A 61,593-nucleotide genomic window follows, 5' to 3' on the forward strand; every position below is an offset into this window, starting at 1 on the left:
TACAGATCGAAGAGAGTGACATAGAGGCATGCCATCCCTTAGGCAAAAGAACCGACAACAACAGTCCGGCCATCATAATCCGCCTTGTCAGCAGGAAGAAAATGACCGAGATCCTCAAACAGGGGAGAAAGTTAAAGGGGACAAAAGTCTACTTGAACGAACACCTGACGAAAAGGAACGAATTAGTCATCAGTGTCTGCATGATGAGCAGTAAGCAAGGTATTCTAAACCGTCGGAGCTCACACAGTGGAAGCACACTATATGCCTCTAGAAATGCTGAGACGTGGTGGAGTGGAAGTTAAACTACAGACAGCTGTAAGGGCTATCTAAGGAAACAGTACTTCACGACTGTACTTGAGCACAATATTGGACCTCAGGAAGACTAGTCTCCTCTAATGTGTAGATTAGTGGATGCTCCTTAGAAGACAAATAAACAACAAACAGGACTTACAGAGGCCTTCATTCATTCAGGACGACACACACATAACATACATATAAGGACACAGTGTTTTTTTCCATTTTTTATGTAAGACACTACCTTAACAGTGTATTTGTTTTTTGTTTTTTGTTTTGTTATTTTAAGACCTTAACAGTGTATTTGGTTTATTTCTAAGACTCCACTACAAGCCTTAACAGTGTATTTGGTTTATTTCTAAGACTCCACTACAAGCCTTAACAGTGTATTTGTTTTTTTTTTTCTAAGACTCCACTACAAGCCTTAACAGTGTATTTGGTTTTTTTTCTAAGACTTCACCACAAGCCTTAAGGTGGCCGGCCTACATACAACATACAACCTGTAGTATTTTTGGGGTCTTCCCTGAGCCGCAGTCCCAGCTCACAATCTGTAGTATTTTTGGGGTCTTCCCTGAGCCGCAGTCCCAGCTCACATGTAACCTACCGCTCGGACCCAGCAGCGTACGTCCTCCAAGGCCCGTTTACGGTCGTTACCTCCTGTAGTATTTTTGGGGTCTACCCTGAGCCGCAGTCCCAGCTCACAATCTGTATTATTTTTGGGGTCTTCCCTGAGCCGCAGTCCCAGCTCACAATCTGTATTATTTTTGGGGTCTTCCCTGAGCCGCAGTCCCAGCTCACATGTAACGACATATAACGACATATAACGACATATAACGTACACAACTTAGGCTACACGCTATCTTCTTCCATGAACCCAGTGTGGTTTGCGATTTAGAGAGCCGTGCAAAGGCAGCTAGTGTAGTGTCTCATAGAAGTATAGAATATTGTCTATAGGAGTATAGAATACAGAGAGACTGTGTAGTGTCCCAGTAAACTATAAGATCATAGAATACAGAGAGACAGTGTAGTGTCTCAGTAAACTATAGGATCATAGAGTACAGAGAGACAGGGTAGTGTCTCAGTAGACTATAGGATCATAGAATACAGAGAGACAGGGTAGTGTCTCAGTAGACTATAGGATCATAGAATACAGAGAGACAGGGTAGTGTCTCAGTAGACTATAGGATCATAGAATACAGAGAGACGGTGTGGTGTCTCAGTAAACTATAGGATCATAGAATACAGAGAGACAGTTTAGTGTCTCAGTAGACCATAGGATCATAGAATACAGAGAGACAGTGTAGTCTCAGTAAACTATAGGATCATAGAATACAGAGAGACAGATGCTGGGAGGATCGACTCGGTCCACCCAGCCACTAACGGGACATCATGGGGTATAGGAAGTACAGAGCCTAAGTATTAATACACAAAGGTTATTCAATCTGCTGTTCAGTGGTGACTTCACATGCAAGCAATCATATTTACACATTATCTTTAACAATTGACCTAAATTTGACAATACAATTCACATATAGCACCGCGTGTACCCTTCCTGGGGCCCCAAGGAATTGTAGCACATAGTGTATGGGCGAATTGTTATTTGGATCTTATGGATCCAGCGGTCGTCTGGACTGGACAGGGCCACGGTCGGGGTCACCAGCTGAAGTGCCGTGGCACTCCTGTCACTCTTGGTTCAATAAACCCTAAAGTCCAGTTTATAGACGACATACACAGAAATTACCGTTCACATGCGCAAGGCATCTTTATTGATAAACAAGGGAGATTCCCTTTATACTATGTGAATAAAAGAACAGCAAATTAATGATATTAAAACAATACAACCTGATATATCACGAAGGCAATTCGCTCCACATCTAGGTCTGCATGCAAACAAGCGTTCGGTTGAGCGCCTGGAGAATTCTGAAGTTCTTATCTATAACATTCAGCATATCAACGCTGTGGCTGTCAAGGCCTTCCTTCTTACTAGAGCACAGCTACTGTGCTCCACACTCTATAAAGTAAAGGTTGACGGCCCAAGGTTCCACAATGGACCATCAATACAAATAGTCTTGCAAGATGCTGTTTGGATAATTGTCCAAAATAAATAGCCTATAAAAATGATACATGAGAGACACAAACGTATCTGGGTATTGAAAACCTCAAGGGATGCGTCTGTGATGTATATAGGCTACTAGCCCCTACGGAACCTCTCCCTCTGCTATGTAGCTCCGAGATGAGGTCCTTCTTTAGTTTCTACCGTATGCTGTCGGCCTTGTCGCACATTTTCCACTTTACATGTTTCTTACCCCTTTCTGCACATCGTATCCAAAAAGTAAAGCATTTGCGCCACTCTCTCATATGTTTGAAGTTTTAGCTGGCAATAAAATCTATCCAACGAGTTGAAGAAAGTATTTAATTTGCCTCGGTTTTCATCCGGTTCCATGTTTTTAAGACATTGCGCAAGAGTTGCACCCGTAGAGATAACATTACTGATTCCCCTACTGGTTAAATGTTGAATTGCATCTTCTAATGCAAAATATTATGGAACCGGATGAAAACCGAGGCAAATTAAATACTTTCTTCAACTCGTTGGATAGATGTTATTGCCAGCTAAAACTTCAAACATCTGAGAGAGTGGCGCAAATGCTTTACTTTTTGGATACGATGTGCAGAAAGGGGTAAGAAACATGTAACGTGGAAAATGTGCGACAAGGCCGACAGCATACGGTAGAAACTAAAGAGGGACCTCATCTCTGAGCTACATAGCGGAGGGAGAGGTTCCGTAGGGGCTAGCGACCACTTAAACCTTACATTTCAGATGCTAGAACTTTTGACACACTGATGGAGTATATTAGTATATTGTGGGTTTTAATATTGAGGTGACGGGCATGTCACATTGAAAAGGACAAATAAAACAAATTGGGACACTTTATTAGAACACAAAACAAATCGCTACAGTCTCAGTAGTTAACCAGTGAAATGACGGTATTTTACGATGTCTCTCATAGGGATCGCATTGACAGCTGCAGTGCATCGTTCTAACGGACCTTGCGCGTCTCAATAGTGGGCGTTTCAATCCTATTTAGTTGACCTTGTATTTAAACTGTACTTTCATGTGCTTTTTTACTGCAACTTCTAAATAAAGTATTCAATCAATCAATCAATCAATCAATTAATCAATCAATTTATGTGAGTACTGTTTTTTTGGGGGGAGTTTTTCAGTCTCTAGTCTGAGATCAGTGGGTTTTGCCCCATTTTTCTGAAAAGACAGACAAACTGACCAAATGAGGTACAGTACAGACAGACAGAGTCGAATAATAATATTATTAAATATTATTTAGCTGTCATAATCAGCTGTTTTCTCTTTTCTTTTCACTGAGCCCATTATAATTAATTATTAATTTCTCTCAAAAGAATGTTGTACTTGTAAAGCTTGTACTTGTAAGTTGTACTTTTTATTATTTGAAATATGGAGGCTTTACTTTTTAACAAAATTCACTACCAGGCTGTACCAGCAAAGCCGTGTAATAAAATAAGTGTAATGACATCACGTGCCAAGTTTACCATGTGCCCAGTTTTCTCCTGGGTATGTCTCGTGCCCAGTACTACCACTTCTCCTAGAATGCAATACACAATATAGCTGCAAGCAGCGATAATACGGGGCCAGTGAGAGAGAGAGAGAGAGACAGACAGACATGGAAACTGGAGAGAGAGAGAGAGATGGAAAAACTGGAGAGAGAGAGAGAGAGAGAGAGAGAGAGAGAGAGAGAGAGATGGAAACTGGAGAGAGAGAGAGAGAGAGAGAGAGAGAGACACACACATGGAAACGGAATAGATTGATGAGAGAGAGAGAGAGAGAGAGAGAGAGAGAGAGAGAGAGCGCCATGGAAACGGAATAGATTGAAGAGAGACATGGAAACGGAATAGATTGATGAGAGAGAGAGATGAAAACAGAATGGATTGATTGGACATCTCAACCTATTGCCATTAACAGGAATCAAACTCTTAACCTTCGGACTAATAGGCTGCAACACTCCCTATAGTGCTATAGCTCTGTCCAGGCTGATGTTGTCTGTTGAAGATCATAAACTCTTGCCTTCTGTCATGAACCAAGTCAACACTAAGATCACTCGTTCACAAACCATTTACCAATAGAGAAATTGTATGTCTCCTCGCAACCGAAAACAGTGAAAGCAGCCGATCTACAAGCTCAGAAACACGTTGCTATCTGAAAAGTTTTGAGATTGTAGATCGGCTATTTTCAGAATGAAGTATGTCATACGTTGAAAAAACGTACTCTCAAATATGCATTTCAGGTTATCTTTACCATTTGCACATGTATTCATTGATACAGTCATGTTGTTTGCAATTCAACTTAAATGAAGTCTGCATCAAGTGAGGCTTGAACTGGTGACCTTGCGATTGTGAGGCATTCATTTAAGGGAGACGCCATTGGACCAACAGTCAAGTAACTGTGAAAAAGGAGATCACACAGATGATACAGTTTCACGCAAATAGCTGAAAAATCCTGGGTTTAAGTGTTTTTCAAACTGCTCAAAATTGCGGACAATCTAAGGGCAGAGCTTACTGGTCAAAGCGATAGATGTGTTCCTCATGACTCAAGGCACAAGTGTAAGCAAGTTTCACGACTTTCGGCCAAACGAGGCATGACTTTTGCCTGTTTAAAGTTTGCATTTTCAAAAAATTGCTATAGCGCCCCCCTTTAGCCAATTGGAGTGAGATTGGTTTCAGTGATATTTGGAATGACTCTCTACATCACTGCAACGTTTCAAAGAAATGTGAGTCTTGCATGTATGTGTTAGGGGCAGATGAATAATTTTCATAAAACTGCAATAGTTAAAATCTATTTCCTCCTGGGATTTTTGAGTAATCTGCACGAAACGTTTAACACTTGAACTTTGGACCTCTGCCTACAAAAATTTCCAACAGATTTTCCATAAGTGAAAAAATGCAGAAGTTAGGAGCCAATGACTGTTTTTCATATAATTCAAAATGGTGGGAGATCTAAAGGTCAGAGGTCAAAAGTCAGAGGGTGAAAGTTGTTCAGCATGAGGAGACGCATATGTGTATCCAAGTTTCATGGCTGTAGGTCAAACAGGGCATGAGTTGTACCTGGTCAAAGTTGGCATTTTCAATTGAGTGCTATAGCGCCACCTTTGGACGAAAGATTGTGAGAATTATTTCTTGATCGTTTTTCATGACCATCTACCATATGGCCGAGTTTCGTAAAAAGCGACAGCGCGGTTCAGCCAGAACTGCGAAAAGTGGCAGAAGTGACAGAATAAAGCGAATAATAAAACAGGTCCAGAGCTGAGCTCTGGCCCCGTAATTAGAGCAACAGTGACCTCTACTGGTACATACTTGTGTATATATATATACTGTACACGCCATCGATGAAATCGAAAGTATTTTATTCTTTAATAAAATGGCGTCTCACTTCAAGTCCTTTGTTTTCTCTCTACTCAGTGTTTGTGTTAAACCATGGACAGGGATTTATGTCAAACTGATCCTGATCATATGGAGCAGCTGTTACAACACATCTGTCACAGGTAACTTTATGCTTATTTACAGAGTGAGTTATGAAGTTATACTATATTATAGGATAACAACAAGGGCGGGGGTTGCAGAAGTTCTGTTAGAATACGGTAGGCCTAGCCCACTAACTGTTCTCCACTTCTAGTTTTCTTTCTTTGTTTTTTCTCTCTTCTTTTGTGTTTTTCTTTGTTTTTTCTCCTTCATCAAATGTGTATTTGATGCTGAAGTAAGAAAGTAAGTAAAGCTATATAGACCAATTATTTGTTTACTAACATTGAGACTGGATGCACAGGTGATTGTTTCACGCAATCAATTCTCAACCTGTTGTTTCGGGGTGCGCTAGTTTCAGCACACCCCAACTAGGCGAGTGCATATATGAAAAAAAAGCACCTTACCCAAACAAATTGGAACAAAAGGTTTCTCAACTGTTTTTTGTAGTATGTGGTGTCCTGACTAACATACTAAAAGTCTACCAAAGTTTGACCACTTTTAAGGTGTTATTTTAAAGATGGCGTCCAAGATGGCCAAAAAAAACGTTAAAATAGCTTAATTCCTTCATTATTTATCCTAGACAAGTACTTTGTGTGTCTAACCCCATGTTTTGGGGGCCTGGGAATCCATTGGACTTGTCCAAATTGCAGAGATACAATTAGATAATTGTGAAATCCTATATTTTGTTTGAGACTATTAAAACTCTCTGAAATGGTCCTATTATATAATAAATGTCCAACAACTTCTATTTACTTTTTACTGGAACAAGGCTTTAAGATATCCTCAAAACACATCACAACTAATAGTCACAATTTGCAGAAAGTGGTGGCAGAGAATATTGTCAGTTGCAATATAGTATTGTTTTCAATATTGCCCAAACTAAATTCATCTTTGACTATACACCCCAGCCATTTTGAACCAATCTCTCTGCACCCCTCCCCTTACCCACCCCACAGGAACTTCATAACTCCTCCCCTACATACACAAGAATATTTATTTTTCTCGTGGACGCGCAGTGTCATCTTGTAGACACGATTTTGAAAAACATTGAATAGATGTTTATAGAACTTTTTTAACACAGGAAGGCAATCAGTGTGAGTGTGCAAAGAGGGATGGGGTGGTTATGGAGGTTAGTGTAGAGCTGTCAGATCCGAGTCTCTGCATGACTGTGTGTCAGGCAGACAAGGGTGTCTATATCGGACTGGCTCACAGGAGAGTTGGTGGTGGCTGACCATTAATATTCCCAGGGGTCCCCCAGTGACTCATTATGGCTCAGAGCGTCCTCTCCCCTCTCCAGAACAGCTCCAGAACAAAAACTTGGTCTATGCCGAAAGCAGTGCTTGTTTGTTGGATAGCAGCTGAGACACAGCCCCTTATGGGCGTGGAGGTCGGTTAGATTGGGATTCTATGGGGGAGACTGGAGCCCAGGGCGTCATGGGCTGTCCAATATACGTACCTTCTTGCTGTTACAATTATTCATAAAAAAGGATCTTAAGGTTCAAGCTTATTGCCAGCAGTACCAATCACAAAACAAAGACATGTGAAATTAATTTTGCGCTAAAACCTCACACAACTACTCACAGGAATAAGGAGATGTCTGTGACAAGCAAATCTGAACCTTATCCACGCCACACTCCTCCACCACCCCTGCCTAGACACCCAGTAGAAGACACTAGATACATGTTGTGATAGCTCTGTACTGACTTGCACACCCTCTCTAGGCCCACAAGTGGCCATTTTTTTCCTACTGAGTGTAGCGTTGTGAGCTTGTACATCGGCTATTTTCACAATGTTTGCCTCTTTCTTACCTAATATTTGAGATAATATATATATATAGATAATATAGTCTTAAGAGTAATTCAATTTTAACTTTAGAAATGTGCAGATACCCTGTATACACTTATATTTTGGTAGACTTTTGATATGTTATTAAGTACACCTGATACTACAATAAACCATTGAGAAACCTTTTGTTCCAATTTTTTTTGGGTCAAACCATATATGCACCCGCCTAAACCCCCTCTTGTGTGTTGGCTAGTGAGGCACGTCCTAGTGAGACCCGATAGAATGGGTTTCATTAAGAGCATACTGGTTGCACCCGCACGCATACTAGCCTCGGAATCCCAGCCATTTTTTTTGTTTCACACGCATACTGGTTCTTATCAGTGTGACGTCGTCTGTTAAGGGGTCTATAGCTCGGAGCGAATACAGGATAGGTGGGCACTAAGGACATCTGGGCACCATATTTTTGTGATGACTGGGCACTAGGAAGAGTGGGCACCGGGATAACTGGGCACTAGGCACATTTGGGCACCTGGAAGAGTGGGCACTTAGGGGTGGAGATAACTGGGCACTAGGCACATGTGGGCACCTGGAAGAGTGGGCACTTAAGGGTGGAGATAACTGGGCACTAGGGACATGTGGGCACCTGGACGAGTGTGCACGTAGGGGTGGAGATAACTGGGCACGAGGAAGAGTGGGCACCAGGAAAGGTGGGCACCTGGACGAGTGGGCACGTAGGGGTGGACATAACTGGGCAGAGCTAGTCTCACAGCTCTATTTTGGGTATTAGCTGGATTTTATTTAGTTGTTTTAGATGCATTAGGTGAACAGAGTCAAACTAAATGTAATGCCTCAACTCCTACATTTCCAAGTGCTTGTCAGGGCGGGGGGGTACCCCCGCCCTGACATATGATTATTTTGGGGTCGCGGCCTGAAAAGGTTGAGCATCACTGGTGTGAACAACATACTAAGATAGTATTGATGACATGTTGACAGCATACATATATCTATCTAAATCTATCTAAATAAAGATGAATATTTTAAGATTGTTATCACCACTAAGCAAGGGATAATGCATGGGGAGGTAGTCATTATTGAAATTTAAAGCCCGACAGGGCGATTAACCCTGAAGGGCCCTGAAGGGCTTATTACACGGCTACTTAATAAATACATAAATACATTTACCCAAACGTAACAACAAAACAAAGTATTTCCTTGCTTACGGCAATGAAAGTATTCCATAAGTATTGGGCTGGGCGGACAAGTTCGCCTCGCTAAAACAAATGACGAAATGGAAAAAAACTCGCCCCAAAACACTCTCGCCCCCCATTCTATTTACTGCCGATTTGCCTGTAATACCGCCGGATTTGCCCCGGGGCGACTATGTTTTGGGGCGAGCGTTTTGGTATTCCCCCGTTGTTGCGCCACGATAAACAAGGAAGTGTAGTGGATCAAATAGAATGACTTTTCGGTTATTGCATTGTCTATTTCTCACTTCAAATGTTTTCAAAAACATTCTTGAGAGCAACATTTAGTTGTAAATGACATTGGTTGTTTGTTTACATGGCTGTCATGTTGGATAAAGCATAAAATCAAGCAGCGCAGGTTGATATGAGCAGGTGTTCTGAGTCTCTGATTAGACAGCGGTCCGTTATTGAGCTCAGCGGTCATTATCCAGAAATAATGACCGATGACTGACCAATCAGAATCGAGCATTTAACCAAGCCGTGTAATAAAGCAGTTTATTTGGTTTTGTTTTAAGGTCAACAGGTGATTGGGTCTCAGCCTGTGATGGTCAGAGTGGGAGATGATGTGATTCTTCCATGTCACATTAAACCTCCTGTCAGCATGGAGAGAAGTACAGTGGTGTGGACCAGACCTGACCTGAAGCCAGAGTTTGTGTATCTCCTCCAAGATGGACGTCACATCACTGAAGCTGTGAACCCCTCGTACAAAGGGAGGACGTCCCTGTTTGCTGAGGAGCTGCAGCATGGTAACATCTCACTGAAACTGTCCAAGGTGAAGCTCTCAGATGAGGGGAAGTACACGTGTTCTGCTCCAACCCTACGCAACAGCAGTTTGATCCAGCTCCTTGTTGGTAAGATTGAATGGCTCATTACAAATTATAATTATATAAATAAGATTATATATATGCGTGTGTGTGTGTGTGTGTGTGTGTGTGTGTGTGTGTGTGTGTGTGTGTGTGTGTGTGTGTGTGTGTGTTTGTGTGCGTGTGTGTGTGTGTGTGTGTGTGTGCATTTATATATATAAATCTATTTATATGTATAAATGTGTGTGTGTGTGTGTGTGTGTGTTGGGAACCATTGTGATACAGTACATGTGAGAAAAACGGGGGAGCGGGGAGCGCCCGTTTTTGGCCTCAGGTCGGAGGGAGGGGGTGGGGGGGGGCACAAGGCTGTAGCACCGGGCAAGCGCGTGGGCGGCCCCGGATGGAAAAGCGTCAGAGGACAGGAGGCAGAGGGACCGACCGGGCCCAGCAATCACTGCCCCGGCCCCGAGGATGCATTTCTCCCTGGCGGCTGGGGGGCGTTTGTTTCCCTTGGGGGCCCGACCTCAAAGGGACCCGACTGTGGCCCGCCTCAACAAAAAAAAAACGGAACGCTCCCCGTTTTTCTCACTTGTACTGTACTGTAACATATATACATATATGTATTTAAATACAATAAGTTATATCCTATATTAAAATTGGCTTAAGGGAGGACCGGCCAGCGACCCATGACTCAGCCATAACCATATAAGGAGTTCTCAATGCAGCTACGCCCAAATATAGAGTGTGTTGTTTAACCTCAATGTGTCTTCATGGGATTATTATAAAAAATCTGAACATTCTGAAATATCAAAAACACTAAAGAACACCATGATGATAAACTATATACTGTATTAATTTAACATCAATTAAATAAGTACATTGGACGTTTGTGACTATTGACAACTTGTCTAGTTTCAATAGTTATATTCAAATTGATATTTTATTTAAAGTAAAAAATAAAAGTAATCATATAGTGCATCATTTATTTATTCGCACAATAATAAACATTACAAAGGTAACATTATTAAAAACAATTCAGAAATAAGTGCAGGTGAGAAAAAGAAACCCATAAAGGGCTTATAAAGGGTTCTCACCTAACAAAAATAATAAACAAGTAGTTAAACATAATAATCAAGTTAAACATAATAATCAAACATAAGACGTGACAAACAACAAATACCTAGTGTGCAGTTGAATGTGTGGGTGTGAGTGTGTGTGTGTGTGTGTGTGTGTGTGTGTGTGTGTGTGTGTGTGTGTGTTTATGCAGAAAGCTACGTTATATGGTAGAAGAGGCTTGATTCATCAGGCTGGCCCTCAGTCTATGTTTAAAGTTACTGAGTGAAGATGAGGAGTTGGCAATAAGTATGTGTGTATTCCAGAGTAAAGAACCTCTGTCTTTAATGGAGAACTGGCTGTGTGTGGTACGGCTGAAGGGAGGATGGAGATTATCAGATTGTCTAGTATTATAATTATGAACTTGCGAGTTGGTCTTTATATAATTATGTTTAAAAGGTGTAGGAAGCATATTTGAAAGGTAGGTGCATTTATAGATGAAAGAACAGGACTGAACTGTGTTAATATCATAGATAGACAGTAAATATAGTTTTTCATCATAGGTTATTCAGAGCTTTACTGTAGAAATGTCATTCTAACAACCAAACCATAACATAACTCTGTTCAGCATGTGTTTGATTTGTTTGAACAACTTTCTACCTTATGCCAAAATAATGTAAGGTATTTAGACAAGGATAGACTTCCATGGTAAAGGATTAGTCACACTTGTAGAAGCCATTTCACTGTTTTAGTTTATTATTATTATAATTATCATGATCATAGTTGTTATTATTTGGTATTGTTAGTTTTGATAGATTATTGGTAGATGATTTGTGAATGTGATCACCAAGGGCACGCCTCTCCAGGCCTAACTAGGTAACAGATAAGTAAACCTGCAAGCTAGAACCTCAAGTTACTGTGTGGACAATGTGTTATTTATGCCTGAGTACAACTATGAGTCTGGATGCATCAGTGGGTTTCTTTGATTTGTTTGGAGCCAACGAAATTGCCATTCCAACACTGTTACTGCAGTCATGCCTTGCTGTACGATGGTGGTTCGCACAGAAAATATCAGATCTATAAGCTCATAGTGCATGGCACCAGCAAGCCGCTGTGAGCTTGGACATATTATATTGTTGTCATGAAATGAAGTATAAATCAGGTTTATCAGCTCAGAGCAGACGTGACTCAGACCATGCCTGCTTGCATTGTGAGCTTGTAGATCTGCCATTTGTGACGAACGTTCCCCCCAGAATAAGGATGCTAAACACTAAACAGTAATACATTTAATTTGTAGCACTATATTTGATACATATATCAAAGTGCTACATGGCATTAAAGAAGAAAATGTATTTAAAATAAAAAATCTGGTTAATGTTAAGAGACCCCCTCCACAACTATAAATAGCTAAGAAAAAGTGTAAAGTTTAAAAACACTCAAAGGCATCAATAAGTCCATCTAGTTTAATGCCTTTAAAAAGAAAGGGTTTTAGTCTCCTTTAAAAAGCATCAACAGACTGTGGTGCTCTCAGATGGTCAGAGAGGGCGCTGTTCCACAGCCCAGGAGCAGCTGAGCTGAAGGCCCAGGCCTAAGACCCAAGCCCCCAGAGTTGCTGAGAAACATTGAAGCCGACACCCCAGTGGCCAAAGCTGGAACTGCAGGCGGGGAGAAATATGCACGATAGTGATGCGCGGGTCGGGTTTTTTCATGACCCGACCCGCCCCGCCACGGAACCCAACCCGCCTCAACCCGCCCCGCGAACCCATATATAAATCTATGGCTCAACCCGCCCCGCCATTGTTTTTTAATTCTGTAAAATCATGGTTAGAAAATAATCCCCAAGTATATTCAAACTGTTTTATTGTTATTATTCTTATTCTTATTAGGAATAAAGACAAAACAAGAGCATGTGATTTTGTCTTTATTTTTTGCGTGTGAGAGCGGCTGACCCGCTCACCCGCAGCCCGCATAATTGCCACTGAAATTCTGGCCGCTGTGTGAATATGGTCTATAGTGCAGAGCTTCATCAAAACAGTGTTTATGGTTAAATGTAGTGTATACTGTTAGTGTAAAGTATACAGTGTACAGTGTCTAATTCAGTCCATACTGTCAGTAGACAATAACAGTACAGTGTGTAGTGCCAGCAGTCACAGAATACACTTAATCATGTTTATGTGTTTTTACAGGTCAGTGATCTCTATAAATGTGTTTTACAGGTCAGTGATCTCTATAAATGTGTTTTTACAGGTCAGTGATCTCTATAAATGTGTTTTTACAGGTCAGTGATCTCTATAAATGTGTTTTTACAGGTCAGTGATCTCTATAAATGTGTTTTTACAGGTCAGTGATCTCTATAAATGTGTTTTACAGGGTCAGTGATCTCTATAAATGTGTTTTTACAGGTCAGTGATCTCTATAAATGTGTTTTACAGGTCAGTGATCTCTATAAATGTGTTTTACAGGTCAGTGATCTCTATAAATGTGTTTTTACAGGTCAGTGATCTCTATAAATGTGTTTTTACAGGTCAGTGATCTCTATAAATGTGTTTTTACAGGTCAGTGATCTCTATAAATGTGTTTTACAGGGTCAGTGATCTCTATAAATGTGTTTTTACAGGTCAGTGATCTCTATAAATGTGTTTTTACAGGTCAGTGATCTCTATAAATGTGTTTTTACAGGTCAGTGATCTCTATAAATGTGTTTTTACAGGTCAGTGATCTCTATAAATGTGTTTTACAGGGTCAGTGATCTCTATAAATGTGTTTTTACAGGTCAGTGATCTCTATAAATGTGTTTTTACAGGTCAGTGATCTCTATAAATGTGTTTTTACAGGTCAGTGATCTCTATAAATGTGTTTTTACAGGTCAGTGATCTCTATAAATGTGTTTTACAGGGTCAGTGATCTCTATAAATGTGTTTTTACAGGTCAGTGATCTCTATAAATGTGTTTTTACAGGTCAGTGATCTCTATAAATGTGTTTTTACAGGTCAGTGATCTCTATAAATGTGTTTTTACAGGTCAGTGATCTCTATAAATGTGTTTTACAGGGTCAGTGATCTCTATAAATGTGTTTTTACAGGTCAGTGATCTCTATAAATGTGTTTTTACAGGTCAGTGATCTCTATAAATGTGTTTTTACAGGTCAGTGATCTCTATAAATGTGTTTTTACAGGTCAGTGATCTCTATAAATGTGTTTTTACAGGTCAGTGATCTCTATAAATGTGTTTTTACAGGTCAGTGATCTCTATAAATGTGTTTTTACAGGTCAGTGATCTCTATAAATGTGTTTTACAGGGTCAGGGTCTCATCCAGTGATCTCTTCAAATGGACCAACAGACGGTGGTGTATCTTTGTCATGTGACTCTGGGTGCTGGTATCCACAACCTGAGATGTCTTGGCTGGACGGTGATGGAACCCTCCTCTCTGCTGGACCCTCAGTGACAGAGACACGTCCTCCACACTGTTATGATGTCCAGAGGAATGTGACAGTGAGGACAGCAGGTCATGTGACCTGTAGAGTTCACCTGACACACATCAACCACACTGTTGAGACACAACATTACATCTCAGGTAATAAATGTTTACATCGTTGATTGATTGATTGATTGATTGATTCACCTGCGACCCACAAATTGTCCGTCTGACAGCATTCCCTCCCGCCTTCTTAAAGATGTTTTTAGCTCAGTCGGCCCTTCTATTTTAGCAGTCATCAATAAATGCCTCATTACAGGGTGCGTCCCATCTGCCTTCAAGCACGCTGTGGTGCAGCCTCTGATTAAAAAGAAAAATCTTGACCCCTCAGTGTTATCAAATTTCAGGCCCATTTCCCAGCTCCCATTCCTGTCTAAGGTCCTCGAAAAGTCAGTCTATGCACAGTTGCAACTGTTTTTATCCACTCACGGCATCCATGAAAAGTTTCAATCCGGCTTTAAATCAGGCCACAGCACCGAAACGGCACTTTTAAGAGTTTTTAATGATCTCATTTTAACTGTGGACTCCGGTAGCCCAGCGGTCCTGGTTTTACATGACTTAACCGCTGCTTTCGACACGGTGGACCATGCTATTTTACTGTCACGCCTTGAACACACCGTAGGTATCACTGGTACTGCCTTAAAATGGTTTGAATCCTACTTGACTGACAGGAGTTTCTCAGTAAAACTCGGAGAATTTTCATCCACCAAGGCCCCCCTTACCTGTGGAGTCCCCCAAGGTTCTATCCTGGGCCCCATCCTATTTTTACTGTACATACTGCCCCTAGGGGAAATTATTTCGAAACATAATATATCATTTCACTGCTTTGCCGATGACATCCAAATTTACTTACCTCTAAAGCCAACTGCCAACAATCCAGACCATAACCCCTTACAGCTACTCCAGGACTGCCTGGAAGATATTAAATCTTGGATGGGCTCTAACTTTCTCAACCTCAACAATAATAAGACAGAAATGATCCTCTTCGGCCTCGATTCTCCCACACCACCCCCTGGCATATTAGGTCCCCTCAGCTCCCATATACATTCCTCCGTTAACAACCTTGGTGTCATTTTTGACTCAGCATTTAAAATGGACAAACAAGTCAGCGCCGTTGTTAAAACTAGCTTCTTCCATCTCAGATTACTGGCTAAGATCAAACCATACCTCTCCCACAATGACCTTGAGAAGGTGATACACGCATTTATTTCCACCAGATTGGACTACTGCAACTCATTATATGTCGGTATCGATCTATCACTTCTTAGGCGCTTACAGTTGATCCAAAATGCCGCTGCCCGTCTCCTTACTGGGACAAAAAAGCGGGACCACATTACACCAGTTTTGGCCTCTCTCCACTGGCTCCCTGTCCGCTTCCGTATTGATTTTAAGATTTTAATGTTTGTCTTCAAAATCCGAAATGGGTTGTCTCCCCCGTCCCTCGCAGATCTCGTTTCCAACCATTCCCCCTCCAGAGCCCTGAGATCGGCTGACCAGCTGCTGCTGGAAGTGCCAACTGCACCCACTAAAGTGACCAGGGGTGACCGGGCCTTTGCCGTGGCTGCCCCTAGGCTCTGGAACGACTTACCTTTACGTATCAAAGCAGCCCAGTCATTAGCTATTTTCAAATCATTACTAAAGACTCATTTTTTCTCCTTGGCATTCAGCAACAACTAAAGCAGCCTTACCTCCCTCTATTGGTGCTAATGTTTGTTTGTCTGTGCCTACTCATTGTTCAATTGTCGGCTTACATTGCATTGTTTGCCTTTTGCTTTTTTGTTTGTTATGTTTTTGTTTTTAAGGTTTCGAGAGCCTATCAGGCTTCGAAGCCTTATTGGGTTCCTTGGCTTTCACTATTATTAAGGTTTCGAGAGCCTGTAAGGCTTCGAAGCCTTATTGCATTCCTTGGCTTTCACTATTATTAAGGTTTCGAGAGCCTATCAGGCTTCGAAGCCTTATTGCATTCCTTGGCTTTCACTATTATTATTATTCTTCCGCCGTTTTTGCCAGTTCTGGCCTAACCGCGTGGTCACTTTTTATGAAATTCGGCAATATGGTAGAGGGCTATGCCAAACGTCGAAAACCCGAAACTCACAACCATTGGCCAAAGGGTGGCGCTGTAGCACTCAATTGAAAATGCCAACTTTGAACAGGTACAGCTCATGCCCTGTTTGACCTACAGCCATGAAACTTTGATGCACACATGCATCTCCTCATGCCTAACAACTTTCACTGTTTGACTTTTGACCTCTGACCTTTAGATCTCCCACCATTTCGAATTCAATGAAAGAATTCGAAAGTAGTAAAAAGCAGTAAAAGTCCATAGCTTTCTGGGATCTTTGAGCAATCTGCACGAAACTGTCTACACATGAACTTTGGACCAATGCCGACAAACGTGAGCAAGCGGATTTTCCATAAGTGAAAACGTTAAGCTTTTATAAGCCAATGAAAATTGCAGTTTTATGACAATTATTCATCTGCCCCTAACACATACATGCAGACTCACATTTGTTTGACACTTTGCAATATTGTAGAGGGTCATTCCAAGTATCACTGAAACCAATCTTACTCCAATTGGTCAAAGGGGGGCGCTATAGCAATTTTTTGAAAATGCAAACTTTAAACAGGCAAAAATCATGCCTCGTTTGGCCGACAGCCGCTAAACCTGCTTACACATGTGCCTTGACTCATGAGGAACACATGTATCACTTTGACCAGTAAGCTCTGCCCTTAGATTGCCTGCAATTTTGAGCAGTTTGAAAAACATTTAAATCCAGGATTTCTGAGCAATTTGCATGAAAGTGTGTCATGTGTGTAAACTCCCTTTTCACTAGTTCAGGTCTGTTGGCCCAATAGCTTGATCGCTTAATCATCTGCCTTGAAACCACAGGTTGCTGGTTTGAATCCCACCTCATGTAAAATTCATTATAATTGCATTGCACACAACATGACTGTATCAATGAATGCATGTGCAATTGTTAACCAGTAAGCTCCGCCCTTAAATTGTCTGCAATTTTGAGCAGTTTGAAAAACATTTAAATCCAGCATTTCTGAGCAATTTGCATGAAAGTGTGTCATGTGTGTGAACTCCTTTTTCATCAATTCGGGTCTGTTGGCCCAATGGCTTAATCATCTGCCTTGATACCACATGGTCGCCGGTTCAAACCCCACGCCATGCAGACTTCCACTCAATTGCATTGCACACAACATGATTGTATCAATGAATAAACATGCAATTGATAATTGAAATGCTTATTGAGAGTAGTTATTTTCAATATATGACGTACTTCATTCCCTCTTTTGTTTTGTTTTGTTGGATTCTCCTTTTTCACTGACCAAGGCTGTGGATTGAATAGCTTGATCAATACACTGTTAGTCTCATGTGCCAGAGGTCCATGGTTCAAACCCCAATCGTCACAGTTTACATTTAAATTGCATTGTACAAAACATGACCCTGTTAATTCAAACATGTGCAATTTGATGCATGTTCACTTCTTCTCTCGCGCTCTCTCACTGCCTCTCTTTCTCACTGCCTCTCTTTCTCTTTTCTCTCTCTCTCTCTCTCTCTCTCTCTCTGCCTCTCTCTCTCTCTCTCTCTCTCTCTGCCTCTCTCTCTGCCTCTCTGCCTCTCTTCTCTCTCTCTCTCTCTCTCTCTCTCTCTCTCTCTCTCTCTCTGCCTCTCTCTGCCTCTCTCTGCCTCTCTCTCTCTCTCTCTCTCTCTCTCTCTCTCTCTCTCTCTCTCTCTCTCTCTCTCTCTCTCTCTCTCTCTCTCTCTCTCTTATTATCGAAATGTCTGCCATGACATGTCTGTCTGCCAGTCTGCCACTCTGTCACAGTCTGCCACTCTGTCACTGTCTGTCTGTCTGTCTGTCTGCCAGTCTGCCACAGTCTGTCTGTCTGCCAGTCTGCCACTCTGTCACAGTCTGCCAGTCTGCCAGTCTGCCACTCTGTCACAGTCTGCCAGTCTGCCACTCTGTCACAGTCTGCCAGTCTGCCACAGTCTGCCAGTCTGCCACTCTGTCACAGTCTGCCAGTCTGCCAGTCTGTCACAGTCTGCCAGTCTGCCAGTCTGCCAGTCTGCCACTCTGTCACAGTCTGCCACTCTGTCACAGTCTGCCAGTCTGTCACAGTCTGCCAGTCTGCCAGTCTGCCACTCTGTCACTGTCTGTCTGTCTGCCAGTCTGCCAGTCTGCCAGTCTGCCACAGTCTGTCTGTCTGCCAGTCTGCCAGTCTGCCACTGTACGAATTTCAACCCGACGCACACTACTTTGTGCGACTGGTCGGCTAACGGCCCTCGCAAAAGGCCGGAGTCCCTGAATCGGTGTGAAGTAGATAATACTCAGACCTACACCAACCTGTGTCTTTGATGGTTTTTATTCACTAACACAAATACAAACATACATTAACACACCTAGCAGACAATCATTCTACTAAGCGGCCAGCCAACTACTATCTTAGTCAACTACAACCTTGCCAGTAGGCTCACATTCTACTAACAAAGTCTAGCCAGGTCAGGCAGACAGCCAGACAGAAGGTCAAATAGTCAGGTTTTAAACCTACAGAAAGATTGAAACACAGAAACAATAATACAATATTACCGACATGAATCTTCACACAAACAATAAACATATCAGCATATATGACCATTAATCTCTGTGTATCAAGAGCTTTTCTACTTACTACTGATCTGTTGAGGGACTCCAAGAAACTGAGTTCTCAGTGACTCTGCCACAGACCCACACAAAGGATGTTTCCTCCCACCAGATCATGCCCACCCCCCAAGGTGGCCTGGTTCTCTCTCTCTCTTTCCTGATAAGGGATCTAAGGTATTTTTATGACCCTCAGAAAATCTAAGCAAGGACCCCCAATATGTGCCTTTACTCACTGGGCAAATACGATGAGCACCTCGCCAGTGTCTTTCTCCTCCCCCCTAACATAGGCATCAAGCATGTCATTTGAGCCTCTCTCTCTCTCCTCTTCGAGATAAGGGAATGGTAAGGAATTTACGACCTACACACTCTGAGAAAGGACCCAACTTATGAGACCTTAAAGAGCTGCCTCAGTTAATGACTCCAAACAGGCAGTATTAACCTTCATATATGTATGTATTTTACCTATGCCTTTATATGTCGGCCTACCACACTGGTCTAATCCTAAATAAGCAGTAAATACACACATAATTATAATCATAATAATATTACAGGCGCTGAAGGCATGGAAAACCTAACACCTCCCACCCGGCCTCTGGGTCGGCGGACCCAGAGGCCGCAATAACCTCTCACATTCACGGCCCGCCCATATGATAATCCTCCCCCACTGGCAGCAGGAAATGGCTACAATCCATTTACCTCTGTTTTTTGGCTTAGAGAACACACTGGTAGGTCGCCCCTTAGTGAGTGAGGCACCGCCTGGCATAGTAAGCAATGTACTTCACACATGCCTAACTAGGTACATCTTACTTTGGTCTGCAAACCACTCCGATCCCATACTCGGAACAGCCCACATGTCAAACTTAAAAAGTTACGTACTTCACACATAACATGAATTTATGCACACCACACATGTTTAACATAAATTCCCCAATCCAGAAAACAAACTAATTTGGTATGTAGTTGCCTGTTTTCCCCCACTTTAAACCCCTTTCAATACCTATAGGCCTTAATTAAAGGCCGACAGTGGATTAAAACTGCACGAATTCTCGAACCCTTCAAACTCCCACTAGCCTCACCTTTAAGAGAGCAATAGTTAGGCCAGTAGTTCAAAACCGTGCAAATCTATAAACCACTATCGGTCAGTGTCAATAGTTCAAAACTGTACGAATTTTTAAACCACTTGAACTCCCACTAGCCTCACCTTTAAGAGAGCAATAGTTAGGCCAGTAGTCCAAAACTGTACGAATTTGTAAACTACTTCGACCACCTATATCCTGGGCAAAGTTTTAAAATGAAAATTAGCAGATCTACAAGCTCATCTTTTGGAACACTGATGTGTCCTTTCCCTCCCACTTTAAACCCCTTTCACTCATGGGCAAAGTGTCTTAAATGTTTCGCAATGGTAAAATAGCAGATCTACAAGCTCACAACCTGGCAGGTCAGCCATTTAGCCAATTTTGCGTGACATCATCGTACAACTAAGTATAATAGAGATTAAGTGGTGAACAAAACCTGTATCAATGTCCCCCACTCAACCCCTTTCCATCACAACTTAGTAGGCAGTAATTTAATACTCATCATCATCATCATCATGCAAGTTATTCATAATTGCATACATTTTGAAATGGCTCCATTCATTTCACTGTTACAGGCACATCATAAAGGTCCTAAACTACCACACACAGTGAGACACTTTAGACGTCCTTCGATGCCGCACAGCACACATTTGGAAATGGCTCCATCCATTCACATGTTAAGAAACATCACAAAAGGTCCTAAACTACTACAACAAAAGTAGGACACTTCAGACGTTTTCTTTTTTGGTGCTGCGCATAGCATCTCTGTCCACCCGAGTGCACCTACGTACCGTTGCCAGCTGACCATACACGGACACATAGGCCCACCGCCTTGTGGGCCTCTGTGTCAGCCATGCTCAACCGCAGCGGTCCAGGTTGCATCGGTGTGGCCCCGGCCGTATCCAAACCACTGCCACCCCCTGCGGAGGGTAGAAGTGGAGAAGTCAGCTTCTCTGGCAGTGTTCCTGTGCCGCCGCGAAACGCAACCCCACCACCAGCCCGCGCCGATGACTGTGGTGGGACAGTGACTTCTTTCAGCCTCCCCCTCAACTTACTCATGACCCACCGACCAGGCGCGAATGGGTCAGGGGGTTTCAGCAGCTCACACAACTCTGCCAACCCCAGGAGCAGCTCCTCTTGCTCCTGGTTCGTTAGGCCGCGCCCTCCAAACCCGACTGGTCTGGCTCTTGTGGCTACTGGCCTCCCACCTTGACCCACCCGGGCCTCGCTCTTCCCTGGTGTGGTGACAGAGTGTGGATCGTTGTCGGCCGTCCCCGTTGGCTTAGGTGGTGCCACGACGCTCTGCACTGGTGTGATGTCGGTGCGTGGATTGGTGTCGGTCTCCCCCTCGGCTTTCTCCGTAGGCGTCTCTACCTCGACCGTCACGTCCCCCGCGGCCTCTCTCGCGATCTCCCGTGGCACCTCCCCCGCACCCGCAGCTTCGTCTGCGGGAGCAACGCCGTCTGGTCCGCCCTCTGATGGCGCTCCCTTCTCTCCCGCCGACGGCCCCTCTCCGCCGGCTGTCACGCGACCTCCTCTGCGCCTTCCTCGCGTGTCGTGGTGAGTAGATCTCCCTCTCCGGGACGGCCCGGGTCTCCTGGCTCGCCCCCGACTCCTGGGAAGATCTGCTCCATCCGCCCTGCGTCAACCACCCGATCAGCGGTGGTCACTCCTTCCGGCGGGCCAGCTTGTTGGACTGCCGGGCGGTGGTCCTCCCCCTGTTGTTTACTAACTCGGAGGACCGCCCAACTGTCCATCAGTCGCTCCTTTCGCCCTTTAAGCACCCAGTACTTGTTGGTCATCTCGGTTGCTTTGAGCTCAGGAACGATGTCTCTCCATTTCAGCACTGCTTCCTCAAGATAAAGGAGTCTCCTATTTAAAGCACGCCCCTGCACGTTTCGTTGTGGACTGGACGCCGCCTTCAAGCTAAGATCCTTCACCCTCACCAAGGCATGCACAATATCCTGAACGAGATAGTCTATTTCCGGCTCCACATAGCGCGATAATAGGGCCACTTCGACCTCCTGATCTATCTTTTCAAACTGCCCTATACATGTTTCCCACCTGTCACACACATCGACCACCGTTGCCGCGTGTGTGCCATCGCCACGTTCTTCTTCTAAGGCAATAACATAGTCCCTGGCGGCATCAATGAGTCTACCGTACTCTGCCCTCAGTGCCCCCCTCTCCCTGACTAGTGTTCTTGCTGACCCATCCATACTGTCAGTCATCCACTGCAATGTCCCCCGAAAAGCCTTATGTGCTGTCCCCCACCTCACTCCCAACTCAACTAACCCTCCCATCTCACTCCTCTTCCCTCCCACTAAAAGTGTTCTCTGGACGGCTTGAGAAAGACAGGCTACTTAGTTAGTTATAAGTCAATAGGCTTGACAGCACCCAGTTAGCAATTTGGTAGGTAGCAGTGTCACCCTTTGTTGTTAGAATCCACAGCTCGCATCTGTGTACACTAACAACAACCAATAGGCTAATAACGTTGAATAATTGAACCCCTGATAACTACTCCTGACCTAGTATCACATACAGTTAAATAACGTTATCCCTGACTTAACATCACATACAGTAAACAATGAAAACCCCCGATACCTAATCCTGTCCTAGTATCACATACAGTTAACATTGAAACCCCTGATGTTAAACTAGCCTACCCGACGGTGATCTCCGCCGCCTTGTCTCTCTACTTCTGACTACCTTCAAAAGTGGCCTCACTTCATTCTTATTGCCCTGGTCCCATAATCCAGAGCAACAAGTTGTTTATAGCCGTGATAAATTATTATTTAACACGGTTATAAATAGGGATGTCCGATATTATCGGCCTCCCGATATTATCGGCCGATATTAGCATAAAAATTGATATCGGGAAAATATCGGTATCGGTTTTTGATTTTTTTTTTTTTTTTTTTTTTTTTTTTTTTTTTTTTTTTGCTTTATAAATAAGTTACAGGAGTTCTTACTGTATATGGTGTGTGTGATATGAAATTTGAGCTTACCCTAATCACAATAATCCCCGCATATATCGGTATCGGTTGATATCGGTATCGGTAATTAAGAGTTGGACAATATCGGTATATCGGTTATCGGTAAAAAAGCCAATATCGGACAACCCTAGTTATAAACGTAACCTGCTCCAAAGGGTCTCTGACTCCATTCAGAGACTATCAGGTTACTATTTGTTATAAACTACTTAAATCACCTAAAGGCCTTAATTAAAAAGCCGATAGTAGTTTAAAACTGTATGAATTTTTTAAACTACTTCGACCACCTATAGGCTATGCCTTAATGAAAAGGCAGACAATAGTTTAAAACTGTACGAATTTCAACCCGACGCACACTACTTTGTGCGACTGGTCGGCTAACGGCCCTCGCAAAAGGCCGGAGTCCCTGAATCGGTGTGAAGTAGATAATACTCAGACCTACACCAACCTGTGTCTTTGATGGTTTTTATTCACTAACACAAATACAAACATACATTAACACACCTAGCAGACAATCATTCTACTAAGCGGCCAGCCAACTACTATCTTAGTCAACTACAACCTTGCCAGTAGGCTCACATTCTACTAACAAAGTCTAGCCAGGTCAGGCAGACAGCCAGACAGAAGGTCAAATAGTCAGGTTTTAAACCTACAGAAAGATTGAAACACAGAAACAATAATACAATATTACCGACATGAATCTTCACACAAACAATAAACATATCAGCATATATGACCATTAATCTCTGTGTATCAAGAGCTTTTCTACTTACTACTGATCTGTTGAGGGACTCCAAGAAACTGAGTTCTCAGTGACTCTGCCACAGACCCACACAAAGGATGTTTCCTCCCACCAGATCATGCCCACCCCCCAAGGTGGCCTGGTTCTCTCTCTCTCTTTCCTGATAAGGGATCTAAGGTATTTTTATGACCCTCAGAAAATCTAAGCAAGGACCCCCAATATGTGCCTTTACTCACTGGGCAAATACGATGAGCACCTCGCAAGTGTCTTTCTCCTCCCCCCTAACATAGGCATCAAGCATGTCATTTGAGCCTCTCTCTCTCTCCTCTTCGAGATAAGGGAATGGTAAGGAATTTACGACCTACACACTCTGAGAAAGGACCCAACTTATGAGACCTTAAAGAGCTGCCTCAGTTAATGACTCCAAACAGGCAGTATTAACCTTCATATATGTATGTATTTTACCTATGCCTTTATATGTCGGCCTACCACACTGGTCTAATCCTAAATAAGCAGTAAATACACACATAATTATAATCATAATAATATTACAGGCGCTGAAGGCATGGAAAACCTAACAGCCACTCTGTCACAGTCTGCCAGTCTGCCACTCTGTCACAGTCTGCCAGTCTGCCAGTCTGCCGCTCTGTCACAGTCTGCCAGTCTGCCAGTCTGCCAGTCTGTCACAGTCTGCCAGTCTGCCACTCTGTCACAGTCTGCCAGTCTGCCACTCTGCCACTCTGCCAGTCTGCCAGTCTGTCACAGTCTGTCCGCCAGTCTGTCAGTGTCTGTCTGCCACTCTGTCAGTGTCTGTCTGCCAGTCTGTCAGTGTCTGTCTGCCACTCTGTCACTGTCTGTCTGTCACTTTGTCACTGTCCAGTCTGCCACTCTGCCAGTCTGCCACTCTGCCAGTCTGCCAGTCTGCCAGTCTGTCAGTGTCTGTGTGCCACTCTGTCTCTCTCTCTCTCTCTCTCTCTCTCTCTCTCTCTCTCTCTCTCTCTCTCTCTCTCTCTCTCTCTTATTCTCAAAACCGCTCATTGCTGCTTGCAGCTATATTTATTACGGGGCCAGAGCTCAGCTCTGGACCTGTTTTGTTATTGGCAGTATTCTGTCACTTCTTCTTCTGCCACTTTTCGCAGTTCTGGCTGAACCGTGCAGTCGCTTTTTACGAAACTCGGCCATATGGTAGAAGGTCATGAAAAACTATCAAGAAATAATTCTCACAATCTTTCGTCCAAAGGTGGCGCTATAGCACTCAATTGAAAATGGCAACTTTGAACAGGTACAACTCATGCCCTGTTTGACCTACAGCCATGAAACTTGGATACACATATGCGTCTCCTCATGCTGAACAACTTTAACCCTCTGACTTTTGACCTCTGACCTTTAGATCTCCCACCATTTTGAATTATATGAAAAACAGTCATTGGCTCCTAACTTCTGCATTTTTTCACTTATGGAAAATCCGTTGGAAATTTTTGTAGGCAGAGGTCCAAAGTTGAAGTGTTAAACGTTTCGTGCAGATTGCTCAAAAATCCCAGGAGGAGATAGATTTTAACTATTACAGTTTTATGAAAATTATTCATCTGCGCCTAAAACATACATGCAGACTCACATTTCTTTGAAACTTTGCAGAAATGTACAGGGTCATTCCAAATATCACTGAAACCAATCTTACTCCAATTGGCCAAAGGGGGGCGCTATAGCAATTCTTTGAAAATGCAAACTTTAAACAGGCATAAGTCATGCCTCGTTTGGCCGAAAGTCGTGAAACTTGCTTACACTTGTGCCTTGACTCATGAGGAACACATGTATCGCTTTGACCAGTAAGCTCCGCCCTTAGATTGTCCGCAATTTTGAGCAGTTTGAAAAACACTTAAACCCAGGATTTTTCAGCTATTTGCGTGAAACTGTATCATCTGTGTGGTCTCCTTTTTCACAGTTCCTTGTCTGTTGGTCCAATGGCGTCTCCCTTAAATGAGTGCCTCACAATCTCAAGGTCGCCAGTTCAAGCCTCACTTGATGCAGACTTCATTTAAGTTGAATTGCAAACAACATGACTGTATCAATGAATACATGTGCAAATGGTAAAGATAACCTGAAATGCTTATTTGAGTACGCTTTTTCAATGTATGACATACTTCATTCTGAAAATAGCCGATCTACAATCTCAAAACTTTTCAGATAGCATCGTGTTTCTGAGCTTGTAGATCAGCTGCTTTCACTGTTTTCCGTTGCGAGGAGACATACAATTTCTCTATTGGTAAATGGTTTGTGAACGAGTGATCTTAGTGTTGGCTTGGTTCATGACAGAAGGCAAGAGTTTATGATCTTCAACAGACAACATCAGCCTGGACAAAGCTATAGCACTATAGGTAATGTTGAAGCCTATTAGTCCGAAGGTTGAGAATTCGATTCCTGTCAATGGCAATAGGTTGAGATGTCCAATCAATCCATTCTGTTTCCATCTCTCTCTCTCTCATCAATCTATTCCGTTTCCATCTCTCTCTCTCTCATCAATCTATTCCGTTTCCATCTCTTTCTCTCTCTCTCTCTCTCTCTCTAGTTTCCATCTCTCTCTCTCTCTCTCTCTCTCTCTCTCGTTTCCTCGTCTCTCTCTCTCTCTCCAGTTTCCATCTCTCTCTCTCCATTTTCTCTCTCTCTCTCTCTCTCTCTCTCTCTCTCTCTCTCTCTCTCTCCCAGTTTCCATTACTCTCTCTCTCTCTCCAGTTTCCATGTCTGTATGTCTCTCTCTCACTGGCCCCGTATTATCGCTGCTTGCAGCTATATTTATTATTATTCTTCCGCCGTTTTTGCCAGTTCTGGCCTAACCGCGTGGTCACTTCTTATGAAATTCGGCAATATGGTAGAGGGCTATGCCAAACGGCGAAAACCCGAAACTCACAACCATTGGCCAAAGGGTGGCGCTGTAGCACTCAATTGAAAATGCCAACTTTGAACAGGTACAGCTCATGCCCTGTTCGACCTACAGCCATGAAACTTCGATACACACATGCGTCTCCTCATGCCTAACAACTTTCACTGTTTGTCTTTTGACCTCTGACCTTTAGATCTCCCACCATTTCGAATTCTATGAAAAGCAGTAAAAAGCAGTAAAAGTCCATAGTTTTCTGGGATCTTTGAGCAATCTGTACGAAACTGTCTACACATGAACTTTGGACCAATGCCGACAAACGTGAGCAAGCAGATTTTCCATAAGTGAAAACGTTAAGCTTTTATAAGCCAATGAAAATTGCAAGTTTTATGACAATTATTCATCTGCCCCTAACACATACATGCAGACTCACATTTGTTTGACACTTTGCAATATTGTAGAGGGTCATTCCAAGTATCACTGAAACCAATCTTACTCCAGTTGGTCAAAGGGGGGCGCTATAGCAATTTTTTTTAAATGCAAACTTTAAACAGGCAAAAGTCATGCCTCGTTTGGCCGACAGCCGTTAAACCTGCTTACACATGTGCCTTGACTCATGAGGAACACATGTATCACTTTGACCAGTAAGCTCTGCCCTTAGATTGTCTGCAATTTTGAGCAGTTTAAAACATTTAAATCCAGGATTTCTGACTAATTTGCGTGAAAGTGTGTCATGTGTGTGAACTCCCTTTTCACTAGTACAGGTCTGTTGGCCCAATGGCTTAATCATCTGCCTTGATACCGCAGAGTAGCCGGTTCAAATCCCACGTCATGCAGACTTCAACTCAATTGCATTGCACACAACATGATTGTATCAATGAATAAACATGCAATTGATAAATGAAATGCTTATTGAGAGTAGTTATTTTCAATGTATGACGTACTTCATTCCCTCTTTTGTTTTGTTTTGTTGGATTCTCCTTTTTCACTGACTAAGGCTGTGCATTGAATAGCTTGATCAATACACTGTTAGTCTCATGTGCCAGAGGTCCATGGTTCAAACCCCACTCGTCACAGTTTACATTTAAATTGCATTGTACAAAACATGACCCTGTTAATTCAGACATGTGCAATTTTTAAACAATAACATGAAATGCTTTTGAGAGTAGTTGTTTTTTATGTATGACATACTTTCTTGTGAAAATAGCTGATCTACAATCTCACACCGGAAGAACCTATAGGACGGAAAAACCTATAGATATCAACAGACACCATCAGGGAGGCCATATCTTTAGCTCAATGAGAAGAGAGGCAGCCTGTGAATCCATAGGTCGCTGGTTCGATCCCTGTCCCCAACAATGCGTTGAGGTGATCATCATTTGGAATTCCCCCTATTCCCATGGATTGGATCCACCCCTCTCACCTGCTCTCACTCATCACCAATCACACCTGCCACATGCACAGTACAATTTTTAGGTACTTTTACTTTACTACTCTACTCTACTACAATTACAGCAGATGACAGCTTTAGTTACTTGTTACTTTGCAGATGTAATTATTAATACAACACCTACAGTAACCACATACAGCCGATCTACAATGTGACGCGTTAAGAGCTTGTATTATGTATATAATAAGCAACCCATGCTGTATGATAACTTACCACATATGAAATCCAATTCTGTCTATCCAATGGCTCAGTCTGTACTGTGGCCATAGCTGAGTGGTTAGTGAGCCCACCTAGGGAGCCAGAGGCCCTGGTTGCCCCAGGTACGATTCCAGGCCAGGCCAGCAAATGTGTCGATGAAATGAAATTTGTCCCTGAGCAAGACTCTTAACCCCTAATTGCTCACAGGCCCTCATTGGAAACAAGACCGCAAGGACTTTCATGAACGGACCTGGAATTATCCTTATCCTTTACACTGTCTACCCACAAGTCTATAGGTCCCTGGTTCAAACCCCAATTTAACCGGTCCAAATATAATTTACTGAACAAAAATCATGACTTTGTTAATTAATGCATGTTCACTTCTTCTCTCTCGCTCTCTCTCTTACTGCCTCTCTTTCTCACTGCCTCTCTCTCTCTCTCTCCCTCTCTCTCTCTCTCTTTCTTTTCTCTCCCTCTCTCTCTCTCTCTCTCTCTCTCTCCAGTAGTATGTAAGGACACTTGGGTGGCTAAATGCTAAGCTAACATGCTAACAATGCTAATTGTGTTAGCATCCGCCATTTTGTTTTGTGACGTCATCATTAGGGGGCGTGTCTGGTTCATGCCCCGACATGTCTGAGACCCCCTACTGTGTGGGAGGGTGAAGTGGAGGGGGGTTTGGCGCCCCCTGCTGGGAAGGGGAGGAAGTAGGAGGGGGGGTTAATGTGTATTCTAATGTGTATTCAATTACCCTGTCTGAGTGGGGGTGTGTCCCAGACAGGGTAACGTGTATTCAAAGGTGAAAGGGAGAAAAGCCAGTGAGTTTTTTGTTTTATTTTATTCTAGTTGACTGCTACAATGTCATCTGAGTTTTTTTTAAGACTTCAAGTGAAGGCTTCAAGTGGTTGTTTAAATAATTGACTGTAATATTATACAAAGGTAACTTGACTTAAACGTCACATAGTCTTATTTCAATGTAGTAGTAGGCTTCATTCTCTTATAAAGTATCCTTAAAGGGTATAATACGTAACTAAACTTATAATGACTTTGGAAACATGTGCCGTAGCAGGGTTTTATTTTTACAGTGTTCCTTAAAAATGCAGTTTGTCTCACCTGTAGTTAAACTGGGGGTCAAATGCGAAGGAATCAAGGTAGATTGAGTGACTATCAGGCTGGCAAGGTGGCTCTTTAGTCTAGTCTAGTCACACACGGTTTGATTAAAATAAAAATCTAAATTATATTTTTAAAAGTCTAGGTTAGCTAAACCTACATGTGACACAAGACACCCCTAACCAATAACACCATATTAAACATTTATAACTTTTCTTTACTGCATATACATAGCTTTTAGTAAGCAAGTATTTAAAGTTACCCTCACTGCATGCTGGGTAATTATTTTTAGCCAATGGGAGGGGGAGCCCGGTGACATAGATGACGGGGAGAGGAGGGCAGCCATACACTACTATGTTAACGTACACACACGGCATGATATCTCCCCTGCCAGTGGTCCATGGTTGGATTCCCGAGGGGGTCCCCAGCTAAAATGGTTGAGTTTTAACAAAAAATGGCCCCTAATAGTTCTTTTTAACTCTTGAGACTGTAAAACTATGCCAATGTTACAATGTTACTTGAGTTTATAAGGTTTCAAGTGGTTGTTTAAATAATTGACTGCAATATAATATAATACAAGATAGAAGCTTGATTTTGACAAACATGCCCCGAGGTTCTGGTACACCCCCATCCAAGGACTATTCCAGGATAAAAGTGCTCACATTATAACTCTCAAAATGTAATCTTTCATAACATTTCCCCATTTACACAATTCCCACATTTGTGGAATTATCACCATGTTAAACATTTATAACCTATTTACTACATACATAGCTTCAGAAAACTAGGATGTTAGGCCATTCTGCAGTGCATGCTGGGTAATTCTTTTTAGCCAATGGCTGAGCCTCGATGTGGCTGATCCATCTTTGGATCTTTTACTTCTAAACAAAAGAGTAGATTCACTTACTGACCCCTACCAATATATATTTTCTAACTAACTTAGCCTACTGCATATTTTAAGATGTTAAACAAGAGAACCACAACCAATATCACCATGTTAAACATTTACAACCTTTTTTATAAAGTGGAGTCCAACATAATATGATTAATGTAATGACAGGACTAAGGTTACGCTTAGACGGGAGACAGGCTGGCAAGTGGTTCTAGTCTCTAACCTTTTCATCACTGGTTTAAAAATAAAAAATAAACATTTTTTAAAGTATAGGATAGCTAAAGCGTTTAAGATATTACACAATACAACCCTAACAATAACACCATATAAAGCATGTTCTAACTTAGTACTGCATATACAGACATAGAAAAACAATTATTTAAAAGTTACCACAATGCATGCTGGGTAATTATTTTTAACCAATGGCTGAGCTACGGTGTGGCTGATCCATCTTTGAGATCATTGACAGTAACGGTTTCACAGTCATTGTTTTTAAGACACTTTTCATGTCTTACTTCTAAACAAAAGAGTAGATTAACTTACTGACCCCTACCAATATATATTTTCTAACTAACTTAATGCATCTTTTAAGATGTTACACAAGACAACACTGAACAACATCATACAAAAACATGTTCTAACTTGATACGACATACACAGCTTTAGTAAACAAGGATGTCAGGCTATCCTGCAATGCATGATGGGTAATTATTTTTTAACCAATGGGAGGGTCAGTAAAACACTGAGTGCATTGGATCGTAGTTTCTCACCAGCCTGCCAAGTAAGTATGACTTACCATAGCCAGGAATCTGGTTACGATGTCTCCCCCTGCCAGATAAGTATACATTGTCAATGAACTAGTTGATCAGCTATTTTAGAAACATTTTGAAAATAATGTGTCACCCACCTCTATTCCAGGAAAAAAATGTGGTTATTTTTGCACTTTTTTAAGCTTCATGTTTTGTCTGTCTTATGTCTTGTTTAGTGCTTTATGTGTTTTTGAATACGTTATTAACAGTTTGCAGAGACAAGCACGGGAGTGTACCGTATTGTGTTCATTCTATTGAACATGTAACATGTTCTATCTCCCATTAGGTCAAATATTTTGCATTATGTACAAGTTTCCAAATAACTTTCTTGAAACTAAGATTTGTATTACTTATTTTAAGTCACTGATTTGTAAAATACTACTAGTTTATCCTAGATTGTTTAAACTAAGTATATTGATATTATACAATAATAAAGTAATGTGTGCTAAATTGATGATTTAAACTGGAAATGAGCTCTTGAACTTTTAACGTGTTTTTAACATTTTAACCTCAGGGAAGCATAGCCAGGATTTGAAGTTACCTTGTAAACAGATGACAGGCTGGTCATTACTCAGCCATACACTCTTTTAATCCACTGTTTTCAAAAATCTAAATTATATTTTAAAAGTTTAGGTTAGCTAAAGCTTTTAAGATGTTACACAAGACAACACTGAACAACATCGGCATATAAAAAACATGTTCTAACTTGGCACTGCATATACAGCTTTAGCAAACAAGCTCCTTCCATCATGACACCGTGAACATCGATGAATAGATTATATGGTATACATAGTTTTTATTTACATGCTTATTTCTAAAAACATATACCACCATCAATCATATCCATGTACAACAAACATGAGCTTTCATCTAAATCAATCATTCTCTGTATAACATACACAACATTACGCATAGACCAATCATGTATACCTTGCTGGTACTTCAAGACACACATATCAATGATATATGTACACAGGATCATCACATAACATACTCCTTTTGAGTCTCCTTGTTTTTTATTATAAAAACTATCAACTACGGCCCTCACGTTTCTATCATTAATGATACGCTCATTTTGACCATAGTACCCTGATATTAGCTTTTTATATGTAGTATTCCTAGTTTTTACGTAATGAATATGACTTCTAAAAATATCATATCCCTCTGGTGGGTATACAATCTCACCGGGCTTTGTATATTGATCAATCACAGTATTCACAAGGGTTATAAGTCTATTGTAAATAGAACCCTCAATACTAGATGTCACCCCCATTATGATGAATATCAGTATGGAGATCTCGGAGGAGCCTTGCCCCCTATACGTACACACTCCAGCACAATCGGATGGACCTTATATGATACAATGGTGTCTCTTATGTCTCTCAGCTTCTCTATAATATACGGCTCAGAGATCTACTCACAAGCAATAGCGTCGGCCGCTCCTAGAATTCTATACATTGATACCTCTGTACCACGCAACTTCTTCAATGCTTTTCTAGCCAAAGATGTTTCAAAAAGGGCAGGCTAAATAAGCCACGGCTTCAGCCTACACCTTTTCGGTGCCACTTGTATAAGTGGATTCTAATGTATGTTTGTATTTTATTGTTTGTTTTTTAAATGGACCGAAATAAAGATTTACTACTACTAATGCATACTCTAGAACGGTACTCAATGATGGGCTAAACACCTTAGCACAGATATCCTCATAGCATCCCTCAAAATAAAAAGAGTCTTGTTAATTCATACAGGGATGGTATAATTGACTAGGATGATTGACTTTACATCTGTAGCAGTCTGCCTGTAGTTCCCTCCAGAATCACTGTCTCAGTAAGCCAACCTAGCACCCCTCTTAGTACGGTAATGTCCTCCGGGGGCACACGCTGATCCTTCTGGATTTCGTTATCAGAAACACCTATTGTCCGGGTACACATATCCTCTGCCTCTTTATTCTCTGTATTCGGCAACTTTCTGATCTGGAGTCAGATGCGCTACCGCTGTGTCACCGAGTCCCTATAAATTAAGTTTTACTCATCAACATAACATTTTCATGGCTATATCATATCATGCTTTAATAGAAAAGTGAATACCGCTTCACCCAACATGGATGTATTAGTAATGATAAATAATAATATCACAAAAATGTAAATTTCGTAATGTCTGTTGGAGATCAGCCAGCTGTTCTCCTTAGCTTGGAGCGTAAAGATCATTTCTCCTTCATTGAGTGGGCATGTATTGACATGTCTGAGTCTTGTATCAAGCCTGAGCCAACCAGAGGTCTACCGGGCGTATTGGGGGTGTGTCAAGGGGAGTCACTTTAGCCTATTGTGACCATTCAGGCCTATGCAATTGGAAAGCGGACCCCCCACGTCACTGAGGGAGTGGTCCTACAAAACGTATATATGCTGACCTTTGCAAGAGCTGCTAGGTAGAGAAAATGTCTCTAACTAGAGCTGAAAGCTAACCTGGAAACATCCCCGCCAGGACATCCTAAGAAAAATATCTTTAAAGTCACTTTCTAACATTGGATTATACTTCATGTTCACTGTTGAGTGGATACGCTGTGCTGCGGGGACGACGAACAGGGATCTTTTTACAGTTAATCTGGTGGACTGATTTTTGGATCTGGCAGTATCGCGCAACGTTGCATTACCTGTCGTAATCTGCCTATTGTTCATTTTTCTTCATTTCCTACATATTCGCTATGGCCTATGTATTGGGTAAGTGTTTAATTTCTCATTTCTATGTCTATCTTAATAAAATGTTACATGTGTGTAATCAGATGTGATCTTGATAGTTACATTTACACTTTCAATGTAAATGAATGTCGTAAAGAGTTGATGAAATACAATTATTTTAAATATAGTATAAAATAAAATACATTCCACCCAATACGTTCCATCCAATTTGATCTAATAGTTGTTGTTGTTTTTTGCTTTCTTTCCTATAGATCCTCTCTCTGTGCACTCCCTACCAGCAATGAGCTCTAAGGATCATTTTGTGACACCACCGAATGAGGATGCAATACGTTCCGATGGCTTCTACACATCAGGGAGCGTTAACGATGACACAAACATTTTGCAAAATCATGACTATGCCATGAATCTACGGGGCCAGAACCGTACAACTGTGACCAAGTCGCCACCATTACCCTCCTCGGAGGAGATGCCTGACGAAGAGGAGACTGGTTTGAGCGACGTTGAACCTTTAGATTTATCTTTGTCTCAGCGCTCATCATCATCCGCCCCTACCCCCCCCCCCCCCCCCCCCCCCACCTCATCCCTCCCCATCAAGTTCTGAGGAGCTTGGCACCCTCGTTCGTGAACAATTTATCATCCCCAAAGGTCTGGAGCATGTGCTATGTTATAGAAGAGAACCTGAACATAGAGTTTCTGTAAAAGATATAAAAAATGCAGCGATGGAGTGGGACCGTATAGCAGAAGAGTACGAGCAGGGGCGAAAGGAGATGTTACGCCGAGGGAGTGAGATGCGGGCTATCAAAATGATGTGTCACGAGTCAGAGGAGGAAGAGGAGGAAGCACGGTTGAAGGAGGAGGAAGAGGAGATGAGGATAGCTGATAGTGCACGGGAGGTGGCTAGAGAGAGGAAAGTGACCATGTCTGATCATGAGATGGAGCGTGGTGGATCCCTTACAGGTCATCAAATGCTAAAGCTTGGCATGAAAAGAAAGATGGACGTACTTTACGTTCCCTTAGCTGATAACGGTTGTATGCTGGTACAGGATGTTAGTTATGCCGTCACAGTATTCAACCGTAGACGGATGAAGAAGATGAAGGAGATGATGGATTTGTGAGTATGCAGAATGAACTCAAACGTTGTTTGACATTGTATATAGGACAGGACCAGTTACAAATGACCTTGTGACTTGGACCCATGAGGCTTCTAATTTGTTTGAAAAATTAAAAGCTGTTATAGCTATTTATTCAGTAAATAACTCTACATGTCTAATGTATTTAAAACCTATATTGCTTTAGGTGATAGATTATTTAGTCTTATATATATATATATATATATATATATATATATATATATATATATATATATATATATACACACTTTTCCAAATCATGAACAGGAATAGTGATAGTAACTACTAACTACTGACTTGATGTATTGAAAATAAAAAACATTCATTACAACATGTGTCTGTTATTATTTCTTTAAGGGTACACAATCTAGCTAAAAGCAACCTTATGAAGAACACCATCAATTGTACTCTTCTCGTTGTCTGACTAAAGTATCAATTAAATTGCGCTTTGTATCACATACTAACCCCAACCGTATGATATTGTTGTTTTATCAAGAAAGTGTACACAATCATAAATTCTACCCAAGTTACACATGGGGGCTTTTAAAAAGATGTTACAAATAACCAACAAAATAAATAATAAGCAAAAAGTATTTTTATTGTGATTACATGTTCAAGAATATATGTTCAATAATATCTGCTAAACTACACAAATAATGATGATCTATGAAAATCTAATAATTCTATAGCGCTGACCATGGTACTCTAGGTGGTGAGTTTCTCCAGAACGGAACGAGTTCGTTCATTATATTATGACGCTCCACATCATATCCCAGAGTATCAGCTGTGATATCTAGCCTCAGTTCATTTAAAATAACTTCACACACTCCTTGTACTCTGGATTCTGTAGTAACAATGCCCCGGGTTTCCAGTACATGCATGATTCCTGAAAGAAATCGTTCAGTCCATAGCATTTCAATAAATTCTTTAAAATGATTGAAGACATAGTAACGTGGCACTGGATATAGGGCATGTCCGTAGGTTACCCCTGGGGTAAAACAGTAACTGACTTTAAGATCCGTCTGATTACTTAGTACGACAGTTAACAGCTTATCAATGCATGTTTTTATAATGTCTAGAAAGACCACTCCGCACAGTCCATCCGGTTGATCCATAGTCAGGGTTGAATCCACTGGAGAGGGTGACAAAAACACTGGCGAGGTGATGAAGGAGAAGAGAAAAGACAAATAACAACTTTAAACACAAATATATCACACATTATAAAACTACCGATATTTGTATCAAACTATTTAGGATTAGTTCTTTTCTCAATTAATTACCTGTGTCAGAATCTGGTTCTGCTGCTGACGAGTTCCTCCAAAATGTAGCGAGATCGTTCAGCATATTGCGTTTTGCTTTGTATCCACCCATCACATGATCAGTATTAGCGGCCTCTTTGATTTTTACCCGAATGTCATCCGCCATCTTTAGATGATGAAGATAAGCTTCACAGATCCCCTGCACTCTGGATGGTATAGCAACAAACCTTTGAGATTCCAGTACGTGTATGATTCCTGATAGAAACCTGTCATTCCACAGTCTTTTCATTAATTCTTTAAAATGGTTGAAGACATAATATTTTGGTGGTGGGTCGAGACATCGATGTTGGGTCTGGCTAGGATGGTCTGTTTTACAACCATAGCAGGATTCTTTCATCTGATCAGTTATTACCAAATCCAGTAGCCTGACGATGCATACTTTTATAGTCATCAAAAAGCCTGTACTGCAAAGTCCATCAGGCTGATACAGAGTCAGAGACAAATTCAATGGAGAGGAGAACGGTATATCGCGGAAAAACACAGGTGATGGTGGAGGTGAATAGTATTCATCGCCTCGGTAACATTCATAGGGTGAGTCATCCCAGGGATCGTATGCTACAGTGTACACTGAAGGAGTTTTTTGGGTTGTTCTTTGAGCAGATCCCTCCATTTTTTTTTTGAATAAAGAAAATCGAGAGTGTCTTATATTGTGTAATAGGGTGAGGAGGAGGAGCTCCATTAGAGTGTAGGAGGGTGGGGTGGGGGTGGGTATAATAGTTGCTACTTTGACTCATCTGTTTTCCAACCCACGATCCAACAGATTTACAGGACAATTGTCCAGTAATTACTGTCTATTGGTATTACTAAGACCTACACACTGGTATTCCTATGCGGAGACCAATCCATGTGGAGAATATCATCAGGGTAAAACTGGAGGTTGCTATAAGTTACAAGTAACACCATCATACTTCTAGATTAGCTGACCGTTTATATATTTTATTAGAGCTATTATATCAAATATGAATCTAACTTGTCATTTTCAGCTAGCATTACAGGACTTCTAACTATATCAAATAATATAGTAAACAAAATCATTTTGAATTGAATTGTGCACATTAGACTCTAGCTATGAAAACATATTTAACTATGAAAAAGATTTGAGGTGTTTGATATTTTTTTTATTTCACAAGAAAACATGAAGATATATTACAAACACACACACACACACACACACACACACACACACACACACACACACACACACACACACACACACACACACACACACACACACACACACACACACTATATGTTAACGTACACACACTGCATGTGGGTTTTTAAACATGTTACAAATAACCATCAAAATAAAACATGACTATGTTACACTTGTGACTTTCAATACATTGTTTTACAGTATTACAGTTGTCCATTTAGAACAGCGTTGCTCCAGGTGGTTTGTCCATTGCGTACTCTATTGCGCCAGACCAGGTATCGTATATATTGTGGTAACATAAGTTACGTGGTTTATTCAGATTTACACGTCTTGGTTTCTTTGCAGAGAGAACGGGTAGTACACGATTGACTCCACTAAGGCGCTCCTCCAACAGGGCCATCTTTCGAATCTCTTTTGCTTTGATGAAAAAAACACTGATTAATTTCATCACATCCCGTAGCAGCCAGAAATCCCCTGCATGAAAGGCTAGGCGTATTGGAAAATACTTTTCTTTCTCCATAACAGTTTTAGGTCTTTCGCGAGTAGGGCCCTGAGACTGGAATCTCACCAACAACCATAAATATGTCCTTGAACAGTCAATAAGGAAGGCTTCACCCTCGGATAACCGGGTAGGGATTGACTTGTCCACTTTGACCATATCTGATGGTTTGATGTAGTCATCGGCGGCCCATCTCCCCCAGAGCAGATAATCAGTGAAATCCATAATGGCAGTCTTCAATCTTTCAAATTCAGATGCATAAACTCTAACATGATGCAATCCTTCTTCAAAGAATACTTCACCCTCTTCCATTGTATATAGTTCAACAAATGGAAAACGGGTGGATGGTGAAAAATAACACCGCAATTTCCGGTCATTAGACAGTTGCCATATCTTTTCATCCTCAGCCTCGTAAATCAAGTGGGTAGAGTACATCTTCTTCTTCTTCTTTTTTCAGCTATCGTCTCTCTAGTTCTGGGCTTTCTGAGTATTCTTAAAAGAAAAGGACCAGAGAGGAGAGTTTTTTAGCCAGGCAAACCGTTTTTTTTTTTTCATGAGCGCTGAGCGGCCACGGAGGTGGGCATATAGTATATGTTGTTGTTTTTTTTTGTAGGTCCACTCCCTCACTGAAGCCAGATCCAAAAATCAGTCCACCAGATTAACTGTAAAAAGATCCCTGTTCGTCGTCCCCGCAGCACAGCGTATCCACTCAACAGTGAACATGAAGTATAATCCAATGTTATAAAGTGACTTTAAAGATATTTTTCTTAGGATGTCCTGGCGGGGATGTTTCCAGGTTAGCTTTCAGCTCTAGTTAGAGACATTTTCTCTACCTAGCAGCTCTTGCAAAGGTCAGCATATATACGTTTTGTAGGACCACTCCCTCAGTGACGTGGGGGGCCCGCTTTCCAATTGCATAGGCCTGAATGGTCACAATAGGTTAAAGTGACTCCCCTTGACACACCCCCAATACGCCCGGTAGACCTCTGGTTGGCTCAGGCTTGATACAAGACTCAGACATGTCAATACATGCCCACTCAATGAAGGAGAAATGATCTTTACGCTCCAAGCTAAGGAGAACAGCTGGCTGATCTCCAACAGACATTACGAAATTTACATTTTTGTGATATTATTATTTATCATTACTAATACATCCATGTTGGGTGAAGCGGTATTCACTTTTCTATTAAAGCATGATATGATATAGCCATGAAAATGTTATGTTGATGAGTAAAACTTAATTTATAGGGACTCGGTGACACAGCGGTAGCGCATCTGACTCCAGATCAGAAAGTTGCCGAATACAGAGAATAAAGAGGCAGAGGATATGTGTACCCGGACAATAGGTGTTTCTGATAACGAAATCCAGAAGGATCAGCGTGTGCCCCCGGAGGACATTACCGTACTAAGAGGGGTGCTAGGTTGGCTTACTGAGACAGTGATTCTGGAGGGAACTACAGGCAGACTGCTACAGATGTAAAGTCAATCATCCTAGTCAATTATACCATCCCTGTATGAATTAACAAGACTCTTTTTATTTTGAGGGATGCTATGAGGATATCTGTGCTAAGGTGTTTAGCCCATCATTGAGTACCGTTCTAGAGTATGCATTAGTAGTAGTAAATCTTTATTTCGGTCCATTTAAAAAACAAACAATAAAATACAAACATACATTAGAATCCACTTATACAAGTGGCACCGAAAAGGTGTAGGCTGAAGCCGTGGCTTATTTAGCCTGCCCTTTTTGAAACATCTTTGGCTAGAAAAGCATTGAAGAAGTTGCGTGGTACAGAGGTATCAATGTATAGAATTCTAGGAGCGGCCGACGCTATTGCTTGTGAGTAGATCTCTGAGCCGTATATTATAGAGAAGCTGAGAGACATAAGAGACACCATTGTATCATATAAGGTCCATCCGATTGTGCTGGAGTGTGTACGTATAGGGGGCAAGGCTCCTCCGAGATCTCCATACTGATATTCATCATAATGGGGGTGACATCTAGTATTGAGGGTTCTATTTACAATAGACTTATAACCCTTGTGAATACTGTGATTGATCAATATACAAAGCCCGGTGAGATTGTATACCCACCAGAGGGATATGATATTTTTAGAAGTCATATTCATTACGTAAAAACTAGGAATACTACATATAAAAAGCTAATATCAGGGTACTATGGTCAAAATGAGCGTATCATTAATGATAGAAACGTGAGGGCCGTAGTTGATAGTTTTTATAATAAAAAACAAGGAGACTCAAAAGGAGTATGTTATGTGATGATCCTGTGTACATATATCATTGATATGTGTGTCTTGAAGTACCAGCAAGGTATACATGATTGGTCTATGCGTAATGTTGTGTATGTTATACAGAGAATGATTGATTTAGATGAAAGCTCATGTTTGTTGTACATGGATATGATTGATGGTGGTATATGTTTTTAGAAATAAGCATGTAAATAAAAACTATGTATACCATATAATCTATTCATCGATGTTCACGGTGTCATGATGGAAGGAGCTTGTTTGCTAAAGCTGTATATGCAGTGCCAAGTTAGAACATGTTTTTTATATGCCGATGTTGTTCAGTGTTGTCTTGTGTAACATCTTAAAAGCTTTAGCTAACCTAAACTTTTAAAATATAATTTAGATTTTTGAAAACAGTGGATTAAAAGAGTGTATGGCTGAGTAATGACCAGCCTGTCATCTGTTTACAAGGTAACTTCAAATCCTGGCTATGCTTCCCTGAGGTTAAAATGTTAAAAACACGTTAAAAGTTCAAGAGCTCATTTCCAGTTTAAATCATCAATTTAGCACACATTACTTTATTATTGTATAATATCAATATACTTAGTTTAAACAATCTAGGATAAACTAGTAGTATTTTACAAATCAGTGACTTAAAATAAGTAATACAAATCTTAGTTTCAAGAAAGTTATTTGGAAACTTGTACATAATGCAAAATATTTGACCTAATGGGAGATAGAACATGTTACATGTTCAATAGAATGAACACAATACGGTACACTCCCGTGCTTGTCTCTGCAAACTGTTAATAACGTATTCAAAAACACATAAAGCACTAAACAAGACATAAGACAGACAAAACATGAAGCTTAAAAAAGTGCAAAAATAACCACATTTTTTTCCTGGAATAGAGGTGGGTGACACATTATTTTCAAAATGTTTCTAAAATAGCTGATCAACTAGTTCATTGACAATGTATACTTATCTGGCAGGGGGAGACATCGTAACCAGATTCCTGGCTATGGTAAGTCATACTTACTTGGCAGGCTGGTGAGAAACTACGATCCAATGCACTCAGTGTTTTACTGACCCTCCCATTGGTTAAAAAATAATTACCCATCATGCATTGCAGGATAGCCTGACATCCTTGTTTACTAAAGCTGTGTATGTCGTATCAAGTTAGAACATGTTTTTGTATGATGTTGTTCAGTGTTGTCTTGTGTAACATCTTAAAAGATGCATTAAGTTAGTTAGAAAATATATATTGGTAGGGGTCAGTAAGTTAATCTACTCTTTTGTTTAGAAGTAAGACATGAAAAGTGTCTTAAAAACAATGACTGTGAAACCGTTACTGTCAATGATCTCAAAGATGGATCAGCCACACCGTAGCTCAGCCATTGGTTAAAAATAATTACCCAGCATGCATTGTGGTAACTTTTAAATAATTGTTTTTCTATGTCTGTATATGCAGTACTAAGTTAGAACATGCTTTATATGGTGTTATTGTTAGGGTTGTATTGTGTAATATCTTAAACGCTTTAGCTATCCTATACTTTAAAAAATGTTTATTTTTTATTTTTAAACCAGTGATGAAAAGGTTAGAGACTAGAACCACTTGCCAGCCTGTCTCCCGTCTAAGCGTAACCTTAGTCCTGTCATTACATTAATCATATTATGTTGGACTCCACTTTATAAAAAAGGTTGTAAATGTTTAACATGGTGATATTGGTTGTGGTTCTCTTGTTTAACATCTTAAAATATGCAGTAGGCTAAGTTAGTTAGAAAATATATATTGGTAGGGGTCAGTAAGTGAATCTACTCTTTTGTTTAGAAGTAAAAGATCCAAAGATGGATCAGCCACATCGAGGCTCAGCCATTGGCTAAAAAGAATTACCCAGCATGCACTGCAGAATGGCCTAACATCCTAGTTTTCTGAAGCTATGTATGTAGTAAATAGGTTATAAATGTTTAACATGGTGATAATTCCACAAATGTGGGAATTGTGTAAATGGGGAAATGTTATGAAAGATTACATTTTGAGAGTTATAATGTGAGCACTTTTATCCTGGAATAGTCCTTGGATGGGGGTGTACCAGAACCTCGGGGCATGTTTGTCAAAATCAAGCTTCTATCTTGTATTATATTATATTGCAGTCAATTATTTAAACAACCACTTGAAACCTTATAAACTCAAGTAACATTGTAACATTGGCATAGTTTTACAGTCTCAAGAGTTAAAAAGAACTATTAGGGGCCATTTTTTGTTAAAACTCAACCATTTTAGCTGGGGACCCCCTCGGGAATCCAACCATGGACCACTGGCAGGGGAGATATCATGCCGTGTGTGTACGTTAACATAGTAGTGTATGGCTGCCCTCCTCTCCCCGTCATCTATGTCACCGGGCTCCCCCTCCCATTGGCTAAAAATAATTACCCAGCATGCAGTGAGGGTAACTTTAAATACTTGCTTACTAAAAGCTATGTATATGCAGTAAAGAAAAGTTATAAATGTTTAATATGGTGTTATTGGTTAGGGGTGTCTTGTGTCACATGTAGGTTTAGCTAACCTAGACTTTTAAAAATATAATTTAGATTTTTATTTTAATCAAACCGTGTGTGACTAGACTAGACTAAAGAGCCACCTTGCCAGCCTGATAGTCACTCAATCTACCTTGATTCCTTCGCATTTGACCCCAGTTTAACTACAGGTGAGACAAACTGCATTTTTAAGGAACACTGTAAAAATAAAACCCTGCTACGGCACATGTTTCCAAAGTCATTATAAGTTTAGTTACGTATTATACCCTTTAAGGATACTTTATAAGAGAATGAAGCCTACTACTACATTGAAATAAGACTATGTGACGTTTAAGTCAAGTTACCTTTGTATAATATTACAGTCAATTATTTAAACAACCACTTGAAGCCTTCACTTGAAGTCTTAAAAAAAACTCAGATGACATTGTAGCAGTCAACTAGAATAAAATAAAACAAAAAACTCACTGGCTTTTCTCCCTTTCACCTTTGAATACACGTTACCCTGTCTGGGACACACCCCCACTCAGACAGGGTAATTGAATACACATTAGAATACACATTAACCCCCCTCCTACTTCCTCCCCTTCCCAGCAGGGGGCGCCAAACCCCCCTCCACTTCACCCTCCCACACAGTAGGGGGTCTCAGACATGTCGGGGCATGAACCAGACACGCCCCCTAATGATGACGTCACAAAACAAAATGGCGGATGCTAACACAATTAGCATTGTTAGCATGTTAGCTTAGCATTTAGCCACCCAAGTGTCCTTACATACTACTCTCTCCCTCTCTCGCTCTCTCTTTCCTCTCTCTCTCTCTCTCTCTCTCTCTCTCTCTCTCTCTCTCTCTGCCACTCTGTCACTGTCTGTCTGTCTGCCACTCTGTCACTGTCTGTCTGTCTGCCAGTCTGCCACTCTGTCACTGTCTGTCTGTCTGCCAGTCTGCCACTCTGTCACTGTCTGTCTGTCTGTCTGCCAGTCTGCCACTCTGTCACTCTGTCACAGTCTGTCTGTCTGCCAGTCTGCCACTCTGTCACTGTCTGTCTGTCTGCCAGTCTGCCAGTCTGCCACTCTGTCACTGTCTGTCTGTCTGCCAGTCTGCCACTCTGTCACAGTCTGTCTGTCTGCCAGTCTGCCACTCTGTCACTGTCTGTCTGTCTGCCAGTCTGCCACAGTCTGTCTGTCTGCCAGTCTGCCACTCTGTCACAGTCTGTCTGTCTGCCAGTCTGCCACTCTGTCACTGTCTGTCTGTCTGCCAGTCTGCCAGTCTGCCACTCTGTCACTGTCTGTCTGTCTGCCAGTCTGCCACTCTGTCACAGTCTGTCTGTCTGCCAGTCTGCCACTCTGTCACTGTCTGTCTGTCTGCCAGTCTGCCACAGTCTGTCTGTCTGCCAGTCTGCCACTCTGTCACTGTCTGTCTGTCTGCCAGTCTGCCACTCTGCCACTCTGTCACAGTCTGTCTGTCTGTCTGTCTGTCTGTCTGTCTGTCTGTCTGTCTGTCTGTCTGCCACTCTGTCACAGTCTGCCAGTCTGCCACTCTGTCACAGTCTGCCAGTCTGCCACTCTGTCACTGTCTGTCTGTCTGCCAGTCCGCCACAGTCTGTCTGTCTGCCAGTCTGCCAGTCTGCCACTCTGTCACAGTCTGCCAGTCTGCCAGTCTGCCACTCTGTCACTGTCTGTCTGTCTGCCAGTCTGCCACTCTGTCACAGTCTGCCAGTCTGCCACAGTCTGCCAGTCTGCCACTCTGTCACAGTCTGCCAGTCTGCCAGTCTGCCACTCTGTCACAGTCTGACACTCTGTCACAGTCTGCCAGTCTGCCAGTCTGTCACAGTCTGCCAGTCTGCCACTCTGTCACTGTCTGTCTGTCTGCCAGTCTGCCAGTCTGCCACAGTCTGTCTGTCTGCCAGTCTGCCACTCTGTCACAGTCTGCCAGTCTGCCAGTCTGCCAGTCTGCCACTCTGTCACTGTCTGTCTGTCTTCCAGTCTGCCAGTCTGCCACTCTGTCACAGTCTGTCTGTCTGTCTGTCTGTCTGTCTGTCTGCCAGTCTGCCACTCTGTCACAGTCTGCCAGTCTGCCACTCTGTCACAGTCTGCCAGTCTGCCACTCTGTCACAGTCTGCCAGTCTGCCACAGTCTGCCAGTCTGCCACTCTGTCACAGTCTGCCAGTCTGTCACAGTCTGCCAGTCTGCCACTCTGTCACAGTCTGCCAGTCTGCCAGTCTGCCACTCTGTCACAGTCTGCCACTCTGTCACAGTCTGCCAGTCTGCCAGTCTGTCACAGTCTGCCAGTCTGCCACTCTGTCACAGTCTGCCAGTCTGCCAGTCTGCCACTCTGTCACAGTCTGCCAGTCTGCCAGTCTGTCACAGTCTGCCAGTCTGCCACTCTGTCACTGTCTGTCTGTCTGCCAGTCTGCCACAGTCTGCCAGTCTGCCAGTCTGTCACAGTCTGCCACTCTGTCACTGTCTGTCTGTCTGCCAGTCTGCCACAGTCTGCCAGTCTTCCAGTCTGCCACAGTCTGTCTGTCTGCCAGTCTGCCAGTCTGCCACAGTCTGTCACAGTCTGCCAGTCTGCCAGTCTGCCAGTCTGCCACTCTGTCACAGTCTGCCAGTCTGTCAGGTTGCCAGTCTGCCACTCTGTCACAGTCTGCCAGTCTGTCACAGTCTGCCAGTCTGCCACTCTGTCACAGTCTGCCAGTCTGCCAGTCTGCCACTCTGCCAGTCTGCCAGTCTGTCACAGTCTGCCAGTCTGTCACAGTCTGTCCGCCAGTCTGTCAGTGTCTGTCTGCCACTCTGTCACTGTCTGTCTGTCACTCTGTCACTGTTCAGTCTGCCACTCTGCCAGTCTGCCAGTCTGTCAGTGTCTGTCTGCCACTCTGTCTCTCTCTCTGTCTCTCTCTCTGTCTCTGTCTCTGTCTCTCTCTCTCTCTCTCTCTCTCTCTCTCTCTCTCTCTCTCTCTCTCTCTCTCTCTCTCTCTCTCTCTCTCTCTCTCTCTCTCTCTCTTATTCTCCAAACCGCTCATTGCTGCTTGCAGCTATATTGTTTTGCTTGTTTTGCTTTTACCTGTACAGCACTTTGGTTGACCTGGTCATTTTTAAATGTGCTATATAAATAAACTTTGATTTGATTTGATTTGATTGAATACTTTATTAATATGTTGAAAATAGTACAGCAAGTGCATTTGTGAGCTATACTACAAGGATAACACAAAAAGCCCTGGGGGCTTGTTTCCATTGTGGTCCATTGTACTCAATCCATCATCAAGACATACAATACATATTCAATTCAATTCAATTCAATTTTATTAAAGTGTCAAATCACAACAAGTTGTCTCAAGACACTTTACATGTAGAGAAGAGACCCGACAATCCCACCCTGAACAAGCAATTTTTGCGACAGTGGCAACGAAAAACTCCCTCTTAACTGGAAGAAACGTCAGGCAGGTCCTAGGCTCTAGGGTGGCGGCCTTTTGCCTAGACCGAGTCGGGGGAAAGAGGAGAGAGAGAGAGAGAGAGAGAGAGAGAGAGAGAGAGAGAGAGACAGAGACAGAGACAGAGACAGAGACAGAGAGAGATACAGTGCAAGTAGTAACAGTAACAATAGTAGCACATATGATAGTGTAATATATGATATGATAGTATAATATAGTACAGCAATAATGTGTATGTAGTATATAATGGTATAATATAAGAATATTAAGATAATATACAGTATATATAGTATAGTGGTATAGTGCAGTGTAGTAGAAATCCACGGTCGTGCTCCATGGAAAGGCCCGGTCCGCAGTCACAGTCTTGAGCCGCAGCTGGGGGTCCGTATTGACAGTCCATGGACCTGCGACGTGGGAAATAAAAGAAACTCCGGGGAGCGGGTCCCCGGTTGTAGAATTAGTGGCAGGCCTTACTAGAGCGTGAATCCGTACAGGGTTAATTACGATTGTACCATTGGGACACAAACCCACACAACCAAAGGGAGAACGAGAAGAGAGAGGACGAGAGGAGAAGGGGGGGGCGGGGCAGGGGAGGGGAGAGAGGATAACTATAGGGTGACTGAGTCTATACACTTCGGCTATAGGCTTTATCATAGAGAAAGGTTTTTAGTCTAGTCTTAAATATGCAGAGTGTGTCTGCTTTGCGGACTGAGACTGGGAGAAGGTTCCACAGCTGAGGTGCCTGAAACTTAAATGCTCTGCCTCCTGTTCTAACTTTTTTGGGGTTTCCTGGAGCCGTAAGCATTTTTTCATACTGTGGGCGCAGTGGTGTTCTGGTTGGTTTATAGGGCTTGATGAGTTCTTTGAGATATATTGGTGCCTGTCCATTGAGGGCCTTGTATGTGAGGAGGAGAACTTTAAACTCGATTCTGTATTTAACCGGGAGCCAGTGCAAAGAGGCCAATGAAGGAGTGATATGATCTCTTCTTCTGGTTCCTGTCAGTATGCGCGCAGCGGCATTTTGGACAAGCTGCAGGCTATTTAGGGATTTACTTGGGCAGCCTGATAGTAAAGCGTTGCAATAGTCCAGCCTAGAAGTAACAAATGCGTGGACAAGTTTTTCTGCATCATTTTGGGACAGAATATGCCTAACTTTTGCAATATACATATATAATACAATACAATACATATCATAAACAAAACCAAGAGCAACAAAATACATATTTATAGAAACGAGTGGAGGGGTACTCTGTCCTCTACCCTGAGCCATCTCAGACTAGTAAAGTGAGCAGGGATTAGGTGAGTCGTAGGTGTAAGGTCTAGTAGTAGTCTGATTAGTTTGTTTTGAGAGTTCTGTTGTTGTGATGTTAGTCATAACTCGAACGCCGCTGAGTCGGCTCTGGCGGCCTTCGCTACGTTTGGCACGGTGACTCTATCGCCTGCCGCTTGCTCGCCGGTGCCTCTCGTTGCTCAAGTCCACAAGAGACGGCGCGCCTCCGTTATTGTAACATTTTTTTGCCCAACTAGAACTACTGCTGTAGTTTGTTCTCACTAAGTGGGCTGAGTGGTTGACAAAAACTATGCCTCACCTTAATACTAATAAAATAATTTACCACACATTTTAGATTACATACATAAACAATGGTGGTTGTGAGATTTGATCCCAAGGTGCAGGGATTGGAAGTCTAATGCTTAACGTTGCACGCCACGGAACCAGGTGGTTTTGGGAGTTATTTAAAGCGGTCCACTCATGTGAGAGGCAGTTTAAGGGACGCGGGAAGGGGGGTGCTGAGGGTGCTGCAGCACCCCTGGTGGTGGGGAAGAGAAAAAATTGAAAAATATTTGGATTTTTTTTTAGATTTTTTTTTTTTTGTAAATTAAACAAATATATATCATGTTTAAAGTCTATATACACACTTATATATTAAAACAATGATGTATTTAACTTTGGGGAATAAAATATTTGTTGAAAAAGGTGAAGAAATCGCGGGACACATGTCGCGCGCGTGCGGAGTCCCCCGCCAAGCCCAGCACCCCTTGGCATAAATGACTTCCAGCGTCCCTGGGCAGTTTTGCGTGCGTCACAGAAGGGGGGTGTCGCCAAGTTACTCGATCAGGTAGGAAAAAACACACGTCAAAATCACATTAAATGAGGGCACCCGCTAGAGTCCTCAGTGCTCTCCTGTTGATAAAAATAGATAAATGGAGCTCCTGCCCAAAAATCTACTTTTGTGATCACTTTTGCTGCCATTATTTTATCCAGAGTGACTTAGCATGCAGGACACATGGCTGTTAATGGAGACTGTGAAAAGACTCGAACGGCCAAGACAGTCAGAGATGCATTTAGGTTGTTTTTATTTCGCCCAACTCCTCCATCGAACTCCAGTGCAAAATGATTTACAAAATAGCAACAATAATAATGGCCAAAAATCAAAAATAGAGATGAGATATATAAGCACTTAAGGCAAACACTAATAAACAAGACCCAACTGGATAAGAACTCTCTTCAGGCTATAACCTTGATCAGCCTAGTGGCAGCGGTGGCCTAGTGGTTAGAGGGGCGGCCTTGATACCGGAAGGTCCCTAGTTCGATTCCCCAATTCATCACATCAATCATGAATCACCGCTGAATAGCCCTTGAGCAAGGCTTCCATGCAGGGTCCGGCTGGAAACAAGTTTCGTACTTAGTCCGACACCCTGGGTAGCAACAAACTTTGCTTTGCTTTACAAAAGGCCCTGTAGCTCTCCCTCAGGGATTTCACCTGTGTTCCTGCCAACACTTAACTAACTGATCAGTTTCTGAAGCCTCCATTTAAATAGGGAGTGGATCCTACCACAGGACACAGAACCAATAAGCAACCATTCTTCCAAATACTTCCATAAATACCCCCCAGAATAAAAGTAACCTAAGCATTCTTAAAGATGAGTTACAATTAAACAAGTATAACTTGGGGTGAAATCTCAATTTAAATAAATACTCCTAAAGCATATGAAACACCCCTCCTCCACAGCACTTGGCACCTTCCCAATCAAGGGGATTGCGACCAGCCGTGTAGGAGAGACAACAAGCAAACAATCAGTGAACATTTCATTATCAATACACAAGTTTAAAACCATTGCAGTCTTTGCATGTTATAGAAAGCCGTCAGATGTATATGTGTATATAGGGCACGGGTTGCCCCGTGACAGAGACCAGGCAGGAATCAAACCTGTGATCTTTGGACCACAGGACAGTGGATGGAACCATTTACGTAACACCACTGTTGATTTGATTGAGTGCTATATAATGTACTTCACATTCACCCATCCACACACACATTAACACCCTGACAGCAGAGGAAACCATGCAAGGTACCAAGCTGCTCATCAGGAGCAGTTAGGGGTTCAGTGTCTTGCTCAAGGACACTTTGACACTAACACAGCTATAGGAGGAGCCGAGAATTGGACCTGGAACCTTCGGATTCCAAGACAGCCGCTCTACGCCCCCGCTCTACCTTCCCTTTTCCGCTTCTTCCAAGAGATCCTTTAGGACCTTCTTGGCCTTTGCTGCTGTGAAGCCGAATGTCCATCAGGAAGCGATTGGTTGAGAGGTCAACATAGCCGGGGCAGCTAACTTCCACTGGATAGGTTGTTGCTCCAGACTTTCTCTTGGCATTCTGCCACTAAATCAACATACCGTGCCTTTTTCCTCTCATACGCTTCCTGAATGTTCTGCTCCCACGGGACCGTCAACTCGACTAACATGACTCGCTTCTCAGTTGTCGACCACAGGACGATGTCTGGTCTCAGTGTGGTGAGGCATTGTATAATGTTATAACAGTTGTGTCATGACTCACATAGGACCACAATGGAAACAAGCCATATGGGTTCAATCAATCAATCAATTAATCAATCAATCAATAAATCAACAATCAATCAAACTCACTGTGTTTCAGAGAGTGACATTCCCACAGAGAGAGGATCAACTGGATCAGTGATTGCAGGGATTATTATACCAATCATCATCATCTTAGTGGCAGCAGGACTGGGATATTTCTACTGGAAGAAGAAGAAGCACCCTGGTGAGTATTGAACTGATTATTTATCAAATCTATAGTTGATAAATCTCTGTATATATAATGATAATACATCTATATTAATATAAATCATACATCTATGTATCGATAATGATAAATCTTTATGAATATAAATATACATCTATGTATCGATAATGATACATCTATATTAATATAAATCATACATCTATGTATCGATAATGATACATCTATATTAATATAAATCATACATCTATGTATCGATAATGATAAATCTTTATTAATATAAATCATACATCTATGTATCTATAATGATAACAATGATAAATACTAGGGGTGTGCCGATACACTCATTTCACGAAACGATACGATACGATATTGGCCTCACAACTTCGATACGATTTCGATACGATACGCACTTTATTATGAAAATATATGGGGGAGAAAAAAAGCAAATGCAAACAAATAATTCTGTTTTTGCATTATTCAGACATGCAAACTTTTTGAAGCCGTTTTGAATCCAAATAGGGCAATAGTTTGACACCTGACCCGAAAAAACAACATGTTGTCACCCTTTTCACCTCGGGGCTGTTTGCATGCCTGATTATTATGATTGTTTAAAAAAATAAAATAAAATCAAAACAAAACAATATTTATTTTTTCCAAAACGATACATATCGTCACGAAAACGTATCGCGATATATTGCGGGACGATATATCGGCACACCCCTAATAAATACATCTATGTATCTATAATGATAACAATGATAAATACATCTATGTATCTATAATGATAACAATGATAAGATCAAAATGATTATAGTGTCTCCACACTGACCAATCACTGTCTCACATCTCTGCTTTGACAGGATACGAAACCACCAGCATACATCAAGGTAGGTGTGTGTGTGTGTGTGTGTGTGTGTGTGTGTGTGTGTGTGTGTGTGTGTGTGTGTGTGTGTGTGTGTGTGTGTGTGTGTGTTGTATTGTTTCAATAATCATATGAGCACCAGTGTTAATTGCAAATATGGCCCATTTTTATTATAATTATAGGCTAGTGTATATCACATTAAGTTCTAAACTGCTTAAAATGTGGAGTCAGGAAATCCATGTGATTGTGTGTGTTTCTATTGAACTTTTTACAGTGAGTTGTCCTGGATGTATTTGAATGCATCTTCTCCAATACATCAATAACATAATGAATACAAAGAAAAACAAATGGCGCTTCTAGAGTAAAACGTTAGTGTGAAGCCCTGCATAGTGCATAAATAAAACCATTATGTCATCTAAAGCACTCTACTGTCAAACTGTAAGAGCAAAGGGCATGAAGCCTCACATCACCAGGCTGTCTTTGATTGATTGATTGATTGATTGATTGATTGAATACTTTATTAACAAGATTATTAACTGTACAGTACAGTACAGTCAAAGGTTAATACCATTTTCGGTTTTCTGATCAAGTCTGGAGCGGAAATAACTTTACGTCATCAGGTGGCCCGAACCAACCACCTCCTAAATGTGTTTAGTTTGGTATAATCGTTTGGTTTATTTTGGTATAATAACAGTTTGGCATTTATGTCCATCTTTTGTTCTAACTCGTAGCTCGACTAGCGAGACTAAACTGATTGATTCACATTATGTGGGGAACAAAAACAATGTGACGCCAACTGGAACCTGTTGTGGAAGAGAGAGAATGAAGAATTGCAACTAAATGTCTTTTAGTAGATTCATATCTATATATAATCAGAATTCTATGTTTCCATGTCTACTATTACAGAGGATCAGACGGGTGCCACCATTTCCAGTACATCACCAATACCACGGAAATGGGATTCAACCAATGGAAGTAAAAAATGGATGAAGCTGTTGGAGAAGCTTGCAAACATTGATGACTCAAAAAATAAAGTTACCAAAGTTGGAAGCCTTGTGTTTGTGAAAGATGATGAATTCCGCATCGCAAAGGGTAATGGAATTGAGGTGTACTTGGGGTTAAGAGACGACGGCACTGAAGTTGCAGTGAAGAGAATGCTTGTCTCCAACTATACAGACTTGCAGAATGACAGATTTTCACATCTTCTAGAGCTTGCCGATCCTTCTATTGTACGATATGTTGAATTTGCACAGGTTTCGGACTTTGGTTACATTGCTATTCAGTTGTGTGAATACAACCTGGATGAATACATGGCTGAAAAGAACCTCTCTGAACAGAGTAGGAAACAGCTTGCTGCATATCAGTTCCTCCAGAGCTTACGTGTTCTTCATTCTCAGAATCCTCCAATTCCCCACCGGGATATCAAGCCCCAGAATGTCTTGATTGGTAAGCTACGAAAAGAAAAAGAACAAGCATATAATATCATAAATATACACATTTCTGATTTATTTATTTTTCATTCTAAAACCATTTATTATATTGATCTACCCAATTTGCCTTGCAGATACTTACGGCAATGCAAAATTAGCGGATTTTGGATTAATACAAATACCAAACAAACATAGCGCTTCAGGAAAAGGACTTGGAACTTTATACTGGATGGCTACGGAGATGCTCAGAAGCACTGATAACCAGGTTGTTCTTTATTCTACATGGGTATTTAATGAATGATAACTACATAAAATGTTCTTACACACTTTATATTCATTCTTTACATGAAGGTTGACGGCGGTGATATCCCATGTCCAAGAAGCAGTGATATCCAGGTTGTTTTTTTTTTTATTCTGTAGAGAACAATTTAATTGATGACATAATAATAATTAAAAAAAAAAACATTTTCATACTCATTCTTAAGGTGGCTGGGATGTTGATCTATTACATCCTGTCTGGAGGACATCATCCATTTGGCAGTGGCCCTAGATGTGAAGTCAACATTCTGGATGGAAAGTACAACCTGGATCATGTTCAGGATGAGGTCGCCAAGGCTCTCATTGAGAGGATGATCAATAAAGACCCAAAGGAAAGACCTACAGTGGAGGAATGCTGGGATCATCCCTTTTGGTCAAATAAGAGGTACCATAGAAACAGTCCCAACATTTTCCATTACACATATTATTCACTAGAATTTCAGGCCGCTATGCAGCCTTCAAATCCAGTCCTATATTGCGCCGATCAGAGCAATGGTTGGCCATTTTAAATGTTAAACACTGCTGTAGTTCCCCATATGTGTGCAATTTCTTTCTTTTGTGTGCAACTGTTGGCAACTGCCAACTCATGGCAGACCCCTGAACAGCATGTGTGCCAGGTTTGGTGAAGATTGGAGCAACAGTCTGCTTGTAGCCCTGCTTGGTCCCTGGTGTGACTATTCTCATGGCAGACCCCTGAACAGTGTTGGTGCCAAGCTTGGTGCGTATCGGAGCAACGGTGCGCCTTTAACGTCCGGATGGCACCCTCTAGGCAATTTTAATATACGATTAATTTACTGATATCTAAACATTATTTTAGCTCATCTTTATGAGTTTGATCCAGTGGTTACAGTTTGTACTTATATTCTAGCCTAATGCTTTCATTAGGGCCCAAGCACTGCACCAGTGTGAAGCCTATTGAAGCAAGAAACTATTATTCTACTAGAGGTTCGGGCCACTACGCGGCCCTCACACCTATGTCACACTGCCAATCTGACTTATAGTCTTATAGACTTATGTCTGAGTTATAGAGTTGGGGGTTTGTCAGAGTACCTGTTGTACCTGTCTGTCTGTCCATTATGTGGACATCTCTGTATCTGTCGGTCCTTGTCCCTTTTATGCTCACTAGACCATACCCGTAGGGGAATATGAGCACCCAAAGTGTGCAGTTTGGCTACACCAGGCGCGCGGATACGCGAGTCCCCCAAGCAGACTTTTAACATAGGACTGGATCTAAAAGTGCGACTAATGTGCATCGTGTGCGAGAAAAGTCTGGTGTGTTTCCAGAATGTACTCAGAAAGTGGGCGGGGTCTATGGTGTGGAAGGCGGCAGGCTGAGGCTAGTTGCCATGTCGGCTTATTGTAAGCGCTTTAGTGGCAATATTGGTGGTATTGTGTTTTGGCGTTGGTTGGTTGTGAAAGTGCAGGTGGGTGTGGGGACGCGTTGTGAGCTTGTAGATCGGCTGTTTTCCAAGAGGCAAGGTATATGCGTGAAGGCGCTTCGTTTGGCCTTCTTTTCATAGACCTCGTTGCTTGTAGGGTTAGTTTCGTTTGGCCTTGTTTTCATAGACCTTGCTGCTTGTTTCTCTCGCGAAACCTGGCAACGACGCATGCGCAGTTTGATCAAGAGTCCACCCAAGACAGAAGACAGCAGCTACCTACCACCGTGAGGTTACTAGAAAGATCTCTGATGTCATCAGTATATGCCCATATGTTAGCATGCCCAACTGCCTATATATGGGCATATCTATCGGGTTTGTTTATGGTTATGTCTGAGTCATAGTGACATGCCTATATATGGGCTTGGGAAGAATGAGGGAGTCTACCCACTGCCAGCCAGTGGGATGGAGATGAGCAGTGTCCAGGTACTGGTATGTGTTCAACTGCCTTCAGCCCAAATGGCAGAAACCACTTCAAGAGTGCTGCTGATACACCCTCGTGACTTTCACTCAGGACAACATTTGAGTTGCCTATCAGCCCCCCATATGCTGCAACCACATGCATTTCCAGTGCTGATCCCTGCATCAGTTTTGCAATGCAGCTGAGGAATGACTGTATGATGTGCATCCCACCGGGATGCACATCATACAGTCATTCCTCGAGTGACCATATCCTGTGACCATATCTGCTGACTGCTTGTATGAGAAAGTGCGAGATAAACCTTGACCTGACCTAAAGAAAATATAACATCAGAAATGGATTCTATACACATGAAAACCAGAGAAAAAAAAGGTATTTCACATCATTATAGGACAAGCGGGTCAAAATGAACATCTCAAGATGGCGTTCAGTGGCCATCTTGGATTATGCAATTTGCCCAAATAGAAACGTTGGGCAACCAAGCTAAAATTGTTCTAGGACACCATATGAATACAGAATCAGAATCAGAATCAGTTTTATTGTCACATCACAGGTTTACAAGGTAAAAAAGTGGGTGAAATTCGTTTTTTAACATCATTCCCATCGTAACGTTAATGTCCATAGAAAGAAGAGGGGGGGAGGGAGAAGAAGAAGGGGGTTAAGTGGGAAGGAGATCAGACAAGAGAACAGCAGAAGGCCAAACAAGTTATCTACATACAGTATTTACAAGAGTACCTGAGATAAGAAACAAGCTACGGTGCCTGAGCATAGCAGCAATGTATGTATACTGTCACTGTGCATGATATACTTATAGACGTTAAGGTGCTTAGAGAAAAAAAAAGAGCACAATAAAAAAAAGACAAAAGTCAGTGCGTTATACATGGGATTAAGGTGCAAAAGGTCAGTGCGTGTCCCTGAAGGTGGACTGACCCTGGTATAATCCGCAAGTAGCTCCATGAGGGAGAGCAGCAAAAAAAATAAAAGTCATTGTACCTGGTGTAGTCTACAGGTATGTCCGGGGGGAGCTAAATCCAAGTCATGTGTCCCTGGTATAATCCACAGGTGTGTTCAGGAGGAGCCAGAAAAAGACAATCTGGGACCAGCTGGGCGGTATCGCCTGTTGTCAGGCTGCGGTAGGTTCCCTTGCCCGTCAAATTAAATGTAATTAATTAACGAAAATAGGAAACAACTATTTAGGTTTAGTATTGAACACATGGGAGCATCAAATAGACTATATGACAATGTGTGAGTTACCTTGCTTCTTTTTGGTTTGTATATATTAGTTTCTTCTAGTTTTCAGCACCCTTTCTCTCTGTGTTCTGTGCACTTCTCATGTGCTGTCTGTGTGACTTTTTCTGACTTCTGATTGACCAGAATCACTTGTCACTTTTGTCTCTAATATTTAGTGATTAGTAGATAATTGACAGTTTCTGCACCACTTCAGTGGGTAGGTTTTAGACAGGATTACTAGAACATAGTTCTTGGGGTGAAAAAAACTATACACTGCAACTTTATGGTTTGCCTTATCCCCTTTCGGGACCCTGTTTACCCTTTTTATATTTGGGAAGGCGGTATCCAAGGTCCCTTGACGCTCAAACCTCTCTCTCTCGTACTCGCGGCTACCACTGTCTGGTCTCGGGCTAATAGCTTGTCGCTTAGAAGTTGCAGAGATTTCTCAAAGGCACCCAGAACTGCATTAATCTGCACGGATCGGCGTTGCTGTTAAACATCTTTAATAATTTGGTAAAACTTAAGCTCCTCTCTTACACTCTGCAAGCATGTAGGAGCTCGGCCAATCAGAGGCAGTAACGTAGGACGCGCAGCTTGTCAGTCACAACGCGGGGAGGCGGGACATGGGAAGTGGAGCAGAGTGTGAGAGAGGAGCTTAAGTTTTACAAAATTATAAAAAATGTTTAACGGCAACGCCGATCCGCACGGATTAATGCAGTTCTGGGTACCTTTGAGAAATCTCTGCAACTTCTAAGCGACGAGCTATTAGCCCGAGACCAGACAGAGGTAGCCGTGAGTACGAGAGAGAGTGGTTTGAGCGTCAAGGGACCCTGGATACCGCCTTCCCAAATATAAAAAGGGTAAACAGGGTCCCGAAAGGGGCTAGGTTTGCCTCATATTATAATCCACTATATCATGTGTGTTACAGATGCTCATATTGATTCTGCTTCTCATCTTTACTAGTTAACGTTAGATATAGCTGCTAATTCACAAGCAGGTCTAATGCACTTTTTAAGTGTTCTTGAGTCTAATGCATTTGTTTCCTCTTTTTTTTTTTTTTTTTTTCTTCTTTTTTTTACAGTTGAGGACCTTCCCCTTTAAACTGTTTGGATGGTGCTGCTGTTCAACAAAGGAGGTTTTGTCTCTATATATTTTTTTATGCATTGGCCTATGCTGTGTTGCAGTTATAATGTCATTCAATCAACACACATGGCACATGCACAGCAGACAGAAATAAATTATGTTGTATCCAAGTCATGAATGTTAATGAGTATTACTCAAACCTGTGGATGGATGCCTTGATTGATCAAACAGTGTTGGTGTGATATGGGCCTGCCCTATCCTCAGTGGACAAGACCTCAGCCGTCCTCACCACTATCTGGACTTGCGGTCTGAGGCTTTTCCGATGGATATACAGGTGTAGGCCTACACATTTTGCTGGTTGGTTTGCATTATTAATATACTTTTGTGTTGATTGCAACATTGAAATGTCTGTAGGCCTGAGGTCTGACCTAAATGTGTCCTTTATATAATATTGGTTGTATTACTTCAAGTGACTTATTTTATTTCTATTTGTATTCTCTTAAGAATTTATGTGAGTTAAAGGAATAGTTCACCCCAAAAAATACTCATTTCCTTTCAATTACTCACCCCATGAAGCCTTGAATTCATGGAGATTATTTTTTATTTTTGTCACATTCCAGAGCCAATAATTTGATGACCCGGAGACTCCGCCGGTCATCCAATTATTGCCTTAAGAATGCAACAAAAACAGACTAAAACATCTCCATGAATTCAAGGCTTCATAGGGTGTGTAATTGATAGAAAATAAGTATTTTTTTGGGTGAACTTCTCCTTTGGGCTGCATGCGCTCCCTTTGGGGGGTAGGTCTTGTGTGCTTCTCAGCGGTACGTGTCACCGTCACCTTCACCAGTCAAGTCAGCCTTGTGTCTGGCGGGCTGGCTTGAGCGGCCCTTCACCCCTGTGATCACTGGCCTTAGCGTCTTGCGGGGCCAGGCTCTGGGTAGCGTCTTGCGCCCAAGCATTTAGCGGCGGATGGCGTCTGGCTGTCCGGCCGCCCCAGGGGTTGTAAATATTTAAATTGAACATGTAAATATTTTAAATACAGTATGTGCTAGGTTGTAGCCCACTGGTGTTGGCTCTGGGGGTCTGGGACTGCTTGGCTTCCTCACAAGGTGTCTTACAGAGTTCCCCATACAAGTACATATAAATATGTTGGGTGGAGAGATAGTCTGGATACGATAGAGAACGTTCATACATATAAATATGTTGAGAAAGAGATAGTCTGGATACGATAGAGAACGTTCGGTTAGTTTGTAACCTTTGTTCTCTTAATGAAGAGACTATCTCTCCACCTCCATGTCGCTCAGCAGCAGTGTTGATCAAAGTAAAACCAGTGTAATCACGCACTGGGCCTTATATAGCCGTGCGTGCCTGTAGACTGGTGTCTTAAAGAAATATCCACGTTTTAAGCGAGGTGGGGTCATTCCCCATACATATGAAATATGTTGGGTGGAGAGATAGTGCTAATAGGATAAAACTGGTATCCCGACCTGCTGTTTTTTTTTTCTTGTTTACTAAAGAGCTGGAGAGATGGGGAGACCCCTGTTATACTGTACTTTTTGAGATACCCCTACCCGGGGTAGAAAAAAATATGTTTTTTTTCCCCCCATATCTTTAAGATGTCCTCTTCACAAAATGGATTGTCACAAGTTTTTACATCATTGCACAGATGGCCGACAGGTAGTGTCCCTACCACTGGCGTAACGCAGAATCGCGGGGCCCCCCGCGGCGCGCGCGTGCATGTGCGTGCACGACCTGCGCGCGTGCTCTCAATTTTTCGGGTCTAATTTGGTTCTATATGACCAATATAAATCAACTTTTTTTCTGATTTGTATATTTGTATCAGCGCAGGTGGGGCCCCCCCTGCTGGTGGCCCCCCCGCACCGCATCACTTGCTACCCATCCGGTACGCCACTGGTCCCTACAGAAACGTTATTGAAGAATTTCATGACTTTTGCAAGTAAATAGTTTGGCGGATGACAAAGTCAAAATTAGGATCCAACAAGGTCAGGTTTTATTCTACCCGAGTCGATTTCCGCCTCTATACAATGTCAAATCCACTTCGCTGTAAATCTATGGAAGATTACTATTATTTGTGTTTGTTTATTTTTATCGGGGGGGGGAGATTTTTGCTTCCACCTGGTATCGGACTTCGACATTTGTTGGGAATGTGGATGGGTTTAAGATAAAAGTGCCAAAGAGAAGTACCTATTAGAATTAGCCTCTCAGAAAGTCTGACTTAATTTTCTTTATTTTTTGTATAAAACGTTGTTTGGGTTTGTTTGTTGTTCTAAATGTTTGTTGGTATTTGTCTGTTTAAAAAAAAATGATTATTGTTATTTCGGGTGTTTTTGCCACAAAATATATCTTTTCTGTTTTTTGTATTTTTTTTATTGTGTTTTTATTGTGATATAGATCTTCTTTGGGTATAAAATAAAGATTGAATTGAGCTGTACTAAAAACAAGAAAAGAGAACATTTCTTTGTTTGTTTTTTGTGTGTTTTTTACGGGGCCAGAGCTCTGCTCTGGACACGTATTGTTATTCGCATTATTCTGTCACTTCTTCTGCCACTTTTCGCAGTTCTGGCTGAACCGTGCAGTCGCTTTTTACGAAACTCGGCCATATGGTAGATGGTCATGAAAAACGATCAAGAAATAATTCTCACACTCATTCGTCAAAAGGTGGCGCTATAGCACTCAATTGAAAAATGCCAACTTTGAACAGGTACAACTCATGCCCTGTTTGACCTACAGCCATGAAACTTGGATACACATATGCGTCTCCTCATGCTGAACAACTTTCACACTCTGACTTTTGACCTCTGACCTTTAGATCTCCCACCATTTTGAATGATATGAAAAACAGTCATTGGCTCCTAACTTCTGCATTTTTTCACTTATGGAAAATCCGTTGGAAATTTTTGTAGAAAGTGGTCCAAAGTTCAAGTGTGAAACGTTTCGTGCAGATTGCTCAAAAATCCCAGGAGGAGATAGATTTTAACTATTACAGTTTTATGAAAATTATTCATCTGTGCCTAAAACATACATGCAGACTCACATTTCTTTGAAACTTTGCAGAAATGTAGAGGGTCATTCCAAATATCACTGAAACCAATCTTACTCCAATTGGCCAAAAGGGGGCGCTATAGCAATTTTTTGAAAAGGCATACTTTAAACAGGCATAAGTCATGCCTCGTTTGGCCGAAAGTCGTGAAACTTGCTTACACATGTGCCTTGACTCATGAGGAACACACGTATCGATTTGACCATTAAGCTCCGCCCTTAGATTTTCCGCAATTTTGAGCAGTTTGAAAAATACTTGTTTTTGCCAGTTCTGGCTTAACCGTGCATACGCTTTTTACGAAACTCGGCCATATGGTAGATGCTCATGAAAAACTACCAAGAAATAATTCTCACACTCATTCGTCAAAGGGTGGCGCTATAGCACTCAATTGAAAGTGCCAACTTTGAACAGGTACAACTCATGCCCTGTTTGACCTGCAACCATGAAACTTCGATACACACATGCGTCTCTTCATGCCCGACAACTTTCGTGGTCTGACTTTTGACCTCTGACCTTTAGATCGCCCACCATTTTGAATTATATGAAAAACAGTCATTGGCTCCTAACTTCTGCATTTTTTCACTTATGGAAAATCCGTTGGAAATTTTTGTAGGCAGTGGTCCAAAGTTCATGTGTAAAATGTTTCGTGCAGATTGCTCAAAAATCCCAGGAGGAGATAGATTTTAAATATTACAGTTTTATGAAAATTATTCATCTGTGCCTAAAACATTCATGCAGACTCACATTTCTTTGAAACTTGGCAGAAATGTACAGGGTCATTCCAAATATCACTGAAACCAATCTCACTCCAATTGGCCAAAAGGGGGCGCTATAGCAATTTTTTGAAAAGGCATACTTTAAACAGGCATAAGTCATGCCTCGTTTGGCCGAAAGTCGTGAAACTTGCTTACACATGTGCCTTGACTCATGAGGAACACATCTATCGCTTTGACCAGTAAGCTCCGCCCTTAGATTGTCCGCAATTTTGAGCAGTTTGAAAAACACTTAAACCCAGGATTTTTCAGCTATTTGCGTGAAACTGTATCATCTGTGTGATCTCCTTTTTCACAGTTACTTATCTGTTGGGCCAATGGCGTCTCCCTTAAATGAAGGCCTCACAATCTCAGGGTCGCCAGTTCAAGCCTCACTTGATGTAGACTTAATTTAAGTTGAATTGCAAACAACATGACTGTATCATTGAATACATGTGCAACTGTTAAAGGTAATGATGAAATGCTTCTTGGAGAGAGTATGTTTTTTTAATGTATGACAAACTTCATTGTGAAAATAACCGATCTACAATCTCAAAACTTTTCAGATAGCAACATGTTTCTGAGCTTGTAGATCGGCTGCTTTCACTGGTTCACTTTTATCTTCAACAGATGACCTCAGCCTGGACAAAGCTATAGCCCTATAGGTAGTGTCTCAGCCTGTGAATCCAAAGGTCGAGAGTTTGATTCCTGTCAATGGCAATAGGTTGAGATGTTAATGGGTGAGGTTTTTCACCTGGGATTGCCCCCCTGCGTCCTATATATGACCACCTCAGCTGGGTTGGGCTGAAAAGAATATTCGCCTGTTGGAATCATTTGCTTTGTCTCAATTTCAATCTATTCCCTTTCCATGTCTTATTGTGCTATTATTACGGGGCCAGAGCTCAGCTCTGGACCTGTTTTGTTATTGGCAGTATTCTGTCACTTCTTC

General features: G+C 41.8%; 1 protein-coding gene across 2 annotated transcripts; it reads left to right on the top strand.

Moving 5' to 3' along the window:
• Window positions 1–5,736: 5,736 nt before the first annotated feature.
• LOC311034245 (uncharacterized protein) lies at window positions 5,737–59,282 on the top strand. 2 transcript variants are annotated; one of them, XM_084042072.1, is made up of 11 exons: window positions 5,737–5,864; window positions 9,386–9,721; window positions 14,025–14,300; window positions 49,941–50,066; window positions 50,909–50,935; window positions 51,817–52,356; window positions 52,475–52,605; window positions 52,692–52,736; window positions 52,826–53,043; window positions 55,578–55,648; window positions 56,827–59,282. In XM_084042072.1, exons 1-11 carry the CDS (start codon window positions 5,741–5,743, stop codon window positions 56,844–56,846), a joined length of 1,914 nt encoding a protein of 637 aa, XP_083898198.1. In that variant the 5' UTR covers window positions 5,737–5,740; the 3' UTR covers window positions 56,847–59,282. The 2 variants fall into 2 exon arrangements, with proteins under 2 accessions (XP_083898198.1, XP_083898199.1); XM_084042073.1 differs by lacking the exon at window positions 52,692–52,736.
• The last annotated feature ends 2,311 nt before the right edge of the window (window positions 59,283–61,593 follow it).

The sequence above is a fragment of the Gymnoscopelus microlampas genome (genome assembly GCF_963454915.1).
Source record: "Gymnoscopelus microlampas genome assembly, chromosome: 18".
Taxonomy (NCBI): Eukaryota; Metazoa; Chordata; class Actinopteri; order Myctophiformes; family Myctophidae; genus Gymnoscopelus; species Gymnoscopelus microlampas.

Excerpts from the sequence above, each read along its gene's own strand:
- LOC311034245 (XM_084042072.1), top strand. The coding sequence starts at position 5,741 with ATGGCGTCTCACTTCAAGTCCTTTGTTTTCTCTCTACTCAGTGTTTGT. Across the intron at positions 50,067-50,908 it reads GAAGAAGAAGAAGCACCCTG|GATACGAAACCACCAGCATA; the intron begins GTGAGTATTGAA and ends CTGCTTTGACAG. Across the intron at positions 55,649-56,826 it reads TCGCCTGTTGTCAGGCTGCG|TTGAGGACCTTCCCCTTTAA; the intron begins GTAGGTTCCCTT and ends TTTTTTTTACAG.